The sequence below is a fragment of the Schistocerca americana genome, chromosome 1 (genome assembly GCF_021461395.2).
Source record: "Schistocerca americana isolate TAMUIC-IGC-003095 chromosome 1, iqSchAmer2.1, whole genome shotgun sequence".
Taxonomy (NCBI): domain Eukaryota; kingdom Metazoa; phylum Arthropoda; class Insecta; order Orthoptera; family Acrididae; genus Schistocerca; species Schistocerca americana.
Genome location: NC_060119.1, coordinates 740,374,357 through 740,446,445, shown reverse-complemented (window position 1 = coordinate 740,446,445; position 72,089 = coordinate 740,374,357). Strand labels below are relative to the sequence as shown.

General features: G+C 44.4%; 1 non-coding gene across 1 annotated transcript; it reads right to left on the bottom strand.

Moving 5' to 3' along the window:
- Positions 1-51,329: 51,329 nt before the first annotated feature.
- Trnas-cga lies at positions 51,330-51,403 on the bottom strand. The gene has a single exon. It is a non-coding gene; the product is annotated as a tRNA-Ser (tRNA).
- Between the last annotated feature and the right edge of the window lie 20,686 nt (positions 51,404-72,089).

Sequence of the window (72,089 nt, the reverse complement as noted above, 5' to 3'; positions counted from 1 at the left end):
TGTGCGACCGCCACTGACAACACAAACAGTGCACTCGCGCCTAGCGCTTCGCCCAAGACCGTGCTGCCACAGGCCGCGCCCTATGACAATGGACTCACTAATGCTTCACGAGCTCTACCGAGCTCACCCGATCATGGTGCCACTGCTTCAGGCCGGCAGCCATCTTGTCACGTTGACTCCTGGGACACTTTGCCGCCTCAGCTCCCGTCGGATCCGCCGAGTGGCTCCGAACACCACAACCTCACCTCGCCTGCCTCACATTGTAAACTAACCACCTCCCATGCCGCCAGCAACATTTCCGTCGTCACCAACGGCATGGTTCACAAGCTTCACCTCATGCCAGGCCCCCTGATCTCCAGTAAACCACGTAGACTTTGTCCCAAACACCTCTCCGACCTTAAAAAGCAGATTTCTGAACTTCTAAGCTCTGGCATCATCGAACCCTCTGCCAGCAGCTGGTCTACACCCATTCATATGACACCTAAGAAAGACGGGTCCTGGCGCGTATGCGGAGACTACCGTTGACTAAACGCACGAACAATTATGGACACCTACACCATAAGCAACATTGCTGAGTTTACCAGTTCCCTCGCAGGTGCGACCACGTTCTCTGTCATTGATTGCAAACTGGCCTACCACCAGATCGCCGTGGCTCCTGAAGACATCGAGAAGACAGCAATCGCCACCCCACTTGGTTATTTCAGCTTCGATTCATGCCCTTCAGTCTGGCAACGCTTCATCATCAAAGTGCTATTCGGACTAAAATTCTGCTTTGCATATCTTGATGACATTCTTGTGTTCAGCTCCTGCGTCAAGGACAACATTCGACATGTGTAAACTGTTATGGACTCTCCGCAGCAGCAGGCATCAATACCAATCAGGACAAATTGCAGCTACATCAACCCGCTGTCACTTTTCATGGTTTTTGGGTCTCTGCCGACGGCATTTCACCACCCCCTGACAAAGTACAAACAATACTAAACCTACCCAGACCTTTGTCATTTAAAGAGCTCCGGCCCTTTCTGGGGATGGTTAATTATTATCGCCGTCATCTACCTTGGGCTGCGGAGATTCAGGCTCCACTGATGGATGCCTTGGCAGGCACCAAGACTTCTGTATCTCGGCCCGATCCATGGACCCCCGCTATGACTGACTCTTTCACTGCCCTCAAAAATCTTCTTGACGAGGCCTGCACCATCGTGCATCCTTATCCCAATGCACAGCTTTTCATCACCACAGACGCAAGCAATACTGCCATCAGCACTGGCCATAGTCAGACAGTCGACGGCCAGACTTCGCCTCTGCAGTTCTTCTCGCACAATCTCACCAATGCACAATGGAAATATTCCACATTTGACAGGGAGTTGCTTGTGGTCTATGAAGCAATCAAGCATTTTAAGACCAATGTTGAAGGACGCCCTTTCTATGTTATAACAGATCACAAACCCCTGACTGCAGCCATTTCAAACCCGACAGCTGACCCGCGTCCTCACCGTTTCAGATACATGGACTTCATATTTCAGTTCACCACTGATGTCAGACACATAAAGGATGCTGACAATATAGTTGCTGATTTCCTTTTACGAGTCGACGCCGTTCATTCGCTGTTAGACCTCTCTGAACTGCCTAACCTCCAACCCGCTGACGAGGACACACAAAACCTGATTTCAGACTCTACCTCTTCACTACACTTCATCCGCACCACCTTCCCTGGCATTTCCAGTGAGATCTGGTGCGACGACAGTATGGGCACATTACGCCCCCTCATCCCAACCACACTCTGCCGAGCTGTCTTCAACACACTGCATAATTTAGCCCACCCCGGTGTTCATGCATCCGCCTGCCTCGTAGCGGAGCGCTTTGTGTGGAGAAATGTCAACAAGGACTGCCAGTAATGGGCACTCTCCTGCGTTGCGTGCCAATGCTGCAAAGTACACAAGCACACTTCACCCCCCCCCCCCCCTTGGCGCCTTTTTGATCCCTCCTGGGCGTTTCCAGCATATTCACATTGACATTGTCGTCTCTCTGCCCCCCTCTAACAGCTTTTGTTATGTTCTCTCGTCTATCAACCGAACAACTCGCTGGGTCGAGGCTGTCCCTCTCCCCAATATTATGACAGAAACTGTTGCTTGAGCTTTCGTCGAGTCATGGGTATCACGTTTCAGACATCCAGCTATCATCATGACTGACCAGGGCAGACAATTTGAGTCGGCCCTGTTCAACGAGATTTGTAACATTTGCGGCATCCAGCGCATCCATACCACAGCATATCACCCGCAAAGTAACGGGCTAGTTGAGTGCTGGCACCGCACTTTCAAGGCGGCTCTTCAATGCCACGACTCTCTTTGGACGGAGGCCCTTCCCCTTGTGCTACTCGCCATTCATGCGATCTATAAGGAAGACCTCAAAGGCACAATAGACGAGTCTGTATACGTCCAGAACATTGTTCTCCCTGGCAAACTTGTGAGCCCTTCCGCTTCTCTCCCTCAGTCTGACTTACCTTCCTTTGTGGACTGAGTCAGATGCGACTTCATCAACCTCCACATCCCTCTGCTCACCAGCCATTCCCACCCTAAAGTTCATGTCCCGAAATCTCTGAACAATTGCGAGTACGTCATGCTCCGAGATGACATTGTCCGTGCTCCCCTCCAACCCCCATATACCGGCCCATACTGAGTTCTCTGGCGCTCAGCCAACACCTATGACATCTAGACAAAAGATTCAGCTGTTACAGTCTCTCTCAACAGACTTAAGCCTGCTCATGTCGAGCCCACTTCTACCCCCCCTTCAGGCCACGACCACGCCACTCACTGTCATGGCTGACGACGCTCCAACCACTCCCTCCACGTCAGACTTACTCACTCAGTCGAGTGACTTCCAGCTCCAATCATTGAGCTCTTCTCCAACCTCGCCCTCTACTCCAGTATCACGCACTCCATTGAGTGATCACATGCTCCCCACTTTGAGCTTACCTATGATCACACCCTCACCACCGGGCCCTTCTCTGGTCCCTTCGACCTCTCCCCCATCGCCTGCCTCGCCCTGTCGAGGTTTCTCATGCCCCCCATCTTGAAAGTGCCCTCACTCGAGGTGTTTGTGCCTGTCCCCCTGGACATAATCCACGACATCTCTTTAATACTACGTGATGACACACTGTTCGTCCTGTGTTTCCCTTCATCCAGTGCTCATGACACAACCTCCACCATTCCCTGCCACCTGGTGAAATGTGTTCCCCTCTCACCCTACATCGACCTGGCCATGCTTCATGTCTTCGCCACACCCACACGAGACATCGCCATCGTCGCTCGTCGTGGGTCTACCTGTCGCCGCATGACCAGCACGCTCAGTGCGACGCCTGGCGCACTTCCAACGACTTCCAGGTTTGGTGGCCAGACCTTCCTTCACGACATCTACCCACACAGCTCCCCGACGACGCTGTTGAGCTGACCTTGGTCCGGCTCCCGCGGACCACCCCTGCCGACGCCATAGTCAACCACCCCCCCCCCCCCCCCGCCTCTCAGGAGTACTCCGTACTGCGGGGGCAGGGGGGGGGGGGGCTATGTGGCGCCAATGAGGTCAACAGCACTATCGATCTGATGATCTGAGCATCATCTTTGAACTAAGCAAAACATTGTCTTTGTGTAGTTCTGCCATCCCGTTCTTTGTAAGCCTTACTTGTGTAAAGAGGTGAATAAATGAACTCCTGATTATAAGGTGTTGTTTGGTGTATCTCACCCAACCATCCACCTCACCACTTTATCACAACGACTGAATCCTTTATCTGCACCTTGAACTCGCCTTGTGAAAGTTTGTCATTTTTCTTCATCATTTCTGGAAGACCTTCTCTGTTGACGCTGACAGTACCTATAGAATATATTCCATTATCCAGAAGTGTTTTCATTAGGGCATACATAGTGAAACAGTTATCAAATGCAACAATACATTTACTGTTTTTCAAAGATGAACACAATTCAAGCACAACCCTTTCAACAAGAGGAGTATTGGCAATATTGTCTTCCCCTTTTCCACAATAGATCTGGAACTTCAGTAGACAGCCTGTCACTGCATCAGCCAGGCAACAGACATTGTATCTTCTTCTCATAGGCTTCATAGGCATATATTGTTTAATGCTCGATGTGGTGTCAACGCCAGACACCACACTTGCTAGATGGTAGCTTTAAATCTGCCGCGGTCCATTAGTACATGTCGGACCCGCGTGTCGCCACTGTCAGTGATCGCAGACCGAGCGCCACCACACGGCAGGTCTCGAGAGACTTATTAGCACTAGCCCCAGTTGTACGGACGACTTAGCTAGCGATGGAACACTGACGAAGCCTCGTTTATTTGCAGAGAAGATAGTTAGAATAGCCTTCAGCTAAGTCAATGGCTACGACCTAGCAAGGCGCCATAGCAATTGATAGGTATCGTATGAATCATGTCTCATCAAGAACGATGTATACAAATGATGGATTAAAGTTAAGTATTCCAGCAGCTACGTACTTTTCTTTATAGCATTCATTACATATCCTGTTTCAGACCTCACGCCATCCTGCGTGAGCTTATAGCGTGCATTTCGGTCTTCCCTAGCTATATAACAAGTGGCGACGAGGCTTAAAAGAGGATTTCGCGTTCGTATTGCTCTAATTTACTTGTGTCATGGCTTCGCCACAATCTCTAGATGTACTGTCAGAATTTTATCGCTTGCAGAATCAGCAGACGCAGGCGTTATTGGATGCCCTTGGACAGCTCGTACAGGGTCAACGTGCAATGCAAACCGATGTGGCAGCCGCCGCTTCACCGCTACCGCAGCCACAACATGCTGTTGCACCCCCGTTTCGGCACTACGATGTGGAGGTGGAAACCTGAACGGAGTGGTCACGCCAGTTTGGATTTCATCTCGCCGCCTGCAGAATTCAAGGTAACGAGCGGCAGCCTCATTTATTGGCGTGTGTAGGGGTGCAAACGTACCGTGTGATAGTGAAATTATTTCCCCGACGCGGCGTAGCAACTCTGTCCTACGAAGAAATTTTGTCTGCTTTAGACGCCTATTTCAAGGCATCAGTTAATGTAGTTGCAAAAAGGTATACTTTCTTTCGTACAAAACGTGCAGCCGGTCAAACTAATCGGGAGTGGGTTGCAACTTTGCAGGGATTGTGCTTTTGAGTGTGAATGTGGACTCCCTTATTCAGATACTATGGTGCGTGATGCAATTGCACAGAACGTTTCTGATGTTCGTATATGGGAGCAAATTTTGAAACTAGTCAATCCCTCCCTTCAACAAGTGATAGACATATTGGATAGGCAAGACACACTTGACTTTGCTCAGGAATCGTTTGAAACTTCGCCAGCTGTGTGTCACATTAATCGGCCCGCCGGGCAAGCTGCACGGAACTGTAAACAGCCCTCGCGCACGTCCGCGCAGCCACGTGTCCCGCGCCAGCATGCAGATGCAGTAAAATCATGCCCGCGGTGTGCTACTAGACATAAGCGTGAGAATTGCCCGTCAGCCAAGCTATTTGCTTTTTCTGTACTAAAAGGACATGTTCTCAAGTGTTTGCCAGAAAAAGCTCAGATCGGACACTAAACACCATTCCAGGCCCTTTGCTTCACGCCGGAATCGAACCAAGAATACTCAGGCTCGTGAAACTTCGCCCATGGACATTCATGTAGTTAATTCCACTCCGGCCAGTGCCACTCTCTCCAACAGTGACTCTGTTCATCCCACAAAAAGTGTGCGTCGACATCGACGGAAATCACGTCAAGTCGCGAGTGCGTCTGTACCAGTGTCTGTTCACGTTGCACGAGACAGTCGCTCTTGTCGTCAGCAGAACAATAAACTTTTTGTAGACTTGGACATTAATGGCAACGTGATCCCATTCCAGCTCGATACCGGAGCTGCGGTTTCTCTGATCAATAAAGACACGTACAAACGACTGGGCACACCTCCCTTGCGTGCCGCCAATGTTACACTAACTACATATTCAGGTCACAAGATCCCTGTGTTAGGACAGTGCAGCCTTCTTGCAACATATAAGGAACAAACAAAACTTGTGTCATTTTACGTTCTTCGTTCTTCTTCTGCAGTGAACTTGTTTGGTTTAGAGTTATTTCAGTTGTTTAACTTGTCTATCGTAAATCAGGTCCTATCAGTGAATCAGACTGTGCCTTCCGCCAGTGTTTCTCGTCTATGTGAAGAATTTGCAGACATTTTTGCACCGGGCCTTGGTTGTGCTAAGAACTATAAAGCACATTTGGAACTGAAAGTAAACGCGCAACCGAAATTTTTCAGAGCGCGCAATGTTTCCCACGCATTACGTGATGAGGTCGCAAGAACATTACACGATTTAGAATCGCAAGGTGTGATTGAACGTGTGCAGGCGTCTCTCTGGGCATCACCCTTAGTAATCTTGCCAAAACCTTCCGGAAAATTGAGACTTTGTGTGGACTTCAGGGCAACAGTGAATCCCCAACTAGTGATTGCCACTTTTCGTTTACCCCGCCCGAAAGATCTTTTTGACAAACTGTGCCCGGGTGCATATTTTTCTAAGTTGGACCTAGCAGATGCGTACTTGCAAATACCGGTGGATGAAGAATCCCAGCGCGTTTTGGTGGTTAACACGCATCTTGGGTTGTATCGCTTCAAAAGACTGCCATTCGGGTGTGCATCCGCCCCTGCTTTGTTCCAGCAATATTTACAAACTGTTTGTGCGTCAGTCCCTACTGCAGCACACTATCTGGACGATATTGTGATCTCCAGAAAGACAGAAGCCGAACATTTAGCCAACCTCCGCACATTATTTCAGGTCTTGCGACAAAATGGTCTTCGCTTGCGGAAGGACAAATGTGTGTTTTTTGCTTGTGACTTACCATATTTGGGACATGTCATCAATGCCCAAGGCATACATCCGAGTCCAGAGCATCTCCGTGCCATACAAGACTTGCCTTCGCCGCAGAATTTGCAGCAGCTGCAGAGTGTGCTGGGTAAAATAAATTACTATCATCGCTTTCTGCGCAAGTCCTCTTCCATTTCAGCTCCGCTTCATCGTTTACGCCGTAAAGGTGTTCCGTTCGTCTGGTCGACGGAATGCGAACGCGCCTTTCGCCAGTTGAAGTCGGCGTTGCTTTCAAATACTTGCCTTACGCCATTCGATCCCCGGAAACCCCTTTTGTTGATGGTAGATGCATCGGATTTCGGGATCGGAGCTGTGCTTGCGCACAAAGATGGTTCGCATGATCGCCCTATTCCCTTTGCGTCCAAATTGCTCTCGTCAGCGCAAAGAAATTATTCACAGATCGAGAAAGAAGCTTTGGCTCTCGTGTTTGGTGTTACAAAGTTTCGTATGGTCGTCACTTTACCATCATCACAGACCACAAAACTTTGACATCGCTTTTTCATCCGAACAAGCCTGTCCCTCCACGTACAGCGCAGAAATTCATTTGCTGGTCTATTTTCCTCTCGCAGTACCGCTACGATATATTGTATCGGTCCACTGCTAAGCACGGAAACGCTGATGCGTTGTCCCGTTTGCCTGTTGCTGAGGATAAAGCATTCGATTCCTCCGAACTTGCTTGCATGTTCATTGATTCGGAAACCGATGACGTGGTCGAATCGTTTCCGATTGATTTCCGTCGTGTAGCTACAGCCACAGCTGCTGACCCTGTCCTTGCTAGGGTTTTGCGTTTTGTTGCTACGCAATGGCCCTTGTCAAAGTCACGGATAGAGGATCCGTTGGTTCGCAGATTTTTTGCTCACAAGGAGAGACTTTTTGTTCGACGTGGTGTTTTGTTGTTGCGTTCTGATAATGATCAGTCCAGAGTCGTGGTCCCACGTTCGTTACAGTCCTCTGTCTTAAAGCTTCTTCACCAAGGACATTGGGGTATAGTGAGAACGAAACAACTTGCTCGTCAGCACTGTACTTGGTTCGGAATCGATGCTACGATTACGCATATGTGCTCTTCTTGCATGGCGTGTGCCGCACAACAATCCGCACCTCCGCGGAAATTCTTTGCATGGCCGAAAGCCATGTCCCCTTGGCAACGCTTGCCCATAGATTTTGCTGGTCCATTCTGGAATGCTCGATGGTTGGTTGTGGTCGATTCTTTCAGTAATTTCCCTTTAGTTGTCCGGATGTCTTCCACGACATCATCTGCCACCATCCAAGCGTTATCCGCTATCTTTTGTATTGAAGGTCTTCCACAGACTATTGTTTCCGACAATGGCCCACAATTCATGTCCGCAGAATTTGTCATTCTGCAAGGCCAATGGTATTCAACATCTGACATCCGCGCCGTTTTCGCCTCAGTCAAACGGTGCCGCTGAACGATTGGTCCGGACTTTCAAGTCACAGATGTTGAAGTTGAGAGTCGCATTCTCGGGAGGACGCGTTGTTGCTCTTTTTGTCTTCGTATCGCTCTCAGCCCCGAGATGGTCGCTCGCCGGCTGAGTTGCTCCACGGTCGTCCTCATCGAACCTTGATGTCTTTGCTGCATCCGCCGCATCTGGTTCCTGTGCAGCGGCAGACTCATGCTTTTGCTCCAGGCGACGTTGTATTCTATCGCAACTATCGAGGTTCACGGCGTTGGCTCGCAGGGCGCATTCTTCGCTGCCTCGGCCGCGCGATGTATTTGGTTTTGGGGGCCTCTGGTGAGGTGCGTCGGCATCTCAATCAGCTGCGCCTCTGTCGTCGCACGGGTTCTGCCGCTCCCCGTCTGCTTTCAGCGACGGTGCCGTCCGGTCAGCTCCCTGGGGACCCATCTACTGGCTCGCCTCATCCCCAGGTGTTACCGACGCTGCCTTCCATTTTGCCCCACGGCGACGCGCCGCCGCCGCCGCCGCCGCCGCCTGTTCTCCCGCCGGCGCCGCCCGCAGAGGACGCGTCGCTGCAACCGCCTGGCGCCTCCCTGGGTTACGCGCTGCCGATCGCTTCCCGTGACCAGATGTCCTCCGCCATGGAACTCTTGCCCGCTCCGGACCACTTGGCGTCTTCGCGCGTCGGGTACCTCGACGCGATGGAGGTTGACACTTCGGCCTCTCCTGTCTCTCTACGGGCGCATACACCGAATGTTGGCGTGCACCCTGGACTAGGTTTTCAGGCGTTTCCTAGCTCCCCTCGGACCGAATGGCCGGGTGCGTGTGGCACAGCCTCGCCTGTTGTTAGGCTCCCCACCTCATCGCATACGCCAACATGGGGTCCTCCCCACGGCGGGCGGAAGCCTTATAACACGACCGTTCGCCGATTTGCGGGGGAGGAATGTGGTGTCACCGCCAGACACCACACTTGCTAGGTGGTAGCTTTAAATCGGCCGCTGTCCATTAGTACATGTCGGACCCGCGTGTCGCCACTGTCAGTGATCGCAGACCGAGCGCCACCACACGGCAGGTCTCGAGAGACTTACTAGCACTGGCCCCAGTTGTACGGACGACTTAGCTAGCGATGCAACACTGACGAAGCCTCGTTTATTTGCAGAGAAGATAGTTAGAATAGCCTTCAGCTAAGTCAATGGCTACGGCCTAGCAAGGCGCCATAGCAATTGATAGTTATCGTATGAAGCATGTCTCATCAAGAACGATGAATACAAATGATGGATTAAAGTTAAGTATTCCAGCAGCTACGTACTTTTCTTTATAGCATTCATTACGTATCCTGTTTCAGACCTCACGCCATCCTGCGTGAGCTTATAGCGTGCATTTCGGCCTTCCCTAGCTATATAACACTCGATCTTCCCTTGAAAGGTATCATAGCTTCATTAACAGATAATCTGCCTGAATGATTATATGTCTCTAAGAAATTAGCATTTATGGCGTCAGTCAGGGGACTCACTTTATATAGTTTATTGTACCTATGAGCACCCTACCCCACTGCCTTCAAATTATTGTTCAGATGAAGGTTTTCCAAAATTTTTGAACCGTTTTAGAGTCATAACTTTAGACACTGATTCAACACGCAGAAGGGTATGTGAAATCCAGCAATTTGATAAATGTGGCAATTTGTGGATGTGCATAATGATAAGCAACCCAAACAATGCTTTTATTTCAGAGTCTGTCGTCTACCCAGTTCCTTGTTCTTACAGGTGTTTCAGAGCTCAGTCGAAAATTGTGGCACTCTTGGGATGCATACAAGTTTGTTTGTTTGACAACATTCTGACTGATATTTTCATTGGAAATCTCAAGAAAATACTCATATGGACGATTCGTTTTAGAGTATGCTTTCTTTGGCAACGCTAAGCTTTCTCTTAACAGAACCTGCATATGTCGAAACATTGAGGCAGTGTTCCATCCCAATCAGTTTCAGCACTCTCATCACTATCACTCATAGCTGGAATTTTTTTTACTCTGTGGGAGAACCTGCAGAGACTGAACACACTCCATGGACTGAAGCATTGTCTCCTACTGAAGGCACTCGTTGAAAAGCAGCAGGAGATCATGGGTGGATGCTCAGTATATTACTTTCCTCATCAGTTAAAACATCGTCTGAGTCAGTGTCGGAAACTGATTCATTCTCAGGAAGCGAGGAGAGATATTCTAGCACATCTTCCCGTCTGGTAACGTAATTCTGCAATGAGAAATACCTAAGCTAAGTGAATATGCCAAATAACACATCAGTAAACAGGCTTGTTGTCTACACTAGAAGTTTGAAATAGTGCCCGACGTATCACCAACTTGGACCATGGGAGCAAATATTTCCACATGTCTAAAACATATTTTTGATGTGTCAGAATTGACTAGAAAATTTCTTTCATGCGTTAACATGAAGAAAATTGCTTAAAATATCAAATAAGTTCTGTGGAGTTACTTACAAATGCCATTGTCTGCAGATATTCAAATAAAATCACAAAAGTACATAAAAACAGCGTCTACTTGCCAACAGATATATAATGCTCCATCAATTGTTGCCAGAGCAATTGCTGGCAGTGGCGGGAATTTTCACATGTTTCCAATTCTAGTCTACAGATGACAGTACCAGCAGGGCGTGGGAATGTCAATTCCTTTGGCTCCTGTAGGACATTACAGTATGTGGTAAGATATGAAGGGCTTGTTTCAATAGTGGTATTAGTCCATTTTTGTTCATTTTGAGATACAGACTCCTAAAGTTAAATGATCGCTGAAAAATCTGTAGTTGAGATATCAGAAATATTCAAGCATATGGCTTCTTGCTAGAGATGAACTTTTCTTTCTGTTTGTTTGGATAATTAATTTCAGAAGCATTATAGGCAGAAAAGTGGAGGTAATGGACTTGTACCACTATTGAAATAAGCCCTTCATATCTTCTCATTGCCCATGAAAGGGTTAAGAACATCTATGATGTAAGGGTACTGTCTTTGATAAGTAATCAAAATGTTCTCAGTTCTAGGTCTGAACCTTGACACTGTTTAAATTTTAAATAAAAATCATCACCTTTAGCAGCCAAAGATATCCAGCATAAGAAGTCACCCTCATTCTGCCAACAGTTTTGTCAAAGAGGGTGAAGGAGGAGACTAAGGCTCAGGGTAATCTCTTGCCCTTGGGGAGGGAAATTGCCTCTATAGGTGGGAGTATCAGCAATGATCAATGGCATGAGAATGCATAAGGCAATGGAAACTGCTGCATTAAAGACACATAATATGTGTCCAAAGACGTGCACCATGTACGGTAACTTAAAAACTGTCATGATGATCTCTCCATTGGCAAACCATTCCACAATAGTCCCCCAATCAGATCTCCAGGAGGGGAGTGCCAGTGGGGAGTTGATCATGAGAAAAAGATTGAATAATCAATAAAAGAATAATGTTCTACTGGTTAGAGCATGGAATTGTAGAAATTTTAATGTGGTAGGAAAGTTAGAAAATCTGAAAAGGGAAATGCAAAGGCTGAATCTAGATATAGTGGGGGTCAGTGAAGTGAAATAGAAAGAACACAAGGATTTCTGGTCAGATGAGTAGGGTCGATCAGCAGCAGCAGAAAATGGTATTACTGGAGTAGGATTCATTGCAAATAGGAAGGTAGCCCAGTGAGTGTGTTACTATGAACAGCTCAGTAACACAGTTTTTTTCATTAGAACTGACAGCAAACCAACACCAACAATGATAGTTCAGGTATACATGCAAATGTCGCAAGCTGAAGGTGAAGAGATAGAGAAAGAATATGAGAATATTGGACAGGTAATTCAGTAAGAGAAAGAAGATGAAAATCTAATAGTCATGGGGGACTGGAATGTGGTTCCAGAGGAAGGAGTAGAAGAAAGGGTTGCAGAAGAATATGGGCTTGTACTAGGAATGAGAGAGGAGAAAGACTAATTGAGTTATGCAGTAAATTTCAGCCAGTAATAGTGAATACTCTGTTTAAGAATAACAATAGCAGGAGGTATACTTGGCAAAAGCTGGGAGATACAGGAAGATTTCAGATAGATTACATCATGATCAGACAGAGATTCTGAAATCAGATACTGGATTGTAAGGCATACCCAGGGGTAGCGATGAAGAGCAGGCTAAAGTTTATGAGGCTAATCAGAAAAAATCAATACACAATGCAGTGGGATACAGAAGTACTAAGGAATGAAGACATAAGCTTAAAGTACTCTAAGGCTATAGAAACTGTGACAAGTTATGTCTCAGTAGGTAGTTCAATTGAAGAGAATGGACATCTATAAAAATGGTAATAACAGAAGTTGGAAAGGACAATATAGGTACAAATAAGATAATTGTAAAGAAATACTTCAGCTGACCGATGAAAGAAGGGAGTACAAAAACGTTCAGGGAAATTCTGGAATACAAAAATCCAAGCTTAAGGAATGAAATATATAGGAAGTGTAGGGAAGCTAAGGTGAAATGGCTGCATGAAAAATGTGAAAAAATTCAAAAAATAAGTGACTGGTGGAAGGACTGACTCAGCGTACAGAAAAGTCAAAACAACCTTTGTGAAATTAAAAGGAAGAGTGGTAACATTAAGACTGCAGTGCGAATTCCACTTTTAAATGCAGTAAGAGAGTGGAGACGTGAGAAGAGTACATCTGTGAGGGAAAAGACTTGTCTGATGTGATAGAAGAAGAAGCAGGAGTTGATAGGGAAAAGATGAGGGATCCAATATTAGAATCAGAATTTAAAATAGCTTTGCAAGACTTAAGGTCAAATGAGGCAGAAGGGATGGATAACATACCATCAGAATTTATAAAATCATTAGGGGAAGTGGCAACAAAGTGACAGTTCACATTGGTGTGTAGAGTGTATGAGTCTGGCAATGTACTGTACCATCTGCTTTTCAGAAGAATATCATCCACACATCCACAAGAGCTGACAAGTGCGAGAATTATCACGCAATCAGCTTAACAGTTCATGCATCCAAGTTGCTGACAAGGATAATATACAGAAGAATGGAAAAGAAAATTAAGGATGTTTTAGATGACAATCAATTTGGCTTTAGGAAAAGTACCAGAAGGTAGTTCTAACATTGTGGTTGATAATGGAAGCAAGAATGAAGAAAAATCAAGGCACATTCACAGGATTTGTTGACCTTCAAAAGGTGTGCAACAGCATCAAATGGTGTGTAAGATGTTAGAACATCTGAGGAAAATAGGGGTAAGTTATAGGGAGAGACATGTAATATACAACAGTACAAGAGACAAGAGGGAATAATAAAGAGTGGAAGACTAAAAACAAAGTGCTCAGACTAAATAGGATGCAAGACAGGGACGTAGTCTTTCCCCACTTCTGTTCAGTCTATACATTGAAGAAGCAATGATGGAAATAAAAGAAAGGTTCAATAATGGAATTAAATTTCAAGGTGGAAGGATGTCAGTGTTAAGATTCGATAATGATATTGCCATCCTCAGTGAAAGTGAAGAAAATTACAAGATCTGCTGATCTGAGTCAATAGTCTAATGAGTACAGAATATGGACTGAGAGTAAATTGAAGAAAGACAAAAGTAATGAGCAGTAGCAGAAACAATAACAACAAGAAACTTAACATCAGGACTGATGGTCATGAATTAGGTGAAGTTAAGGAATTCTGCTACCTAGGCAGCAAAATAACCAATGACTAACAGTTGAAGGAGGACATAAAATGTAGACAAGTGCTGGCAAAAAAGGCATTACTGACTAACAGTAGTCTACTAGAATCAACCATAGGCCTTAATTTGAGGAAGAAATTTCTAAGAATGTACATTTGGAGCACAGCATTGTATGGTAGTGAAACATGGACCGTGGGAAAACAGGAACAGCAGAGAATGGAAGCATTTGAGATGTGGCGCTACAGATGAATGTTGAAAATTGGGTGGACTCATACAGTAAGGAATGAGCAGATGCTGCACAGAATCACAAAGGGAAGGAAAATTGAGGATTTAAGTTGCAAGTGTTGCGCTGAGATGAAGAGGTTGGCACAGGAAAGGAATTCATGGTGGGCTACACTAAACCAGTCAGAAGACTGATGACTCAAATTAAAAAGAAAAAAAAAAAAAAAAAAAGAAAAAAAAATGCCTACCATGTCTCCTGTTCCTTTGTTAAGCTACCATGTGTAATGTGCAAAGGTTAATATGAATAATGTATTAATTACTTTGCTTTATGAAAATGATTATCACATACCTTGTTTCTTTATTTAAGTTTCATGTGCACAGTGAGAAGCTTACATATGCTTAAAATGGCAAGCATTAAGATCCTATGTGGAAACTTTACACAGAAAAGAAATTGTGATAAAACTGGGGTTTGTCTATGACACGTAAGGAAATACATGTATACAGTGTGTTTTGTTGTATTTGTTTGTACCTTTGTGACAGAAACTTCAATATTGGGCTATGCTATATCTGGTACTGCACGCCGCGGAATTTGAATCAGCACCAGACATCATGGGCGTCGAAGACCCATAGAGGTCTCTGCACCATCGCGCCGTAAGCTGGGGCAGCGCATGCCTCCTGGTCCACTTTAGTGTGAGGGCACCACAGTGGAACACGTGGTCCCAGCGGCCACTAGCGGCGCCCTCGATAGCGTACTTAAGCACCTGCCTCACGCTCAGCCAGCCAGTCTAATCTCGCGTACGTCGGTTTACACCTCACTTTGCGCTAGACAGCATACTTCCTCGTTCTGTGTACGAGTGGACGCGTTTGTTTCCTTGTGACTCTGTTGTTCAATCTTGTTGTATTCGTTCTGTCCTGCGTTGGTCGTACCCGTCCTCTCCCACTGTGTTGTTGTTCCAGGGCCTCTCAGTGGATCCCGCCGCACTTTCCATCATTGCTACCCCGCGACCATCCTGGTCGCAGTTACAACACTATAAAAGAATCTTTTTATTTATCAAAAAAAAGGAAAATCTAGGATGGAATGTAACAATATTATGAGAAAGAAAGTTACTACTCAACATGTAGCGAAGATGTTAAGTCGCAGATAGACCCAACAAAAAGGCTCTAACAATTATAGCTTTCTGCCATTAAGGCCGCCTTAAACAATAGACACAAACACACACACACACACACACACACACACACACACACACACACGACTGCAGTGTCAGGCAACTGAAACAACACTGGTAGCATCAGCACCAGTGCATGATGGCAGTGGTGACTAGGTGGGGTAAGGAGCAGGCTGGGGCAGAGAGGGGGGAGGGATAGTATGTTGGGGGTGATGGACAGTGAAGTGCAGCAGATTACATGATGGGCAGGGGAGTGGTTGGGAGGGGGGGAAGTGGCAGAAAAGGAGAGAAATAAAAAGACTGGGTGTGGTGGTGGAATGACAGTTGTGTAGCGCTGGAATGGGAACAGGGAAGGGGCTGGATGGGTGAGGACAGTGACTAATGAAGGCTGAGGCCAGGAGAGTTACGGGAACATAGAATGTATTGCAGAGAAAGTTCCCACCTACACAATTCAGAAAAGCTGGTGTTGGTGAGAAGGATCCATTTGGCACAGGCTGTGAAGCAGTCATTGAAATGAACGATATCATGTTTGGTAACATGTTCAGCAACAGGGTGGTCCACTTCTTTCTTGGCCACAGTTTGTTGGTGGCCATTCATGTGGACAGACAGCTTGTTGTTTGTCATGCCTACATAGAATTCAGCACAGTGGTTGCAGCTTAGCTTGTAGACCACATGACTGGTTTCACAGGTATCCCTGCCTTTGATGGGGTAGGTGGTGTTAGTGACCAGACTGGAGTAGGTGGTGGTGGTAGGATGTGTGGAACAGGTCTTGTACCTAGGTCTATTACAGGGGCGTGAGCTATGAGGTAAGGGATTGCGAGCAGGGATTGTGTAAGGATGGATATTGTGTAGGTTCGGTGGACAGCAGAATATCACTGTGGGAGGGATTGGAATGATAGTGGGTAGAACATTTCTCATTTCAAGGCCTGATGAGAGGTTTTTGAAGCCCTGACGGAGAATATAGTTCAGTTGCTCCAGTCCTGGGTGGTAGTGAGTTACGAGGGGAATGCTCCCCTGTAGCCGGATGGTGGGACTTTGGGATGTGGTGGCACACTGGAATGATAAGGTATGGGAGATTTGTTTTTGTACAAGTTTGGGAGGATAATTATGGTCAGTGAAGACTTCAGTGAGACCCTTGGTATATTTTGAGAGGGACTGTTCATCATTGCAGATGTGATGACCGTGGGTGGCTAGGCTGTATGGAAGGGACTTCTTGGTATGGAATGGGTGGCAGCTGTCAAAGTAAAGGTATTGCTGGTAGTTAGTAGGTTTGATATGGATGGAGATACTAATGTAGCCTTCTTTGAGGTGGAGGTCAACATCTAGGAAGGTGGCTTGTTGGGTTGAGTAGGACCAGGTGAAGCAAATGGGGGAGAAGTTGTTGAGGTTCTGAAGGAATGTTGATGGGGTGTCCTCACCTTTGATCCAGATAGCAAAGATGTATAAATCTGAACCAGGTGAGGAGTTTATGATACTTGCTTTTTAGGAAGGATTCCTCTAGATGGCTCATGAATAGGTTGGCATAGGATGGTGCCATGCAGGTGCCTATGCCGGACCCCAGGTGCCTCAACCTTCGTTATTCACTGTCCTCACCCATCCAGCCCCTTCCCTGTTCTCATTCCAGCACTACACAACCATCATTCCACTACCACACCCAGTCTTTTTATTTCTCTCCTTTTCTGCCACTTCCCCCCTCCCCACCTCTCCCTGCCCTTCATGTAACCTGCTGCACTTAACTGTCCATCACCCCAAACATACTATCCCTCCTCCCTCCCCACCCCAGCCTCATCCTTACCCCACGCAGTCACCACTACCATCGTGCACTGGTGCTGTGCTCACAGTGTGGTTTCAGTTGCCTGAGACTGCAGTCGTGTGTGTGAGTTGCACTTGGTGTGTGTGTGTGTGTGTGTGTGTGTGTGTGATATATATATTCAGTGTCTCTGCTATATGGTGAGTAGCAACTTCCCTTCTCATAATAATCTTTTATTTATATCACATTCACAGACTGATGAACCGGCTGCTGCTTATCAACCTAACTTATATCTCAGAGAACACTACAGGTAAGTTGTTTACCTCAGTCAATATTCCATTGGTCATTGGGGGGGGGGGGGGGGGGGGGAGGGAGGACAGTATCACACTCTAGCCATATATTGCAGAATTATAGAAAGGCAAGAACAGCATTTGTAAATAATAGTAATTAAATGTTTGCGTGTGGCTTATTTCATTGCTTACAATCTTCAGTGTTGTCAGTGTTTCTTTTTTAGTGTGACATAGACAGTAGACCCCCTCCACCCCCTCTCCTCCCAAATAATTTTGATTCAGATATAATCATTAGGTTGAAGAACCAAATTTGTGTTCTCATTATGGCAAAAAGTCTTTGCCCAGTTGTGAGGTGCCATTAGATAGATGTTAGGTTAGGATTAAATGTGTTTTCTTAAGAAAATGAATTTTACAGTCAATTATTAAGTGATCATAATTATCATAATTTTCATTTATATGTTTAGAGTTGCAAGCAGAACTCTGGATATTTCAAAGGGCAGGACATGTCCCTTGTGGTCACGATGGATGGCAATACATGCTGTGCAATGTACTTTCCATGCTGGCCAGATGTTTGATATGTAGCTCTTGTGGCAGGGCTTTCCATTCTTCCACCAGCACAGTTGACAATAGCAGGTTGGTTGTTGGTGCAAGTGGATGTGTTGCAGTATGTCTCCCCCAACACACTTCCACATGCTAGATGGGAATTAAGGCAGGGGAAGGGGCAGACCAGACCATCTGCTGAATAACTTCGCCTTCTGAGAGCTCTTGCACCTATGTTTTTTGATGTAGCAATGCATTGCCATCCATTAAAATGAAGTCAGGGCTGTAAGCACCCCTAAACATCGGGAATGAATAGTGTCACAATCGCTTTGATCTGTAAGTGTGCTGTGTCGAAGGTTTTGGAGGGAGTACACCTATGCAACATTATGGATCTCCATGCAGTAACATCTTGATCACCAAAATGATCATGTTCAACAATGTTCCTGGGTGCATTATGTGTGGCCTCATGGGAGGAGTGCGTGATGCACCCCACCAACATTGCCGAACATTATAGTTTTGATGGTTTAGTTGTTATGGTGTAGGGAGGCACAATGTTGCATGGGCATATTGCCTTCAGATCCTTGAACACAGTATACTCACCACTCAGTATCATTGTAACACTCTGCTCCTTCCTCATGTTTGGTTTTTCAGGAGTGCATTCAACCCTGACTGCATTTTAATGGATGACAATGTGTGACTGCAGAGAATAGCATAAATGTTGGAGGTTATTCTGCAAATGCCCATTCCCCCAATTTAAATTCCTTCAAGCATGTTAGGATGATGCATTGCAGCATAGCCACATGCACCAGCAACCATCCAGTTGTTGTCAACTGCACTTGTGGAGGAACACCCTACCACAGGAACTCCTTACCAAACTTATGACCAACATGGGAGCATGTTGCAGAGCACGCATTGTCATCCATGGGGATCACAAGTCCTATTAACCTCTTAACTGATTATCCCAAGATAACTTGGATTAAATGGTTCTGCTGAGAAATATTATCCTGAGATAACCTGGACCTTCAAATTTTATGCATCCCTGCACCAATGTCCTGATTATAATCACTGTAGCTTCTTTCACTGCAGCTAGTTAGCACCAGCATCCAGATTATAATTGTTGTAGTTCATTCTGCTATCACCAGTTAATGTTTTTCACAGTTTTGGGTCTTGGTACAGTGTTCTGCTACTCGCTTGTGCTCATAAAGTTATTGCAGCATTAATGTGCTGTTTTGTAGCATTTTGGCGCAATCGTTGCAGTACTGCATCTGCTTGCACTCTTCTAAAATGAATAGTGATTATTCCAGTGAGGAAGAGCAGTGGGAAGGCATTCCAGTTGTGGTATCTGGTGATGACTCTTTTGATCTGTCATCAAATGGGGAAGAATGTGAGGAAGACACCAATATACACTCCTGGAAATGGAAAAAAGAACACATTGGCACCGGTGTGTCAGACCCACCATACTTGCTCCGGACACTGCGAGAGGGCTGTACAAGCAATGATCACACGCACGGCACAGCGGACACACCACGAACCGCGGTGTTGGCCGTCAAATGGCGCTAGCTGCACAGCATTTGTGCACCGCTGCTGTCAGTGTCAGCCAGTTTGCCGTGGCATACGGAGCTCCATCGCAGTCTTTAACACTGGTAGCATGCCGCAACAGCGTGGACGTGAACCGTATGTGCAGTTGACAGACTTTGAGCGAGGGCGTATAGTGGGCATGCGGGAGGCCGGGTGGACGTACCGCCGAATTGCTCAACACGTGGGGCGTGAGGTCTCCACAGTACATGGATGTTGTCGCCAGTGGTCGGCGGAAGGTGCACGTGCCTGTCGACCTGGGACTGGACCGTAGCGACGCACGGATGCACGCCAACACCGTAGGATCCTACGCAGTGCCGTAGGGGACCGCACCGCCACTTCCCAGCAAATTAGGGACACTGTTGCTCCTGGGGTATCGGCGAGGACCTTTCGCAACCATCTCCATGAAGCAGGGCTACGGTCCCGCACACCATTAGGCCATCTTCCGCTCACGCCCCAACATCGTGCAGCCCGCCTCCAGTGGTGTTGCGACAGGCGTGAATGGAGGGACGAATGGAGACGTGTCGTCTTCAGCGATGAGAGTCGCTTCTGCCTTGGTGCCAATGATGGTCGTATGCGTGTTTGGCGCCGTGCAGGTGAGCGCCACAATCAGGACTGCATATGACCGAGGCACACAGGGCCAACACCCGGCATCATGGTGTGGGGAGCGATCTCCTACACTGGCCGTACACCACTGGTGATCGTCGAGGGGACACTGAATAGTGCACGGTACATCCAAACCGTCATCGAACCCATCGTTCTACCATTCCTAGACCGGCAAGGGAACTTGCTGTTCCAACAGGACAATGCACGTCCGCATGTATCCCGTGCCACCCAACGTGCTCTAGAAGGTGTAAGTCAACTACCCTGGCCAGCAAGATCTCCGGATCTGTCCCCCATTGAGCATGTTTGGGACTGGATGAAGCGTCGTCTCACGCGGTCTGCACGTCCAGCACGAACGCTGGTCCAACTGAGGCGCCAGGTGGAAATGGCATGGCAAGCCGTTCCACAGGACTACATCCAGCATCTCTACGATCGTCTCCATGGGAGAATAGCAGCCTGCATTGCTGCGAAAGGTGGATATACACTGTACTAGTGCCGACATTGTGCATGCTCTGTTGCCTGTGTCTATGTGCCTGTGGTTCTGTCAGTGTAATCATGTGATGTGTCTGACCCCAGGAATGTGTCAATAAAGTTTCCCCTTCCTGGGACAATGAATTCACAGTGTTCTTATTTCAATTTCCAGGAGTGTAGATTGGTCTCATGTGAGAGTGTGGCATATTGTTGATCAAAATACTGATTATGTTCCGCCAAGATTTCTTTTTACTGCTAATCCTGGCTGTATACCACCTTTTGCCAATGATTAACTTGAAATATTTGAACACTTTTTTGATAGGGATTTGATGGAAATGAGGCGGGTGTATACCACTAAATATATCAGCTAATGTGTTTCAACCACTAGATGTAATGTTTTGCCACCATCATGTGTAGAACTTTGAATTTTTCTTCCTGTAACCATTTTGCAAGGTGGTGTTCAGAAACCTGAATTGCAGATGTACTGGACATGGTGAGCAAGCATATCAACTCCATTGTTCAGTGATGTAATGTCTTACAAGAAGTTTCGTCAAATCAAAAAGTATCTTCATTTTTCTGATAACCAAGTGTATGATGCCGTAAATGTCACCCAAATCCCAAGCTGAACAAAATTTGGTCAGTTACGAGCACCTTGAAAATAAATTCAAAACTTCTTATGTTCATGAATGAGACACTTTGGTGGGTGAAAATCAACTTTTGTACAAGGGTCGACAATGTTGGATACATCCTGATAAAAAGAGCAATATTTTAGGATAAAATTCTACATACTGTGTGATCGTCTATTGGATATGTGTGGTCCCTGATTACCTACATGGGGAAAGGGACAAACTTGGATGCAGACCTTATGGATTTTCCAGTTTTGTCACAAGTTGTTTTCAGACCAGTGAACCCCTCCTGAAGCAAATTTACTGTGTAATGACAGATAGCTTTTACACATTAGCAGATTTCCTGATTTTGAAGTCCACTGACAGTTATGGAACAGTAAAAATGGCCTGGAAAGAAATACCACAATCTCTCAAAATAAAAACTTATGAAAGGCGGAAACTGCAGGTGAAAGATGAAGAAAAGTTCTAGCAATGCATTGCAAGGATAAGAGTGATGATGTACTTTTATCAGCTACCCACTTGGTGGATATGGTGGAGACTAAGAAAATGTCAAACCAAATAATGAAGCCAAAGCTTGTGCCTGACTATGACAACACAACGAGATGAGTGGATTGAGCTGATCAGAAAGCAAGGCAAGAAGTACTACAAGATAATCTTTGTCTGTTTGCTGGAAAATTCTGTGTGGAATTATTTTATTTTTTATGGTGGATCAGGAGTAAGAAAGGAGGCCCTGGAATTTATGTCAATTTTCTTGGAATAATTAGTTGAGAAATACAAAGGGAGCATCATTTTTTTTAAGCCAGGCCAACCAGGGCCCTCTTCAGTTGACTGAAAGATATTTTTCAGAAGTCATTGCAGAAACAAAGAAGAAGAGCAATCCAACATGAGTATGCACAGTGTGCTCCAAGAAACAAGATGTGTATGGATAGCGCATCCAAAGAGAAATACAATACTACTGCCCCAAGTGCCAGGTTCCCTTGTGCGTCACACCACACTTCAGAATCTATCATATAAAAACAGATTTCTAATATCATTTCTAATACCATTGTATTGGTTATGAACTGTAGATTAAAACTGAAGAAACTACAAAAGGGTGGAAATTTAAGGAGATGGGACCTGGATAAACTGAAAGAACCAGAGGTTGTACAGAGTTTCAGGGAGAGCATAAAGGAACAATTGACAGGAACGGAGGAAAGACATACAGTATAAGAAGAATGGGTAGCTTTGAGGATTGAAGTAGTGAAGGCAGCAGAGGATCAAGTAGTTAAAAAGATGAGGGCTAGTAGAAATCCTTGGGTAACAGAAGAGATACTGGATTTAATTAATGAAAGGAGAAAATGCAAAAATGCAGTAAGTGAAGCAGGCAAAAAGGAATACAAACGTCTCAAAACTGAGATCGACAGGAAGTGCAAAACGGCTAAGCAGGGATGGCTAGAGGACAAATGTAAGAATGTAGAGGCTTGTCTCACCAGGGGTAAGATAGATACTGCCTACAGGAAAATTAAAGAGACCTTTGGAGAAAAGAGAACCACTTGCATGAGTATCAAGAGCTCAGATGGAAACCCAGTTCTAAGCAAAGAAGGGAAAGCAGAAATGTGGAAGGAGTATATAGAGGGTCTATACAGGGGTGATGTTCATGAGGACAATATTATGGAAATGGAAGAGGGGGTAGATGAAGATGAAATGGGAGATATGATACTGCATGAAGAGTTTGACAGAGTACTGAAAGACCTAAGTCAAAACAAGGCCCTGAGAGTAGACAACATTCCATTAGAACTACTGACAGCCTTGGGAGAGCCAACCCTGACAAAACTCTACCATCTGGTGAGCAAGATGTATGAGACAGGCGAAATTTCCTCAGACTTCAAGAAGAATATAATAATTCCAATCCCATAGAAAGCAGGTGTTGACAGATGTGAAAATTATCGAACTATCAGTTTAATAAGTCACAGCTGCAAAATACTAACGTGAATTCTTTACAGACGAATGGAAAAACTAGTAAAAGCCAACCTCGGGGATGATCAGTTTGGATTCCGTAGAAATGCTGGAACACGAGAGGCAATACTGACCCTACGACTTATCTTAGAAAAAAGATTAAAGAAAACCAAACCCACATTTCTAGCATTTGTAGACTTAGAGAAATCTTTTGACAATGTTGACTGGAATACTCTCTTTCAAATTCTGAAGGTGGCAGGGGTAAAATACAGGAAGTGAAGGACTATTTACAATTTGTACAGAAACAAGATGGCAGTTATAAGAGTCGAGGGACATGAAAGGAAAGTAGTGGTTGGGAAGGGAGTGAGACAGGGTTGTAGCCTCTCCCCAATGTTATTCAATCTCTATATTGAGCAAGCAGTAAAGGAAACAAAAGAGAAAATTGGAGTAGGTATTAAAATCCATGGAGAAGAAATAAAAACTTTGAGGTTTTCCGATGACATTGTAATTCTGTCAGAGACAGCAAAGGACTTGGAAGAGCAGTTGAACGGAATGTACAGTGTTTTGAAAGGAGGGTATAAGATGATCATCAACAAAAGCAAAACGAGGATAATGGAATGTAGTCGAATTAAGTCGGGTGATGCTGAGGGAATTAGATTAGGAAATGAGACACTTAAAGTAGTAAAGGAGTTTTGCTATTTGGGAAGCAAAATCACTGATGATGGTCGAAGTAGAGAGGATATAAAATGTAGACTGCCAATGGCAAGGAAAACATTTCTGAAGAAGAGAAATTTGTTAACATCAAGTATTGATTTGTGTCAGGAAGTCGTTTCTGAAAGTATTTGTATGGAGTGTAGCCATGTATGGAAGTGCAACAGGGACAATAAATAGTTTAGACAAGACGAGAATAGAAGCTTCTGAAATGTGGTTCTACAGAAGAATGCTGAAGATTAGATGGGTAGATCACATAACTAATGAGGAGGTACTGAATAGAATTGGGGAGAAGAGGAGTTTGTGGCACAAATTGACTAGAAGAAGGGATCGGTTGGTAGGACATGTTCTGAGGCATCAAGGGATCATCAATTTAGTATTGGTGGGCAGCATGGAGGGTAAAAATCATAGAGGGAGACCAAGAGATGAATACACTGAGCAGATTCAGAAGGATGTAGGCTGCAGTAGGTACTGGGAGGTGAAGAAGCTTGCACAGGATAGAGTGGCATGGAGAGCTGCATCAAACCAGTCTCAGGACCGAAGACCAGAACAACAACAACAACAACAACAACAACAATACCATTCTGGTGTGATTCTCATATGTATATCTTATTTATCTTCTGATTTGTATCTTTAAATCAAAAATTTTTGTCTTTATAATAAACAATGTGTTGTCATGAGTATTTGCAGAAATTTGTGATGAGCCTAAGTTATCTCAGAATAATGGCCTTTATCCACTTACAAATACAATATCTCCTTATATTTTTGAGATAAATGTAGGAATAAGTTTCCTAAGCAATATGTTTTCAAAAAAGTGTAAAATTACAGAGAAAAAATAGGTAAGGTTTTGAAAGTTTTGTGGCAGGATAAGTTCATTAGGAGATTAAGAACCATGTCCTGCATTTTATAATGTCCAGGGGACCATCTATAATCATGGTAACTTCAGGGTAATAATTATCTTTGAATAAAAGCATCATTTCTGTTTGTCATAGTGTATTTCTTTCAGTTACAGGCTATGTTACTTGGAAGTGGCACATCATCTGAAAGTTAGTTTTGTTCTTACATTTTTCAAGCCAGTGTAGTATGAATGTATGGGCCTGTGAATGCTTCTGAGACCCAGTTGTTCTTTATTCTGAAATGAAAGTAATATGTGTTGTACAATCTGTTGCATGTATAACATGATCACCATCATGAGATCCTGATGAGTATGCAGAGCCATGTTCCTGTTGCCATTTCCGTGTTGTCAACAACCTGTTTCTCTTGCTGACCCACTACTGTTATCTGTCTATTGTAATCATCAACCTTCTGTAAATGACAACCTGAAGCTGGCCAAAAGACACTGTATCCATTATAAATCAGGTGCAAGAGAGATACCAGATGTCGTACTGTTGTCAGTTTTTTTAAAGAGGAGATTTTCCCAACAACCTGTGGGCAAATGTCAGGTCAAAGCAGAGTAAAGGTTTGTCTTTCTCACTCCAGCAAAAGTCAACTTGAAAGAAATTCCTGGCATTCTCCAAGAGAAACAGCTTGTATCAAAATTTGTATTAATCGAAAGTATTTGATACATTTATATGCATTGTATAACCCAAACCAATGTTGCTAAGATGCTATTTGAAACACATTTACCAAGACACACATTATGAAAGCTTAAGTTAATTGTTACTATGAAATACTAATGTCTTTAACCCTTTGAGTGCTGCACCAGCACATGCATCTGGTCCTGTCAAGCCTGCCCTTGGAGCTGCCTAATCCGTGTACCTGCGCTGGCAACCACTTACGCGAACTTTTGTGTGTGCCTGAGCTCTCCGCTTGGCCGTCGTCACCCTGGCCTGAGTATTTCTGGAACCACAGAGGTCATGACAGTCTCGCAGTTAGTGTGATCACTGATGTTACCAATAAATGCAGGATATCTGGATACTTATTCCAGAGCTTTGAATCAGGAAATAAATTGCTCTACACACCTAATGTACACTGAAACTGCTTACGCTGCTAACATGTAACTCCTCATCAAGGGCTTTCTTTCATTTGCAATTAGTTCTTGAGAATCATCATAAAGTCTCAGTTTACATGTGTGTTTTATTTGGCATACTGATACTTAATTATCAGATTTTTATACGCAACTTATGAAGTAAACGCTGTAGAATCTGTAACGACCAAACGTTGATGTTCTTCTGTACTAGCACAGTAATTCGCCCGTAAACAACCTTCAAGGGAAGTGTCTGGATGCTGAGACACACTTTTGAAGCTAAACACTATATTTTGAGAGCATTAACCCAATAAATTATCTCCAAGAAAACTTCAAAATCAAAAATTCAACATTTCTGAATTCTTTTTATATGGGACGCAACTGTTATTGTACAGTAGAAATAAACAATGATTTATAACTTTTGATTAAGATTTAGATATGGAAATACTCAAGTTTCTAAACTACCTAATTAAATGTCACCTTCAATTCCTAATGACCTTTTGTGCTTCAGAAACGGGCGAGAGTGTGCAACTGACCAATGTGTGCTGAGACGCCCTTTCCAAGTGCAAGCCTAGAATTTTTTGCACAAATCCAGTGTCCTGGAAAAATAGGACAGCACTCCATTACTGAACATTACTAGTAAATTGTAGCCTGGGTTGGTAAAAAATATTTATTTAAACGGCGACTAGTTTCAGGCAAACCCATTCTCAAACAACCATGTTAAAAATGAATGTGACAAACACAATATAGCTGTTAATAAAACCATAGTATATTGGTAGCTATCCATCTTCTATGGTTTTATTAACAGCTACAATGTGGTTGTCACAGTTTTTGTTTTACATGGTGGTTTGAAAATGGGCTTTGCCCAAAACTAGTCACCGCTTAAATAAATATCTTTTACCGCAACCCAGGCTACAATTTTGTAGTAATAGTAATGCTAGAAATTTTTGTTGAATTAATGATATTTGCACTGAGTTTAAGGTTTAACTTCAACCAAGAACTTACAGAAGAATCCATAAATTTGTACTAAGTTTTTATTTTTGCACCTTCTGTACGAACGTTTGAAGCATCCAGTCTGTGTTTGGCAGCACAGACTGGATGTTTCACATGTTTGTACATAACGCGTTTGTCAGCAAAGTAATTCATCTGTAGAGGCTCTTCAAGCTCAGATAATTCAGCGGTTTTTTTTTTTTTTTTTTTTTTTTTTTTTTTTTTTTTTTTTTTTTTTTGCACAGTTATTGTAGTAACACTGTTCACGTTTACATCGCACTTCACTTAGCGTAGATCGAGACTGTGTCCTAGGCATGCCCGATGTTAACTGACTGGGCACGGCCCATGCTGCCGGAGTTGTTGTTGTTGTTGTTGTTGTCATGCTGGCAGAGGTCGCGTCCGAATTCTCGCGTGCCCTCTGGTGGACGGGACTCTACTTGCGGCAACTACCGTCCGTAACACGCCGTGCCAATGTGCGCCTCCCGCTATCTTTCTGGTGGCTACTACACTCCTCCTCCTTCGGGGGGTGAAGCCACTGTGATCCACTGCATCGGTAGGTGGAGCGTCGGGCAGGAGCGGTGACCTCCACATCCATTGGATGGCCAGAGTCGAGGGGATCTGCCAACCCTCGAGCCGGAACCTTCGAATACGGCTGGAAGTGACCCACACGAAGAGGCCCCCGTCGTCCCACAACCGGAGCCCGGGACAGAACGGGCCACAAGTTGTCGAACTCCGGATCCTGTTCCACCCCGGGAGGGGTAAGACCCAGTGGTGGGGATGAAGGGGAAGGGACGACCACAGGTGAACCAACCTCCTGAGAAACCGGGCCTGCTAGGGGGGGCCAGCTCTCACTGGGGCATCTCGAACGACGGCGATGCTGGTGCTGGAGCTACTGGAGGCTGCCAAGGCTGAGAACCATCGCAGTGCGGCAGAGGCACAGCGAGGAGAGGAGGCAACGTCCCCTGTGAAACCAACACAGGTGCCGGCAATGGGGAAGCCGGTGTCCTAGAGGGTGGGTGCCCGAACGTGGACGTAGCTGATTTTGGTGACGACGTACCACCCTGTCCCCCGCCTGCAAGGTATAGAGCAGGCAGCCATTTCGGCACAGGACCACTGCTGGTATCCAACATGGATTGCAACCAAACCCACGGACCCAGACCGACATACCCAGTGGAAAGCCAGGTACTCCGTTTTGTGAAGACTGGCGAAGACCAGGCCGGAGGAGGTGCAGCAGAGTCCTAGTTTGACGCCCATGGAGGAGCTCTGTGGGGCTGCATTCTCCCATTGGTGTTTTTTATTTTTTTTTTTTTTTTGGTGGGGTTTAAGGGCGCTCAACTACTGAGGTCATTAGCGCCCAGTCACTGTTGTTAGAGCACATGGAATCTAGTAAAACTCAAGGGGATGGGGGGGACAGCAGAAGGACCTGACAAAGATGCAGATAAAATAAGTAAAAAGGTTAGATGTCTTTGGACAAGCCAGTCAAAGTTATAAAATGCAGAATACGAGCAGCTGCTCGAGCATCATCAGCTAAAACATCTGGTAAAGTAGATGGCAGGGACAGGACAACACGAAATTGACTAAAATGGGGACACGACAATAAAACATGGTGCACTGTTAATGCCTGACCACAAGGGCACTGCGGGGCTGGGTCATCGGAGAGCAGGTAGCGGTGGCTAAACCGGCAATGCCCAATCCGCAACCTGGTCAGAAGGACCTCCTCTCGCCGAGATGGTCGGGAGGAGGTTGTCCAAGCAGTTGGGAGCGGTTTTACTGCCCGGAGCTTGTTTCCCTGGGGGGATGACCAAGCATCCCACCACAATGACACAAGACTCTTACATACATCCCCACGAACGTCAGATGACGGGACACAATGGGAGGCTGGCCGAGGCAGGAGGACTGTAGCCTTGGCTGCAGCATCCGCAGCCTCGTTCCCAGGCACTCCTACATGTCCGGGAACCCACAGAAAGCTGACAGGAGAACCATTATCAGCGAAAGAATGGAGGGACTGCTGTATCCGTTGAATCAAGGGATGGACCGGATAAGGAGCTCCAAGGCTCTGAAGGGCACTGAGTGAGTCAGAGCAGAGTACATACGATGAATGGCGGTGGCGGCGGGCATACTGAACGGTCTGATGGAGAGCAAAAAGCTCGGCCGTAAAGCTCGAACATTGGTCGAGGAGCCGGTATTTAAAGGTGGCGGCCCCAACGACAAAGGCACAGCCGACACCATCATCAGTTTTGGAGCCATCGGTGTAAATAAAGGTGTGACCGGCAAGTCGAGCACGAAGTTCGACAAACCGTGAACAATACACTGCAGCCGGAGTACCCTCCTTCGGGAGTGAGCTGAGGTCGAGATAAATATGAACCGGAGCCTGGAGCCAAGGTGGTGTCGGGCTCTCACCCTCTCTGAAGGTGGTAGGGAGGGCAAAATCCAATTGTCGAAGCAGGTGATGGAAGCGGACTCCGGGGGGCAGCAGGGCAGACACATACAACCTGTACTGACGGTCGAGAGAAGGACTGGTAAGAGGGGTGGTCGGGCATAGACAACAGCCGGCAGGCATACCGACACAGCAGTACGTCGCGCCGGTAGGTCAATGGTAATTCGGCAGCTTCAGCATAAAGACTCTCGACAGGACTAGTGTAGAAGGCTCCGGTCGCAAGACGTATCCCCCGATGGTGGATAGAGTTGAGCCGGCGTAAGAGGGACGGCCGAGTGGACGAGTAGACGAAGCTCCCATAATCCAGCTTCGATTGCACAATAGACCGATACAAGCGAAGCAGGACAGTGCGATCCACTCGCATGAACCGCTAAGAACTCTGAGGACATTTATGGGAACGTGTACAACGCGCCGCCAAATAAGAGACATGTGGAGACCAACACAGTTTCCTGTCCAACGTGAGCCCTAGAAACTTAGTTGTTTCCACGAATGGGAGAACAACGGGACCGAGATGTAAGGATGGCGGAAGGAACGCTTTATATCGCCAAAAGTTGATACAAACCGTCTTCTCTTCAGAGAACCGGAAGCCATTTGCCACGCTCCATGAGTAGAGGCTGTCTAGACAACGCTGAAGGCAGCACTCCAGGAGGTATGTTCTCTGGGCACTGCAGTAGGTCGTGAAGTCATCGACAAAGAGAGAGCCTGAGACATTAGGTGGAATACAATCCATAATTGGATTGATCGCGATGGCAAAAAGGGCTACGCTCAAGACGGAGCCCTGAGGCACTCTGTTCTCCTGGAGGAAGACGTCGGACAATACGGAACCCACACGTACCCTAAACTTTCGATCCATTAAAAAGGAATCAATCAAAAGGGGCAGGCGACCACGTAGGCCCCACCTGTGCATAGTGCGGAGGATACCTCCTCTCCAACAGGTATCATAAGCCTTCTCCAAGTCAAAGAACACGGCTACCGTTTGGCCCCTTCGCAAAAAATTGTTCATGATGAATGTCGACAAGGTTACAAGGTGGTCAACAGCGGAGCGGCGGCGACGAAAGCCGCATTGGACATTAGTAAGTAGCCGTCGAGATTCAAGAATCCAGACTAACCGAGCATTAACCATGCGCTCCATCACCTTACAGACACAGCTTGTAAGAGAAATGGGACGGTAACTAGAAGGAAGGTGTCTATCGTTCCCGGGTTTGGGTATAGGAACGACGACGGCGTCACGCCAACGCATGGGGACCTGACCTTCGGTCCAGACGTGATTGTAGGTACGAAGAAGGAAGCTTTTGCCCGCCAGAGAAAGATGTGCCAGCATCTGAACGTGAATGGCATCTGGCCCCGGAGCAGAGGACCGGGACAGTGCAAGCGCACGTTCGAGTTCCCGCATAGTAAAGGGGGCATTATAAGTTTCCAGATTCAGCGAGTGGAAGGAAGATCGCCGAGCCTCTTCTGCCTCTTTCCTGGGAAGGAAGGCAGGGTGGTAATGGGCGGAGCTTGAAACCTCCGCGAAAAAGCGGCCAAAGGCGTTGGAGACAGCCACAGGATCAACAAGGACCTCATTACCTGAGGTCAGGCCAGGTACCGAGGAGTGGGCCTTAATGCCCGACAGCCGGCGCAGGCCACCCCAAACGACGGAAGAGGGAGTAAAACTGTTAAAGGAGCTGGTGAAAGAGGCCCAACAAGCTTTTTTGCTGTCTTTGATGACTCTACGGCATTGTGCTCGAAGTCGTTTGTATTCAATACAATTCGCCAACGTAGGATGGCGGCGAAAGGTGCCTAAAGCACGTCGTCGAGCACGGATAGCGTCCCTACAAGCCTCATTCCACCAGGGGACGGAAACGCCACGTGAAGAAGAGGTAGTACGAGGAATGGAACGTTCGGCAGCATTGATGATAACAGCCGTGAGGTATTCGACCTGACTGTCACAACTGAGAAAATCGCGGTCCGGAAAGGTCGCCAGGGAGGAGTAAAGTCCCCAATCAGCTTTCGGTATGTTCCAGCACGAAGGACGTGGGGATGGGGTGTGGTGCAGGAGACAAACGACACAGGGGAAGTGGTCGCTCGAATAGGTGTCAGAAAGGACATACCACTCGAACCGATGGGCAAGAGTGGTAGCACAGATCGAGAGGTCCAAGTGGGAGTAGGTATGAGTAGAGTCCGAGAGGAAAGTCGGGGCGCCGGTATTGAGGCAGACAAGATTGAGATGGTTGAAGACATCCGCAAAGAGTGAACCTCTTTGACAGGATGCAGGAGAGCCCCAAAAGGGACGATGGGCATTGAAGTCGCCAAACAATAAAAACGGCGGGGGAAGCTGAACGATCAGGTGCATCATGTCAGCCCAACTAACAGCAGATGACGGTGGAGTGTAGATGGTACAAACTGAAAAAGTAAAAGCAGAAAGAGTAATATGAACAGCTATTGCTTGGAGTGGGGTGGTCAACGGGATGGGATGGTAATAGACATCGTCCCGAACAAGCCACACGACCCCACCATGAGCTGGGACACCGTCCACAGGGGTGAGGTCATACCGCTCTGAGGTATAGTGGGTAAAGGCAATACGGTCAGTCGGGCGCAACTTGGTTTCCTGGAGACCAAGGATGAGCGGACAGTGCAGGCGGAGGAGCAGTTGTAATTCCTCCTGATTAGATCAAATACCTCTTATGTTCAAATGTAACAAGGCCATCGCTAGTCAAAAAGTTGGGGGAATGGGATGGGGGAAGAGCTGGTCACCTCGACGGCCGCGGAGAGCCAGGTTGCGAGGGAACAACGCTACAACCAGCGGGAGGCGGATCTGGTTCCATCGAGTCGTCGCCAGCTGCGGCCGCTGTCCCTGGGTGTGTTGGAGGGGCAGCATCATTTGCCGACGAGAGGCCAGCTGAGCGCCTGGCAACAGAGCGTCCCGGCGAAACTGAGGACGGCCGGGAGCGGCGACTCATGGATAGAGCGTCAGACGAAACGCACCGGGGTGGAGAGGGGGATAGAGACTTCTTCTTGGAGGCCTTCTTGGAAGGCCAAGGAGGCACAGGGATGGTGGGCTGGACCCGAAGAAGGTCCTCACGTGCGGGGTCCGTTTTGGAACGCCGGACCTTGGAAGCTGGGGTCCGGAACGTTTCCCCGATGGACGCCTGAGAAGAGGATCGCTTCTCAGGTGGCGGGGGAAGAGAAGGAGGAGGAAGGGTGGCCCCTGGGGCAGAGGGGGTGGGGGCCACGGGGGAGGAGGATTTGGAAGAGAGGGATTTGGGAGGCGGAGGCAGAGCCCCCTGATGGGCGGAGGAGGTGGAGGGGGGACAGGATAGGGGTGAGGATACGGCGGAAGGAGTGGACACAACTGAGGCAAACAAAGTGGTCAACGGCACGGGATGGAGGCGGTCATACTTCTTCCTGGCCTCAGAATAAGAGAGCTGATCCAAAGTTTTGAGTTCTTGTATCTTCTTCTCCTTCTGATATGCGGGGCAGTCTGAGGATCTAGGAGAGTGGATGCCAGGACAATTAATGCACCGAGGTGGTGGGGTGCATGTATGTTCCTCACGAAGAGGACATCCACAATCGCCACAAAGGGGCTCAGCCTCACACCGTGACGACATGTGCCCAAAGTGCAAACACCGAAAACAGCGCATAGGAGGTGGGACGTAAGGTCGCACATCGCACCGGTAGCACATCACCTTCTCCAGGAGAACGTCACCCTCGAAGGCGAGGATAAAGGGCCCGGTGTCGATGCGACGGTCTTTGGGGCCGCGCTGGACTCGCCGGACGAAATGCACGCCTCGGCGCTCCAGGTTGGCCCTGAGCTCCTCATCAGATTGTAGCAGGAGGTCACGATGAAAAATAACCCCCTGCGTCCTATTTAGTGCCAGATGCGGGACAATGGACACTGGGATGTCCCCTAGGCGGTCGCACGCCTGGAGTGCCGCCGACTGTGTGGCGGAGGTGGTCTTGATAAGAACGGACCCTGAACACATCTTGCTGAGAGCCTCGATTTCCCCGAAGATGTTCTCAATGTGCTGAACAAAGAACATGGGCTTGGAGGTGGCGAACGTCCCCCCATCGGTTCGAGAACAGACCAAATAGCGGGGGAAGTACTTCGCCCCAAGCCGGCGGGCCTGTCCCTCCTCCCAGGGAGTGGCCAAGGGGGAAAGGGCAGGAGAACCAGAACTAGAAACAGTACCTTTTCTTTTGAAAGACTCGGCCGCAGAGCGACCTGATACGTGTTGACGTTTCATCTGCGAAACGTCCGCCCCGATACCACCCACTCCGACCAGGGCCTCTCCCCACGGGCGCCACCCAGCCTCAGCAAGGGCCACCTGGCAGGATGACCATTGCCGGGAGTCCTGATGCCCCAAGGAGATGGGCATCTACTCCTTGGCCGACGTGGGGAGGGTGCAGCTCAGGTATCAGCAGTACGATCCCTGTGTTGTCAGGGGGCTACAACCTAGAGGGTACATGAGGACCCCACCACAACGGGCTGGCTACCGTGCTGGATTTCTGGTGCCATGGAAAGTCCATCATGATCACTGGTGCAGATGGGGACGCACTATGGGCGTAACTGGTATAACCCATCAGGCGTTTAGGCCCAATTTGAGGCATAGTGGGTATGGTTACAACGCCCCCAAGGGGGACCATCACATGGAAGGCCAAAACGGTTGGAACTCCTTTTAGTCGCCTCTTACAACAGGCAGGAATACCTCGGGCCTATTCTTACCCCGGACCCACAGGGGGGCCCATTGGTGTGGTCCGGTATGCCATCAAGAAAAACGTCAATGCTTCCTCCGCAGGAAATTCGTGCACATACTTTTGCATCTGCGTCTTAAATGTGCACACCATGCGCTCGGCTTCCCCATTCGATTGTGGATGGAAGGGGGGAGAGCTAATGTGCCGAATACCGAAGCGCCTACAAAAATCCTGGAAGGTCTGCGAAATAAACTGCGGTCCATTGTCCGAGACCAGGGTGATTGGCAGACTGTCCACAGAAAAGATTTTTGCTAGTGCCTGGATTGCAACTTCTGAAGTGGTTGAGGAGCAGCGAACCACATATGGGAATCGGGAATAAGCATCAATGACAATGAGCCAAAAACCATTGAGAAACGGGCCCGCAAAATTGATGTGAACACGTTCCCATGCTTGGGTTGCCGGCGACCATGAAGAGAACGATGCCCTGGGAGATGCTTGTTGGCTCGCACACTGGGAACAGTCGGCCACCAAGTGCTCAATTTCTCTGTCAATACCGGGCCAGTACACATGTCTGCGAGCCAAGGTTTTAGTACGGGAAACACCCCAGTGCTCCACATGTAATAACGTGAGGACCTCCCGTCGTAAACTTGCAGGAACAACCACGCGAGGAGCTGTATCATTGGTAGCCAGAAGGAGAATGCCTTCCAAGACCGAGAGGTGGTCCCGTAGAAGAAAATAATTATGAAGAGGGTCCGAGGCCCTGCCTGGAGGGCGGGATGACCACCCCTGCTGAATGAGGCGAACTACTTGCCGGAGAACCGGGTCAGCTGCCGTTTTCCTGGCGACTCGAGAACTAGTGATCGGGAAGCCATCAACCGCTTGGCGGGACGCCTCATCCAAATGAAAACACATAATCTCCTCTCGATCAAACGTAGGATCGGGGCCCACCGGAAGACGGGAAAGAGTGTCGGCGTTGGCATGCTGTCCTGTAGGGCGAAAATGAATGTCATAATGGTACTTAGAGAGGAACAAGGCCCAGCGCTGTAGTCTGTGGGCCGCCCTATTTGGAATCTGAGAGGCGGGGCCAAATAACGATATTAACGGCTTATGGTCAGTGATTAACTGAAACTTCGTGCCATACAAGAAAGGGTGAAACTTGGTAACAGCGTAGACAATGGCCAAAGCCTCTTTTTCCACCTGGGAGTAATGGGCCTGCATGGGACTAAGCGTTTTAGATGCAAACGCCAGTGGTTGCTCGGAACCATCTGCGTTGCGATGGGCCAGGACCGCCCCCACCCCATACTGCGAAGCATCTGTAGCCAGGACCAACGGCTTATGGGGATCAAAAGTAGCCAAACAAGGGGCTGACGTGAGGAGGCCCTTCAATGAGGTGAACGCTCGCTCGCATGCAGGCGACCAATCAAAAGGAACACCCTTGTGCAGAAGGCAGTACAGGGGGTGGGCTATAGTGGAAGCCCTGGGAATGAACCGGTGGTAATAGGCTATCTTGCCTAAAAAAGCTTGTAACTCTTTCAGCGAAGCAGGCCGAGGAAGGTTGACGATACCTTGGACCAAACTGCTTAGTGGCTGGATACCGTGCCGAGAGATGGTGTAGCCCACATACTCAGTGGATGGTTGAAAGAAGGTTGACTTATGCAGGTTGCAACGCAAGCCCACAGACCTGCATTTGAGAAAGAGGGTGCGAAGGTTGTGCAAGTGTTCCTTCGTGCTGCGGCCTGTGACAATTATGTCATCCAGGTAATTAATACAATGAGGAATTGTCGACGTGGCATGCTCAAGATAACGCTGGAATATCGCCGGGGCACTGGATATTCCAAAGGCCAACCGCTGGTATTGGTAAAGACCAAACGGGGTGTTGATGACCGCCAACCGTTTGGAGTCCTCATCAAGTGGTATCTGATGATAAGCCTCCGACAGATCGATTTTCGAAAAATATTGGCCTCCCGCCACGGAGGAGAACAATTCATCAGCACGAGGCAAAGGATAGGTGTCCACCACCAATTGGGAATTAATGGTGGCCTTGAAATCGCCACAAAGACGTAATTTTCCCGAGGGCTTCCTTACAATAACGAGGGGCGAAGCCCACTCACTGGAAGAAATGGGAATAACGACCCCTAGGGCTGTCAGCCGGTCTAGCTCTTCCTTTACCTGAGGGCGGAGAGCCAAGGGGATCTGCCTCGCGCGTAGAAAACGCGGGTGAGCCGACGCTTTCAACGTTAAGTGAGCTTCAAAATCTGAAACACGCCCCAGGTCCTCCTCAAAAATATCTGGAAAGTCGGAGATCAAAGATTCCAATGATTGATAGGGAACGTCTTTGGAGACCAACTGTATGGTGTCAGCGATAGAAAAACCGAAAGCTTGAAAAGCATCCAGGCCAAAAAGGTTAGCTGAGCTCGCATCACTGACAACAATAAAAGTAATAGGCCGAGTGACTGATTTGTAAGTCACGTCGGTAGTGAATTGACCCAGTAGGAGAATGAACTGTTTACCATAACCGCGTAGACGCCGGTAAACTGGCGCCAACGGGGGCGATCCCAGGTCGGAATAAGTTTGTGCATTCAACAACGAAACTGCCGCGCCCGTATCGACTTGCAGTTGTAACCGGCGCGACCGAACCGACACCTCGATAAAGAGTTTGCGTGCCAATGCGTCGGGGGCCTGGCCCGATGAAACTTCCTGAATGTCATGTCCTCTGTACCTGCTTCCTTCGATTCTTTTGAGGCTGAGCGGCAAACTTTAGCAATGTGACCTTTTCTATTACATTTGCGACAAACGGCCCAACGCTGGGGGCACTCTGACCGATCATGATGTATATAGCACGACGCACAGGACGGCAACAGGGGCCGGCGGCCGGAATTCTGTTTACGCGCCGTGCGGGAGCGGCCGTAACGGCCGGATTGTACCGCTCGCACGTCGTCCACCCCTGACACAGTGGACGCGGCCGCGCCGCCCTGAACCTCCGCGACGTCGCACCACGCTTCCAGCTGTTGACCTGCGGCGTGAGAGACTTCATACGATTGAGCAATGGACAGGACTTCCTCGAGGGTAGGGTTTTCTAACTGCAAGGCCCGTTGCCGGACCTCCCTATCAGGGGCCGAACGAACAAAGACGTCGCGTACCATAACGTGGGCGTACGACTCTCGCGACTGCTCCGTGACAAAATGACACTTGCGACTAAGACCGTGCAGGGTAGCGGCCCACGCCCGGTAAGACTGATGGGGCTGTTTCTTGTATTGATAGAACTCGACCCTAGCCGCCACAACATGCGTGCGGCGGCGATAATATGAAGACAGCAATGAACACAATGCGTCAAAAGACAAGGACAAGGGTTCCTGCAACGGCGCTAGCTGCCGCAAAACTTGATACAGCGAGGGAGATATCCAAGACAAGAAGAGAGTACGACATACCTCCGCATCGGCAACATGAAACGCCTGGAAATGCTGCCGAAGGCGATGTTCATATGCGTCCCAATCCTCCGCCGTCTCGTCATACGGGGGAAAGGGAGGAGGGAACGGCGCCGGAGCAGACGGCGTGGAGAGCAACGCCGGAAGCACTTGTTTCATGGTGGCCATGAGTTCCGTCTGCTGTGCAACCAAAACTCGCACCAAATCCTACATGCCGTGGAGAAGCTGCGAAACCGGATCAACGACGCAACACGCGAAAGAACGACCCTACTCGTCGCCAATTGTGTAGTAACACTGTTCACGTTTACGTCGCACTTCACTTAGCGTAGATCGGGACTGTGTCCTAGGCATTCCCGATGCTAACTGACTGGGCACGGCCCGTGCTGCCGGAGTTGTTGTTGTTGTTCTTGTTGTCATGCCGGCAGAGGTCGCATCCGAATTCTCGCGTACCCTCTGGTGGACGGGACTCTACTTGCGGCAACTACCGTCCGTGACGCGCCGTGCCAATGTGCGCCTCCCGCTATCTTTCTGGTGGCTACTACAGTTATATTTCCCATCCTTCTTTCTCATCCAGGCTTTGGACTGGCAATGGTGAAGTTAATTTTTTTTTAATTTTTGTAATTATTTTTGTTTGTTTTAATTTTTAAGTATTTTTTTTCAGAATTAAGTGCTTTTTCATCTTCCAGCTGTAGCAACTTGGCTAAAAGTTCTTCTTTGTGTGGATGTTTAAAAACATGGGTCAACGCACAAAGGTACATTGCATGTTTAGCATTCATATTTCATTTATTGATGCACATTCTGTTTCGAGCAGACTGCACATCTATGCCATAGTCCCCGTTTCTTGGACAGGTCACTTGGAATGACATGTAGAAAGTGCCTCCCAGTAAAGCGAAGTGGATTCTCATCATCAGAGTGCCTTCCTTTCCTATCTCTTCTCCATTCTGTAGCAAATTTTTCCACAAGTTCTCGTTGCTGTTGTTGTTGTTGTTGTTGTTGCAGACTTCAGTCCTGAGACTGGTTTGATGCAGCTCTCCATGCTACTCTATCCTGTGCAAGCTTCTTCATCTCCCAGTAACTACTGCAACCTACATCCTTCTGAATCTGCTTAGTGAATTCATCTCTTGGTCTCCCTCTTCGATTTTTACCCTCCACGCTGCCCTCCAATACTAAATTGGTGATCCCTTGATGCCTCAGAACATGTCCTGCCAACAGATCCCTTCTTCTAGTCAAGTTGTGCCACAAACTCCTCTTCTTCCCAATTCTATTCAGTACCCCCTCATTAGTTATGTGATCTACCTATCTAATCTTCAGCACTCATCTGTAGCACCACATTTCAAAAGCTTCTATTGTCTTCTTGTCCAAACTATTTATCGTCCATGTTTCACTTCCATACATGGCTACACTCCATACAAATACTTTCAGAAACGACTTCCTGACTCTTAAATCTATACTCGATGTTAACAAATTTCTCTTCTTCAGAAACGCTTTCCTTGGCATTCCCAGTCTACATTTTATATCCTCTCTACTTCAACCATCATCAGATATTTTGCTCCCCAAATAGCAAAACTCCTTTACTACTTTAAGTGTCTCATTTCCTAATCTAATCCCCTCAGCATCACCCGACATAATTCAACTACATTCCACTATCCTCATTTTGCTTTTGCTGATGTTCATCTTATATCCTCCTTTCAAGACACTACACATTCCGTTCAACTGCTCTTCCAAGTCCTTTGCTGTCTCTGACAGAATTACAATGTCATCGGCAAACCTCAAAGTTTTTATTTCTTCTCCATGGATTTTAATACCTACTCCAAATTTTTCTTTTGTTTCCTTCACTGCTTGCTCAATATAGAGATTGAATAACATCAGGGAGAGGCTACAACCCTGTCTCACTCCCTTCCCAACCACTGCTTCCCTTTCATGTCCCTCGACTCTTATAACTGCCATCTGGTTTCTGTACAAATTGTAAATAGCCTTTCGCTCCCTGTATTTTACCCCTGCCACCTTCAGAATTTGAAAGAGAGTATTCCAGTCAACATTGTCAAAAGCTTTCTCTAAGTCTACAAATGCTAGAAATGTAGGTTTGCCTTTGCTTAATCTAGCTTCTAAGATAAGTCGCAGGGTCAGTATTGCCTCACGTGTTCCAATATTTCTACGAAATCCAAACTGATCTTCCCTGAGGTCAGCTTCTACTAGTTTTTCCATTCGTCTGTAAAGAATTTGCATTAGTATTTTGCAGCCGTGACTTATTAAACTGATAGCTCGGTAATTTTTGCATCTGTCAACACCTGCTTTCTATGGGATTAGAATTATTACATTCTTCTTGAAGTCTGAGGGTATTTTGCCTGTCTCATATATCTTGCTCAGCAGATGGTAGAGTTTTGTCAGGACTGTCTCTCCCAAGGCTGTTAGTAGTTCTAATGGAATGTTGTCTACTCCCGGGGCCTTGTTTTGATTCAGGTCTTTCAGTGCTCTGTCAAACTCTTCACGCAGCATAGTATCTCCCATTTCATCTTCATCTACATCTACATCCTCTTGCATTTCCATAATGTTGTCCTCAAGTACATCGCCCTTGTACAGACCTTCTATATACTCCTTCCACCTGTCTGCTTTCCCTTCTTTGCTTAGAACTGGGTTTCCATCTGAGCTCTTGATATTCATACAAGTGGTTCTCTTTTCTCCAAAGGTCTCTTTAATTTTTTCTGTAGGCAGTATCTATCTTACCCCTGGTGAGACAAGCGCTACATCCTTACATTTGTCCTCTAGCCATCCCTGCTTAGCCATTTTGCACTTCCTGTCGATCTCATTTTTGAGACGTTTGTATTCCTTTTTGCCTGCTTCATTTACTGCATTTTTATATTTTCTCCTACCAGACATAAAAAAAAAATCTGCTAATGATATTTTGCTCCCTGTCAACAATCTTTGAAGAGTGTGAGCATTCAAAACACAAAGGTCTGCAACATGAAAAAAAACTTTTTGTACCATTTAACAGATTTACGCACAGATGCAACAGAGCTTAATAGCATATCGGAGTGGTCTACTGCTCCCATACTTGCATTGTAATCAACAACACATTGTGGCTTCATTACATTTTTGCCATTTGTCTTGTTTGTCTTTCCCATGTCACACATTTCTGTAGTGTTGCATGTAGTCAGCATGAACACTTCTCTCTTGTCACACCACTTGATGGCAAGCATTGCGTCAGTTGACATGAACTCAACTTCTCCTCATTTCAGTTTCTTTTGTAGCTTCGGAAAGTTGTGCCTGTTCCTATGTACAGTACTTCATGCTGCTGTTATCTGGTTGTGAAGCCAGAGGAACAAGGCTGGACTTTTATACCAATTGTCCACATACAGGGTATGTCCACGTTCAAAGTATGGCTTCATTAGTATTGCCACAATATCATCAGATTTTCTCCAAATTATGGACTTCAATTTCTGCTGTTGTGCCTGTATATACAATGAAATCCAAGACATACCCAGTTTTACAGTCACACAACATGAATGTTTTTATTCGAAATCTACTTCATTTTGAAGGAATGTATTGTTTAAAAGATAAGCGACCTTTGAACAATAATAGGCTTTCATCGATACAGAGTTTTTTTTATGGATTAAATGCACTGAGGAACGCCACATAAACTGTATCAATTATATTCCTAATTTTAAACAAACTTTCATCTCCACAATTGGCTGAGTTGTCACTAAAATGCAACATTCTCAAAAGTAACATAAAACAGTCACGGGACATTGCTTCGCCAAAAATTGGAGTATCAAAAATACATCTCTGGACCAATATTCCTTTATTCTCAACTTTTTAACACCAGCCATGAGAAGCCAAACACCAATGAAGCTATACATTTCCTCAAAACCTGTATCTTTCCAGGTGAATAGTCGAGAATGAACTAACTCCGACGTATTTGCCATGGGGCTGGCATGCAGCCCTGAATGGCTATTGATGTCTGCAGGCTCACAGGCAGTGGAACCGGCTGTGGTATAAGCCATCATTAGGACTCAAGTACCGGCCAGGCCACATGGCGAATGCCGTCTGCAGGGCCCATGGAAAAGCCCACTTCAGTGGAAAACAACGTCTGCAGGCCCCGCGGCAAGGTGGAGTGTCATGGCGTATCACATCTGCAGAACTCAAAGAGTTAAAAAAAGAAAGGATAACTGGATTTTTTTATGTTGGAATTGCTCTGTACATCAAACTATAGGTGATTAGACTTGTTAGAAAAATTATTCATGTTTAAACTATCACTTTCCACATTTTAATAATGCAATTGTTCAAAAGAAGGCAATGTCTCATGTAGAAATAAAGTAATAATTTTATTTATGAAAAACTGAGATGAAAAAATGTGGATACTTCTGGACAGAGTCTACATTTCATCAGCCTTCTTGTTACAGTTATATAATGTAATGTAATTGTTGTATGTACCACTTTTGGTACAATAATATGACAAATTTATAAAATGTGTGAAAATCAACTTTTGTTGTTTGATAAAAAAACTTTAAAGCTCTTGGTCAAATGTTCTCTTTGTGCTAAATAACCATTATGCGCCTCCTTGCTTCATTCACATATAGGGGAATAGACATGCTACAGCTAAAAATCAAAAGTGGTGAGAGTGGATTTGTGTGTTGTGGTAAAAATGCAAAATAATGTTCCACTGATAACACATATCCAATGAAAACATTTTGCAATCAAGGAAGATATAATACTGAATGATGCTTTCAGTCTTTGTACACTTGCAGTATATTGAAATATAAACCTAATAAAGCCATCAAGTCCTAATAAAGTATTAGTGATGCCTTATGAGCATTGCTAAAAGTATTATGTTTCACTATAGAACAAGTTTATGAAACATGCACATGTACACTTGAAAAGCCCAACTACTGTTTATCAGTGATGAGTACGCAATACACTTTTTTATGTATTCCCACAGTCAAAAGTTAAAGTTGAGGTCAGGGAAACACATGCGAGGAATGTGGCATCTACTTCTATTTAGTCACCAATTGAAAGCAATACAGTACTTGAATTGGGGGCTGTGACCGAACAAACACCTTACATGAAGTGTCTAAAAATATTGCTACATAGTCATTTAGCATGGGAAAAATGTGAACTATTTAATAAAAGATGAGTAAATGTGTTACATATATTGAATGTTTTGGAACTGCTGACTCATTTAAACAGCAGTAAGTGTATACTACACAAAGCATGATGCTATTTGATAAACTGTGTACTGAAAATATTGTGTCTAAAAAGCACTGTAACTTGTGATTGTATTTGTCACTGTGGGAATGTGTCATAGGAGGATGAGTCTGTCTATTTGCCTAGAATAATTTTGATGTGCAATCAAATTTGGTCACTGTAGTAGTTTTTGGTGGTAGTAATATGGAGAAAAGCCATGATACTTACGAACTGTGTAGTATACATCCTTTGCACAATACCTATAAATCAGTTTACAGCTTTTCTACAAGATTTTTATCACCAACAGTCCACGGGCTTAACAAATAATGCAGGTAGGCAAATAGGCACCATCACAGTGTAGTCATACCTCTGGAGCACTTGGGGGTATTTCAGTCAACTTCATGCATATATTGCTTCCTATTTGGAAAAACAATCAGTTGGGGTAAGACATCCTTAGGGAAGCAGGTGCAAAAGGAGAAATATGGAAGCACAACACTGAAACATTCAGAGAAATTTCCTAACTTTCCTAACTCTCTCTCTCTCTCTCTCTCTCTCTCTCTCTCTCTCTCTCTCTCTCTCTCTCTCTCTCTCTCTCTCTCTCTCTCTCTCTCTCTCTCCCTCCCTCCCTCCCTCCCCCCCCCCCCCCCCCGTGTGTGTGTGTGTGTGTGTGTGTGTGTGTGATATTTGGATTGAATTTATGAAAGGCAAAAAAGATACACTCACAACACCACCTCATCAGCTTGTTATAATGTGCACCATCAAATACAGTTTTATTCTTGTTATGCATACAGTGGCACCAAGTAATATAACAATATCCCATTGCTCAGTCCCTTACATAGCAAAATCAACTTCCTGACTGTTAGCACTCTCGTGGTTTTACAACAAATGTTGTGTAAATAATTTCTATAGTAGGCTACATCATAAATGATTTGTGTCCCTTTGTTCATGTATTACACTTCTTTAGCTTCCATATGGCAGGCTCATCCTGAGAAAAAATTCTATTTTCATACTTTGAACCTTTGGAGGCACATTCTGCATTCACATGTGAAGGAGTTCTTGTACACGTTTGCGTAGACGATCTTTGACATGCAGTGAGACCATCTATACAGTTACTGTGGGTAGTTTCACTTACTTTCCAGTTGCGAGCCCACACAATTTAAGATTTATTTTGTGGATGTAAGCATATAATCATTGTAGAATAGACTAACAAACATAATATGTAAAAGCTAATTTTTTTCAGGGCTATTTATGATATGATAACGTTCTGAAACTGGACAGTATTCTGACACATCTGTCTATTCACTGCTGTCATTTTTCATGTACAGTACCTGCATTACTTATCAGTTTGTTATTTATACCAGGAAGGGTTAGCCTATACTGCCCCAACCCCCCCCCCCCCCCTCCTCCTCCTCCTCTCCCAATGAACCATGGACCTTGTGTTTTTGGGGAGGTTTGGGTGCCTCAGCAATACAGATAGGTGTAACCACAATGGAGGGGTATTTTCTGAGAGGCCAGACAAATGTGTGATTCTTGCAGAGGGGCTGTAGCCTTTTCAGTAGTTGCAGGGGCAGCAGTCTGGATGGTTCACTGATCTGGCCTTGTAACATCAACCAAAACAACCTTTCTGTTCTGGTACTGTGAATGGCTGAAAACAAGAGGAAACTACAGCCACAATTTTCCCCAAGGGCATGGAGCTTTGCTGTATGGTTAAATGATGATGGCATACTCTTAAGAAAAATATTCTGGAGGTGAAACAGTCACCCATTCAGCTCTCTGGGCAGGGACCACTCAGAAGGATGTCAGTATCAGGAGAAACAAAACTGGCATTCTATGGATCAGAGCCGTTAATCAGGCAGGTAGGTTAGAAAATTTAGAAAGGGAAATGGATAGGTTGAAGCTAGATATGGTGAGAATTAGTGAAGTTCGGTGGCAGGAGGAACCGGACTTCTGGTCAGGTGAATACAGGGCTATAAATACAAAATCAAATAGGGGTAACATAGGAGAAGGTTTAATAATGAATTAAAAAATAGGAATCTGGATCAGCTGCTATGAAAAGCATAGTGAATGCATTACTGTACTCACGATAGACATAAAGTCCTCACCCACCACAACAGTGCAAGTTTATATGCCAACAACTTCCGCAGGTGAGGAAGAGATTGAAGAAATGTATGATGAAATAAAAGAAACTATTCAAACAGTTAAAGGAGACAAAAGTTTAAAAGTGATGGGGGACTGGAATTTGACAGTATAAAAAGGAAGAGTAGGAAAAGTAGTAGGTGAACATGGACGAAGGGAAATGAATGAAAGAGGAAGCCTTCTGGTAGAATTTTGCACAGAGCATATTTTAATCATAGCTAAAACTTGGTTTAAGGATCATGAAAGAAGGTTGTATATGTGTAAGAGAAATAGTCACACCAGAAAGTTTCAGACTGATTATATAATGGTAAGACAGAGATTACAGAACCAGGCTTTAAATTATAAGGCATTTTCAGTGGCAGATGTGAATTCTGAGCACAATTTGTTCATTATGAACTGTTGATTACAACTGAAGAATCTGCAAAAAATAGGAATGTAAGGAGATGGGATCTGGATAAACTGAAAGAACCAGAGGTTCTTGAGAGTTTCAGAGAGAGCAGTAGGGAACAATTGACAAGAAGAGAGTGAAGTAATACAGTGGAAGAAGAATGGGTATATTTGAGAGATGGCATAGTGAAGGCAGCAGAGGATAAAGTAGATAAAAAGATGAGGGCTAATAAAAATCGTGGGTAACACAAAAGGCATTTTCTCCTTTAATTGATTAAAGGAGAAAATATAAAATTCCAATAAAGGAAGCAGGTGAAAGGGAATATAAATGTCTAAAAAATGAGATCAACAGGATGTGCAAAATGGCTAACCAGGAATGGCTAGAGAGGGTCTATACAAGGGAGATATGCTTGAGAACAATATTATGGAACTGGAAGAGGACATAAATGAAGATAAGATGGGAGGTATGATACTGCTTGAAGAATTTGACATAGCACTAAAAAATCTAAGTTGCGACAAGGCCCCAGGAGTAGACAACATTCCATTAGAACCTTTGATAGCCTTGGGAGACCCAGCCATGACAAAACTCTTTTCTGGCTAGCAAGAAGTATGAGACAGTCAAAATACCCTTATACTTCAAGAAGGGTATAATAATTCCAATTCCAAATAAAACAAATGCTGACAGGAGTGAAAATTATTGAACTGTCAGTTTAATAAGTTCCAAAATACTAACATGAATTCTTTACAGAAAACTGACAGAAGCCAACCTCAGGGAAGATACGTTTGGATTCCAGAGAAATGCAGGAACACGTGAGGCAATACTGACCATATGACTTCTCATAGAGGATAGTTTAAGGAAAGGCAAACCTCTGATTATAGATTCGTAGACTTAGGGAAAGTTTGGACAGTGTTGACTGGAATACTCTCTCTCAAATTCTAAAGGTGGTAGTGGTAAAATAAAGGGAGAAAAGGGCTATTTACAATTTGTACAGAAACCAGATGGCAGTTTCAAGGGGCATGAGAGGGAAGCAGTGATTGAGAAAGGAGTGAGACAGGCTTGTAGCCTATCCCTGATGTTATTCAAGCTGAATATTGAGCAAGCAGTAAAGGAAACAAAAGAAAAATTTTGAATGGGAATTAAAGTCCAAAGAGAAGAAATAAAAACTTTGAGGTTTGCCAATGACTTTGTAATTCTGCCAGAGACAGCAAAGAACTTGGAAGAGCAGTTAAACTGAATGGACAGTGTCTTGAAAGGAGGATATAAGATGAACATCAACAAAAGCAAAATGAGGATAATGGAATGTAGTCAGATTAAATCATGAGATGCTGAGGGAACTAGATTAGAAAATGAGGGAATTAAAGTAGTAGACGAGTTTTGCTATTTGGGCAGAAAAATAACTGATGAGGGTTGAAGTACAGAGGATACAAAATGCAGACAGGCAATGGCAAGAGAAGCATTTCTGAATAAGAGTAATTTGTTAACACTGAGTATAGATTTAAGTGTCATGAAGTCCTTTCTGAACGTATTTGTATGGAGTGTAGCCATGTACGGACGTGAAACATGGACGATAAATGGTTTGGACAAGCTTTTGAAATGTGGTACTACAGAAGATTGCTAAAGATTAGATGGGTAGATCAAGTAACTAATGAGGAGGTACTGAATAGAACTGGGGAGAAGAGAAATTTGTGGTACAACCTGACTACAAGAAAGGATCAGCTGGTAGGACACATTCTGCGGCATGAAGGAATCCCCAATTTAGTACTGGACGGAAGTGTGGGGGGTGAATCAATACCAGTTAATGTTGCCACAACATGGCATATTACAACATATGAACTATAAGCAAAGCCCTACAATACATTCTATAAAAGCTTTTCCTTGAAGTAGCAGGATACTTTCAGAACAACAATATGACTATACTATAAATCAAATACGGCATGATTTCATTCTTTATGGTCTGAAAGAATACCCATCAGGGTTATGGCATTGGCAGAAGTGAATAGTTGCTTCTAAAGCAATATTTGAATGGCAGGATCCTCAGTCACTGTGTGTGATCAATTTCTGACTTTTAGTATAATATGTGACATGATCATCAAGCATTCCATTTCAGCTGACAAAACAACTATACATTACATGATCTTTTCAGTGGAGCCACATGGGAGCAACCAAATGTAATGGCAAAGTATTGATAACCTATGATTGCATGAAATCTTGCAACTGCATACACCCTCTAACACATAAATATTTTCATCAGGTTTGACTCGATGGAGATTTTTGTTCTGCATATGGATCTACTATCAAGTGGTGCCTCAATTCCAACAGAAAATACTGTGACCTCAAGTATTTGAAATCAATCCTATTTCCTGTGTCTCCACTACCCACACTTCCCACCAACACATCCTTATTCTTCTACCCACATATGATTGTTGTTAGTTCTCAGTCTGTTGCCAAAATGTGCAACCCATTTCAAATTGCGAAGACCTGACTACAAAAACAAAAGTTAATGACAGACAATTACTTACCTGTAGATAACCAACTCATGGTGCACAGGTACACATAAAAAAGATTTGATATTTCAAGTTTTTGAGCTGTAGATATTTTTGCAGCACATAACTTCTAGATGAGATTAACACATACACACCTAGATTGAAACCTGAAGCTCTCTGTTTTGTATGCCAAGAGCAAGAACAAGATCAGAGACTGCAATAAGATAGTACAGAAATATTGACCAAAGTAGTCTGAGCTCCAAGTACTGTAAAATTAGTTTTTCCTTTTATTTCTTTACATTAAACCTCCAAGTAGGCGATTGAGGGAATAATCCATAAAAGACAGTAATCCACACACCTCAGAAGATGCAGGCTGTTTTAAAGAAGCTATCATGATACAGCAAAGATAAAGTTATCTAAAGCAGAATGGTACAGACTGTGGGACAGTGATCATAGGTCTCCTAATTCTACTTTCTGACACATAATTAACAGTGTCACTGCTTAGTGACTGCTGCCTTCACTTAGTTACAACTGCAGGACCAGGTTAGGCCTAAAGCAACAAAACTCACTAATCAAAACTCTTTCTTCCAAATTAGACAACATGCATCATAGTCTCATGCAAACACAACCCACGCACTTGACCATTGTCTCTGGCTGCCAAGGCCAGACTGCAAGCAGCTGCACATGATGAGAGAGGTAATCTGGTAGATAGGGGAAAGATGGAGGCTGTCTTGGGGAGGGGGAGGGATAGCAAGTTGTGAAGGACAGTAAAGTGCTTATTTTTGGAGAATACAGGGATGAGGTGGAGAGAGTGCAGGGTAGCTAGATGCATCATGAGATTAGATGGAGGGCAAGTTGGGGGAGGGGGGAGCGGAAAAGGAGGAGAGATGTAAAAAGACTAGAGGGCTGTGTGGTGTTGTAGTAGGAGCAGGGAAGGGAATAGATGGATGATGGACAATGGCCAACAAATTTTGAGGCCAGGAGGGTTATGGGAACATAGGATATCTTGTATGGAGAGTTCCCACCTGTGAAATTCAGAAAAGATGGCATTGGTTGGAAGGATCAAAATGACACAGGCTGTGAAGCAGTCATTAAAATGAAGAACGTTGTGTTGGGCAGCATGCTCAGCAAATAGATGTTCCAACTGTTTCTTGGTGACAGTTTGTTGGTGGCCATTCATGCGGACAGATGACTTGTTGGTTGTCATGCCCACGAAGAATACAGCACAGTGCGTGCAAACTTAGTTTGTAGATCACATGACTAGTTTCACAGGTAGGCCTGTCTTTGATGAGGTAGGGGATGCTTGTCACCGGATTGAAGTGTGGGTGGTCAGAGCATGTATGGACAGGTCTAGTACAGGGATATGAACCATGAGGCAATGGGTGGGAGCAGGGGCTATGCAGGGATGGATGAGGATATTGTGTAGGTTCGGTGGACAGTGGAATACCACTGTCAGAGAAGTGAGAAGGATAGTGTGTAGGATATTCCTCATTTCAGGTCATGATGAGAGGTAGTCAAAACCCTAGTCAAGAACGTGATTCAGTTGCTCCTGTCCTGGGTGGTACTGAGTAATGATGGTAATGCTCCTCTGTGGCCAAGAGGTGGGACTTCAGGAGGCAGGGGATGACTGGAGAGATAAGGCACAAGGTTGGAGGGGGGGTAATTACAATCTGAAGACCTTAGCGAGACCCACCCTTGATATATTTCGAGAGGGACTGCTCATCACTACAGATGTGATGGCCATGGGTGTCAAGGCTGTATGGATGGGACTTTCTTATATGGAATGGGTGGCAGCTGTCGAAGTGGAGGTATTTCTGGTGGATGGGAAGTTTAATATGGATGGAGGTACTGATTTAGCCATCTCTGACACAGAGATGAACATTGAGGAAGGTAGCTTGTTGGGTTGAGGAGGCCCAGGTGAAGTGAGTGGGGAGAAGGTATTGAGGTTCTGGAGGAACGTGGACAGGGTGTCCTCACCCTTGATCCAGATCATGAAGATGTCCTCAATAAATCTGAACCAAGTCATAGGTTTGGGATCCTGGGTGGTCAGGAAGGATACCCCTTGAGGTACAGCAATGGAAACCCACCTGGCATCATCCTCACTGTTCTAAATGATTGCTCTACCTCTTTTCTGTAGCATAGCCCAGGCATATATATACATGCTGCAAAACAATGACTGTGATGTTCCTGTTGAGATCCCGACTAAACCATTCAGAACTGCCAAATGAAATATTGCTAGTTCAATTTTATGATGATATCACATGGCTACATTAGATATGGAACAAACAAAATAAAAATATTATAGCCTACACATCATCCATATCTATTTTGCTTTAGATCCCATATTCCTTGTGTATTTTTTACTGGACTGAATATTGTTTAAATGTTCCCTTTAGTTGACACAAATAAAATCATAAAAAATTAAATTTTACACATTCAACTGTCAATCTGTTTCTCTCCTTTTTCAGCTGTGGCTGTGTTAAGGAGAATAACATCTCAACACAAGCACTATGGGCTGCATTCCAGTACTACACAACTCAATGTACTTGCACTATTTCTTCTGGCTTGGTTCAGATTTTGCATCATAAGTAGCTATGATTTCTTTTAAATTTGAGAACTGATCAAAACACTTTTCATCATCAGTTTAAATATTTTCATCAAACAAACATCTGATAGACTCTTTCATGTAAGTCCATGATTATGTAATTCAAAAACTGAAGAAAAAAGCATAAAAACTATTGATGAGATGTGATGAAAACACAAATCTAAAAATCTTAACTCCCAAAACTAAAAAATGGACATTAGCAGAAAATGTAAAAATGTGTGTGGTCACTACATTAAATGTCAAAAATATGTACATGCTCGCATTAGTAAGGATGAATGCTAACTTCTTATGTAGCAATACATTTATAAAGATCTGGTGCAGCACTTTGGGCAACAGTGGAGTTACTTGTGGGGTTTGTGTTTCATTGCTAAAGTTGTGGAACTTTTCTGTAGCACTATCATTGGTACACACAGTTGTTGCATTTCAGTCTTGTGTATTACTCTTGATGTTTTATAACTAATCAATAACTGAACCTCTTGTCTTGGCTACACTGAGTGAAACAAGAAATGTCTGTAAGAGATAACAGTTGAGGAATGTAAAAGTTTATATTAAAAAATGGAACATTAAGGATGGAACAATGACAATGCTATGAAAAGGTTAGTTTGCTACTCACCATAAAGCAAAGATGCTGTGTCACAGACAGGCACAACAAAAAGACTGTCAAACAAGTGGCTTTCAGTCCAAAAGGCCTTCTTCCAAATTAGACACACATCACGCAAATACAACTCAGACACAAACACATGACCATTGTCTCTGGCTGTTGAGGCCAGACTGCAAGCGGCTGCACATAAAGGGAGAAGCAGTCTGGGTGACAGGTGTAAGGAGGAGACTGTGGTGGGGAGGGAGTATTTAAAACAACTATATATGATATGACATTAGCAATCTTTGCTTTATTCTACCCCCTTCTCAAGATCCAGACTAGAACTGTCCTAAAAGCATGGTGAATCAATCCCATTGTAGATGTCTTCATTTTTGGTTTTCAGACTATGGTAACCATATCAGAAGTACATAAAAGTATTCAAGTGCTGCAGATGTCATACCTTCAATGAACAACGTACCTGCCTACTGGGCAAATGTTGGCTGTTCATTTATTTGTTTTAGAGATTTGTAAAACTCCTTTCAGTAATGAACAGGTAATACACACGAAACTTCCTGGCACATTAAAACTGTGTGCTGGACCGAGACTCGAACTCAGGACCTTTGCCTTTCGTGGGCAATGCTCTACCAACTGAGCTACCCAAGCACAACTCACACCCTGTCCTCAGAGCTTTAAATCTGCCAGCACCTCATCTCCTACCTTCCAAACTTCACAGAAGCTCTCCTGCGAACCTTGCAGAACTAGCACTCCTGGAAAAAAGGATATTGCAGAGACATGGCTTAGCCACAGCCTGGGGATTGTTTCTAGAATGAAATTTTCACTCTACAGCAGAGTGTGCACTGATATGAAACTTCCTGGCAGATTTTAATCTTCCAGGAGTGCTAGTTCTGCAAGGTTAGCAGGAGAGCTTCTATGAAGTTTGGAAGGTAGGAGACCAGGTACTGGTGGATTTGAAGCTGTGAGGATGGGGTGTGAGTCGTGCTTGGGTAGCTCAGTTGGTAGAGCACTTGCCCACAAAAGACAAAGTTCCCAAGTTCAAGTCTCGGTCCGGCACACAGTTTTAATCTGCCAGGAAGTTTCATAAGAGCGCACACTCTGCTGTAGAGTGAAAATTTCATTTTAGGTAATACACATGTTCAAGTCATGACAATTTAATAATTATGCTTTCACTTATTTTCTCTCTCTTTTTTTAATATGTGCTTTTCTCTCTTTTTTTCATCTTCTGCTGTTTCTTGTTGTCATGGTTGTACTGGGGTTGGAACTGTATTAGTTAATACATTGGTGTTACTTATCCAAATACCTGCTAATTTCTAGCATTAACAACAACACACATTTCGCACCACTTGTCATTAACCAAGTATCAATTATCAATCCACAATATTTTTTATCAGTAGCTTTTTTAAATGTTCACCAAAGCCCCAGACAGAACACAAATTCAAAATTTCAGTGTGTGTTAAGCATGAAAAAAGACACTACCCTGCAACAAAATCTATATTCAATGTTTTAATGACATCCAGAACACAAAATCAGATTTGGGCTACATACATGAAACATGAAATTTCATGGCTAATCTTTGTGGGGCTGTGAATACTCATTCCATATTTCACTGCTGCAGAATGCTTACGCTGCCACAGATTTCATATTCACAGATTCAATGAATTCCACATTACAACATTAACAAACATGAAATATTAACTGTTAAGGTGAATCATGGCTTTGTCAGAATGAAAGGAGGGAACACACAAAGTATGACAATTTGACAAACTGTCACAAATTGTGGCTTTTGGAACTCCCAGCCATTTTTTGGCAAATATTTCTTTTGTTTCTCCAATCACTTACTGACACACAAATGTTTTGTAAACATCAGAAGTTAATCTCCGGTCGATCTGCACTAAGCATTTTCGTTTGTTGACGGTAACTCCACTCTCATTGGTTGACTGCACTGTAGAGACTTATCTTTGGAATGAAATTTGTGAAGGGCCCCACACGTGAGTGACAGACATGGGGCCTACACCCCTCCACTGTCCTTCACATGCACAAATCCGTAACCGACCCCATCCTTTGCTATGCAAGTGTTGCATGGATATCTGCCCCTCTCAAATTCTGTAAGTCCCTCCAGAGCCTCAAATGCCATGTGCTTGGCCTCGCTTTCTGGATCTGTTTACCTTCCCTCGTGAGAATTCTTTACCATCTCATCACATCCCTGCCACTCCTCGATCACACTGAACGCTTCCAAATGATCTACACCATCTGCAAACATGACTCCAATAATCTTATCATTTCCACTCTACTCTCCAATCCTCGTACACTGCCACACCTCTATCAACATATTCCACCAACCCTCCACTTGCACAACCTCCAAATGCTCTCCCAAAGAAACTTCAACCATCACCCCCTCCCAAATCATGAACTCCATCCTAACATTTACCCTTGCTACCAGCCATAGGTCCACCCACCAGTTCACCTTATCAGGGTTTCCTCTCCCTGCCGTCCCCACATATCAATGCTTCCTTTTTTTTCCCCTTCTGCCATTCTTTCCCCATCCCCTTTTCCCAACAACTACTGATACCACCAATTCCCCCCCCCCCCCCCCCCCCTGCTTCACCCCCTCTTCTGTCCCAACAGCCACTACTACCCTATTGCTCCAGTGCTCCAGTCCTCATCCATCACATGAGCAAACTGATTGTTCTGTAGATTGCACATGTGTCGGTAAATCAAAGTGACCGGCTGCCGGTCACTTGTTGCATTTAAATTCCAAGCAGTCTGGTGGATCACATGGAATTCATGCATGGAATATGGCTGGCTGGTTACCTGTGGTGTGTGGCAGTATGTCTGTGACTCATTTCTCTATTTATCAAGCAACATTTTGCAGTTTTGTTTATGCCCACATTGAGCAAGAAATTTATGTCACGATTTATAGTTACCCAGGGACTACAAACTACTCTTGAGAAGTGAAGTGAAAGCCAGAGTTGCTATTTATATTAAGAATAAATGCAAAATACACTCTCCAGTTTTGCAGAGATGAGCATTTTGAAGCTTGTGCTATCAAAGTAGAATTGGCACAAGTTCATAGTGCAATGGGCTCTGTCTTATGATTTTGAGTTATTTATGAAATAACTATATTCATTATTAAGGCTTTTAACTTCCTTGGTCTATAATCTGCTTCTAGTCCAAGCAGCACATCGATGCAATTGCTCAGTCGTGAGTTGTGCCGTAGCAAGTTAAAATGTGTTTGTGTCTCTCGTCATGGAAATGGAACCGCATAATATTGCACAAGGGTATGCCATTTCTTTTTGCATTAAATTGGGTGAAAACGCAACGACAGCTTACGGTAAGCTTCAGAAGGCTTTTGGAGAGTAAGTTATGTCAAGAGCTCAAGTTTTTCGTTGGCATAAAATGTTTAGTTAAGGCAGAATGAATGTTGAAGATGAAGACCGCAGTGGAGGACCCTCAACCTCAGGGACGGATGTCAACTTGGCCAGGGTGCGTGAAATCGTACGATCTGATCAAAGATTATCTGTGAAAATGATTGTAGAAGAACCGAACATCAATCAAGAAATGGTTCGTCTAATAATAACTGAAGATCTTGCTATGAGAAAGATTTTTGCAAAAATAGTCCCCAAAAATCTCACACCACAGCAGTGAGAAACACGGAAAAATGTGGCAGCCGATCTGTTAGAGCAACCGGAAATCAATCCAAATTTGGTGAGCCGTGTTATCACTGGTGATAAAAGTTGGTTTTTTCAGTATGATCCAGGGACAAAATGCCAAAGTTCGCAATGGTGCTCAAAGGGATCACCCAGACCAATAATAGCTCGCATGTCAAAGTCAAAAGTAAAATGCATTCTTGTGTGCTTCTTTGATTCCATGGGAACTGTTCTTAAAGAGTAGGTGCCTCCTGGACAAACAATTAACCAATATTACTACAAAGAAATTTTAGAAAGACTTCGTAAAAGAGTTCTTTGTGTCCATGCCAACATTGCTGATAATTGGATTCTGCATCACGATAATGCGCCATCCCATACTGCTCTGTCAGTACAGCACTTTTTAACCTCAAAACAAATTTCAGTATGCCCCAGCCACATTATTCACCAGATATTCCTTTGTGTGACTTTTTTTCTATTTCCAAGAGTCAAAACAGCAGTCATGGGACACCATTTTCAAACAACACGAGATGTCCAAAAAGCTGTGACAAGGGTTTTGGAGGATATTACAGAAGATGAGTTACAGAAATATTACCATGAATGGCAGAAGCGCTGGAAAAAGCGTTTGCAATCAGAAGGGAACTACTTTGAAGGAGACAACACTAAACTTGAATAAAACGGCAAGCAACATTTTTTTTCACATCAGCCTCATTACTATATTGTCACACCTCACATACTGAAGCATCAAAGACACTGGTGTAGGCATGCGTATTCAAATACGGAAATATGTAAACAGGCCAAACACAGCACTGTAGCTGGCAACGCCTGTATAAGACAACAAGTATTGAGCGCAGTTGTTAGATTGGTTACCGCTGCCACAATGGCAGGTTATCAAGATTTAAGTGAGTTTGAAGTGGTATTATTGTCGGCACATGAGCGATGGGACTCAGCATCTCCGAGATAGCAATGAACTGGGTATTTTCCCGTACGACATTTTCATGATTGTACCAGGAATATCAGGAATCTGACAAAACATCAAATCTCTGACATCACTGTGGCCGGATAAAGATTCTGCAAGAACAGATCCAGCAACAACTGAAGAGAATCATTCAATGTGACAGAAGTGCAACCCTTTTGCAAATTACTGCAGATTTCAATGTTGGGCCATCACCAAGTGTCAGTGTGTGAACCATCCCATGAAACATCATTGGCATGGGCTTTTGGAGCCAAAGGCTCACTCGTGTACCCTTGATGACTGCATGATACAAAGCTTTATGCATTGCCTGGGGCCATCAACATCGACAGTGGACTGTTGATGATTAAAACATTTTTGCCTGATCGGATGAGTCTCATTTCAAATTTTATTGAGCAAATGGACATGTATAGGGCTGGAAACAACCTCATGAATCCATGGACCCTGCATGCCAGCAGGGGCTGTTCAAGTTGGTGGAGGATATGTAATGGTGTGGGGCATGTGCAGCTGGAGTGATATGCGACCCCTGGTATGCCTAGATACAACTCTGACAGGTGATATATATGTAAGCATCCTGTTTGATCACCTGCACCCATTCATGTCCATTGTGCATTCCAACAGACTTGAGCAATTCCAGCATGACAATGCAACACCACACACATCCAGAATTGCTACAGAGTGACTCCAGGAACTGTCTTCTGAGTTTAAACACTTCTGCTGGCCACCAAACTTCCCAGACATGAATATTATTGAGCATATCTGGGATGCCTTCCAACGTGCTGTTCAAAAGAGATCTCCACCCCTTCATACTCTTACAGATTTATGAACAGCCCTGCACAGTTCATGGTGTCAATTCCCTCCAGCACTACTTCAGACATTAGTTGAGCCCATGCCACATCGTGTTGCAGCACTTCTCTATGCTCATGGGGCCATACTCGATATTGGGCTGGTGTATCAATTTCTTTGGCTCTTCAGTGTATGTACACTTGACAGCAAAAAAAGTGGGTCACTGCTGAATACAACCAACATATCGTAGCTGTGTTGCAGGTCCTCTAAACACCAAAACCCCGTGGGGTACAGTCATTTGACTACACACAATGGGTACTGCAAGAGACTACCAGAGACCAAAGGTCTTTATGGCAGTCAGTCTAAGCGTCAACTAATATCATCATACAAAACATATTAGAAAACACGTTCATAGCAATGAGACACCCCATGACACTCATAAACTAACCTTAATTACAATAAGTGACATTCTAGAAGTTCTGAGAAAACGGATTATTTTACATATATCGTACAGTAATCCTTAGTCAAAATTAAATACTTGAGACAATATATGGAGTTACAAAGCTGTATGGCAACTGGAAAAAGTTTTTCGCTCTCGAAGAGGTTTTCCATCCACGTGCTGAATGTCACTCAACGGCGAGTGGTTCTGGAAACTGGATATGGGATGAACCAGTAAAAAAACGCGATTAATGGCAACAAGCACTCTACGGAAATATTAACATTAACAGCAAATCACCAGTAATATCTCTGTTCTCGTAACACATCAACAGCTATGTGTACACAAATTTGAACTTTAAATGACATGACCAATGTCGTCGTTCTGGACCTGGATTCAAATCCAGCACCTATAGCCATGGCTAACTAAGGTAAGCTTAGTTTGTGCTTCATTGAGACCCGATCACTACGCATAAAGAGATGTGAAGTATAGACGTTTGCACCAGTATCAGTTATCAATTCAGATCCTGAAAATAAATGACGAAAATGTTTCTATTAAACTGGAAATTCTGTCATAACAGTTACCTTCCTGGGAACTACCCCAAACGACATTTAATATGGTGTCATTCACAAGGAACAAGGTATGCTCATGTTTAAAATTAAAATGCCATCATGTAAAGCTTGTGACAGGGATGCGAACCCAGCACCTAATCAGATTGCTAACAAAGTACATGAAATCAGAAGTTAAATATCAAATTTTTTCGCCAGTAGCGAGATGTTGGAACCTTAAGTGATGATAGAATTGCTTTTTGCCTGACTGGGATTCGAACCCAGTATCTAGTGCCATCGCTTTCTAGCTATTGTTGGTGCACCAGTAGCGAGATGTGCATATGTTTAGCTAGACATCAGGGGACAAAAAGTTCTGTGCTGAATGGAATCCAAACCCCACACATGTGGTCGTAAAGACTCTTTAACTATCAAATTCTTTTCCGATAATAGCTAGGAGTGGCACGTTTGTACTTTCAATGATGTGATGGAAAATACTCTGCTGGCTAGAAGTTGAATCCACAACATATCGTCGTTGGTGATCACAACGAACACAATGTCAAACCGAAATCCGTTTTCGCCAGTAGAATGGAGAGGAATGTTTGAACTTGAAAAGATGTAAGGACAGTTTGATCTTGCAATATTGTGATAAAAAGCTCATCATGTGGCTGTGAGTTGAAACAAACACGTTACAGCTGACAACACATGAAGAGACGCTGAAAATTCAACTATCTTTCACTAGTAGTTCGTAGTGCACATGCTAGGGCTTGAAATGAAATAATGAATATTTTGTGCTGATCAGGATTCGAAACCAGATAGGTGCCTTTCGAGGAGGCCTAGAAGAGTTTCCAGTCTTGGGGAACAAAGTGAAATCGAATTCGAATCCCAGTCCAGCATCACAATTTTCAACATCTCAGTTTCAAATAAAGTAAGAGCCTTGTGAACTTATATGGCCATTGGTTCATTAAATGAAATATGTTTTCTAATTTACGATGGCTTGCTGGTGACAGAGTCTCTGCCTTCTGGGTTTTCTCCATCTGTCACAGCTCAAACAAATGCTGCTCTGCCCCAGTCGGCAGGGAAGGGATGTTATCTTTACTGTGGATATTGAACTACGGAGCTTACTGGCGTTCTGCGCTTGGCGTTACTAGGGGTGAAGGAGAGTAACTTGTGTGTGTTAAAAATCTGTGCCTGACAGATGTGAACCTACAAGTTTTACACATCAATACAAGATTAATCCACCAGGCCACAGAACCCCCTGCCAAGCACATAATTATGAATTGCAGAGTATTCATTTAGATGTAGATGCAGATGTCAAGGGATGGGTAATAGGAAGGAGGGTGGGATCTGGGAACGGACAGAAGTGCAAAATATAAGTGTGAAATGCTTCCAACGTATTGCTTACTTAGATGTATGCCACAGTTCGTTTTATCTTAGGACCAAGAGACAAGGTAGGACTGTTTTCAGAACTAAGAATGGGTTATAGGGAAGGGGAGATCAAAGAATATGGTTTCATAGGTGTTGAGAGGAATGATAGAGAGTAAAGACAGCAGCAATTAAAAGAGAAAATGTAGTGTCAATGGAAACTGCTACATTTGTTTATAAAGTTTTGGGAGAATGAAATAGAAGGGCATTTGCGGCAATAGTGTCAAAGAGAGAGTGTGTATGTGTGAGAATAGAGGAGATATTAACAACTAGTAAACATAATATGAAATCATTTGCGTACTGTGTGCAGGACGGAGGGTGTATTCATGAATGGAGGGGAAGAGAGAGATGTATTTGAAATAACAAAAACTACTGTGACAGAGTCCATCTACACTGATTAGTTTGTAAGTATCTAGACAGGGTATAAATGAAATCAAAATAGAATATTTAACAAACTGTATATTCAAAAGAAACCCACTTGAATTATAAAGGCAACTTAAAGGAAAATTAACCCATATTCTACCTTTTCTGTTGCCACGCAATCTTCCTCTAGCTCCCAATGAGGAAAAATGACGAAAAAGAAGACATAACAAAACATTTTAAGGACTCTAATATTTTACCCAGAATCCTTCATTATTTTGTACGTCTATCATGCGTCTTGGCATAGAATGTATAAGCCATCGGACGTAACAGCCTGAAGAAGCAACTTCCTCCTAGACTTCCAGGACGCAGTCCCAAAGAGCGTCTGCAGTAGTCGGTTGATTTCGTGGCCAGTTCTCTGTTAATGTTCTGACGACCTCAGCCCACATGTTTTCCATGGGGTTCCTATCAGCCGCCCATGGCGGCCAGTCCATGACATTGACGCCAATCATGGAGAGCCGCTGCTGAACAAATGCAGACTTGTGAATGGGAGAATGGTCCTCTTGCAATGTGGCATCCCCTTCTGCGTACAGCATTCGCACTGACAGAAGCATCACATTTTCCAATATGTGGGCATACTGCACGCTGTCCAGAGTTCCTTCTATCCTGTGAAGAATTCCCGCCCCTCTCACAGAAATCCAACCCCAGCAGGTAACAGATAGCCGGCCACTTCTTCTCGTCGTGGTTACATATTCACGTCGATGGCGAGTCCCTTGTGGCCTGTAAACGATTTGTGGACCATTGTTACTGATGGAAAACACCTTCTCATCAGTGAAAATGACGTTGTCCCACGACGCCCTCAGATGGAGCTCCGTAAATGCTAGCCGGTATAAAACGTTGTCTTCGCTGAGCTCTTGTTTCACGGCGGATCATTGTGCATGCAGTCCAGCGTGCCTCAGCCTTCGGCGAATCATGTTACTGGAGCCGGGGAATTTGGTCTCCCGCCGCAACTGCTTCATGTTCAGAAAGGGATTTTCTCTGCTCCTAGACAGTAGGTCCCTGTCTTCGAGCTGTGAGCTCGCTCTCTTCCTGCCTGAGCCAGGAGCCCTGTTTGTGGTACCTCTTTCAAGGCACATCCTCCACCATCTTGTTGCAGTGGTATGTGGTACGCCATACCATCTGCCAGCTTCTCTGATGGAACATTCTCCTTCTTCAATGAGAGCGACAACTCTATCTCTAATAGACCTCTCCCAGTGAGCCATTACGGCAGACAGCCTGATGTGTATTTCTGCTTGCCGCTCTTATACTGATACCAGGAGAGGAGGTAAACATATTTACGTCAAACGGAGTGGCAGAGGCAGAGGCATGTGGCGCAGCCGTGCTGGCTCATCCCGGGCCGTTGGCCCACCAACGTCACCGCCAGCTCGCTCACTTCCGTCTCACCTCGGCCAGCCTGGCTGGTCCGTAGTTCGCGAGCCGCGGCTAGTACAGACCCGGGCCGCAAGTTCACAATCACCCCTTGAAGGATCAAAAGCTACATCTAACCTACCCAAGTCCATAGTATAAACTAACGCAGCTACAGCTATTATGCTATAACATGTACAAGCACACCTACAGTTGATGATTCATTCAAATATTTGACAAACAATACATTCAAAAACACATTCATTTTAAACATAGCTACCACAAAATATTTCACCTAGCTAGCAATAGCATGACACATGAAACTATTCTTTCTTGTAAGTGTTCTGCATTAGATGTAGCCTTAAGAATACGTGTATTCAACCACGACAACTAAGCGGAATGTAAAAGTAAACAGGTTTGGCGGCAGCTTCTCCAAATAATAGTATATACATAGTATATAATACACATTTTGTGCACTCAGTGTCTCTGAAACAATAAGTGCTGCACGACGGAAATTACTTTTTGCTGAGGCACTTCATTTACATCTCAATGGTACACAGCTACTACAGAACATTGCTCTTTACGGCAGTCAATCCCCTTGTAAATTAACACCATGATATCACAGATGTTAGGCAACACGTACTAGGCATGAGAAAGGCCTTAAGGTTTGCAACTAAACATGCTACTCCTAGCTACTACTGAATAAGAATTTGATTATTAACGTGTCTTCATAACCATGTGTGTGGCGTTCGACTCTCAGTCAGCATAGACGTTTTTGTCGCCTTATTTCTAGTTAAGCGTGCTCACATCTCACTAATGGTGGACCAACATTGGACATTTCTCGTCTGTTCCTGGTTAAACAACGACGGCGGTAAGCGCCAGGTTCGAATCCCAGTCAGGCAATACAGCTTCAGTCGTCATTTAGGGTTCAAACCTCACTACTGGTGACAAACTGTGATATCTATATTCTGATTTTATGTACTTATTGAAGAATCTGATTAGGTGCTGGGTTCGCATCCTTGTCACCAGCATTACATGATGGCATTTCAGTTTTAAACATGTGCATCCTGTGTTCCTTGAAAATTCAACAATATACAACGTCTTTCGAGGTTAATTACCAAGAAGGTAACGGTCATGTTAGGGTTCGTGGTTATGTACAAACATTAACGTCATTTACGTTCATGTTGAGAATTGATAACTGATACTGTCAATGTTTGACATCTCTTTCTGCCCAGTGATCGAGTCGCAATAAGGCACAAAGCTTTGTTTGGTTAACAGTGGCTTCACATTCTGGGTTTGCATCCGGATCCAGAACGAAGACGTTGGTCATGTCATTTAAAGTACAACATTGTGTACCAGTAACTGTTGATGAATAATGTGGACAATGATATTACTTGTGATTCGGTGTTAATGTTGGGATTTCCGTAGAGTGCTTGCCGCTGTTAATCACATTTTCTTTTAATAGCTTAGTATTACATAAAGTGATGCGAAACCACTCCCCGTTGAACTTTGAACGACGTTCAGCATGTGTGGGGTAAACCTTTTAGACATCAAAGAATTGTTTCCAATTGCCATACAACTTTATAAACCCATATACTGTCTCAAATATTTAATTGTGCCTAAGGATTACTGAACGACTTATGTGACAAAATTAGTTGTCCCATAACATTTGAAATGTCACTTATTGTAATCAAGTTTAGTTTACAAATGTTAACGACTGTCTGATCTCTTCACCACAACCGTGGTGTTACTTTACATCTGGACGGACTGTCATAAGGATCGGTGTTCTCTAGTAGTCTCTACCGGTACCCATTGTGTATCTTACAACGACTGTACTGTGTAGGGTTGTGACGATGTGCAACACAGATATGCTATGTTGGTTGCATGCATTCAGGTGCAGCCTACACATTGGAATTCAGGCGTGACCCACTTTTTTTGCTGTCAAGTGTACCTACTGTAATGTCAAGAGGATGTTTTAATGTAAATGATCATGGCAAATCTATTACATGGTTATACTCAAGTCCCTTGTCACTGCATATAGTGCAACTATCCTTCGTACAATTTATAAAAAGAGTTACAGTAATCAGTAGTGCTGCTACTGACATCTCTATAGAAACATCAAATAAATTTTGTAAAAACTTGCAGTTAAACTATAAGACTAAAAAATAAAAAAGGAACTGAGGACTAATAAATGTAAAATGAATTGTATTGGTACACTGGAAATATGTACACAACTCATTTTGCAACAGTGCAAAATGCAATACATTCTGTAAAGTAATGTACAGTTATCAAGGAAAGCATTTCAAAACAAGTTTACTAAATTATAAATCTCATTTATTTTAATTTTATGTTTTGCAAATATCCATAAGGATATAGAAATTATCTGCAACTGCTGCTGAACATAGTAGTTCATTTTCCACAGCAGAACATTGTGTCATGGTGACATTCATAATAATGATTGAAATTGCTTGGCAAAATGGTCATGTGTGGGGTGTCAAGGCAAACAACTGATTGCACGCAGCATCACATGCAATGGATCACTGCGATCTGTCACTCAAGTGTGGGTCCCTTAGGTCCAGGAAATAAGCACATGTCAATCTGACAGTCTCTTGATTTGTTAATGTGTAACCACAAACATTTTTTTTTTCTTTATTGTTATTTCATCCCTCACACTTCATTTTGGCGGGGGGCTGTCAGTGGTACAATACTCCACTACTCAGCCAAGAGTATTAATAAAAAGATTAGAAGGTGATGGAAGAATAAAAATATGAGGACTGTTCATGTTTTAATCCAAGAAGATCAATGATAGGCAGTTGAGAGGGAGAAAAATATATACTATTTAAAAATACAGTTGTGGTGAGGTGATATTATTCTATGAAAAAATTCTCGAACCCTGCGCTTTCATTTAGCATCTGAAATACCTGCACTGGGTGAAAAAGTATTCTGGGAGGAGGGAAGATGTTCCAAAGAGGTTCAGGGGGTGAGGGGAAGGAGATCTCGGAGCCATTTGAACCATTTGCTCGGAAGGAGATCAAGATCTGTTAGGTGGGAAAAGTGTGTAGATGGTAGGTAGGGGGTGAAGCAGGTAGTGAGAATACAGACAGTGGGAAGGGCAGAGTGTGAAAGGAGTAATGGTGGGGATGGTAGTAGCACAAGCAGATATAAATAAGGGTGGTTGTAGAGAGAAAAGTAGAGAGGAGTCCTGATCTGGAGTGCGATAGGTGAGGAAGGGTTAAAGTTGGTAGGGGGCATAAAAATTGGGGCAGATCTCACTGTCTGGGAGAAGGAGTCGTAAACATAGGTTATTGACTTTTTCATATGAGGAACGGACATAAAACACACTGGCTTTCATTTACTTATCAAAACAGGGATTTTTCATTGCCATATGAATGGAGCAAATAAAGGCAGCTCTGTTAGTATGAATGACCTGCCTAATGCCTATTCTGCTCAAAAATCAGATTGCATTGCACCTAAAAGTACATAAATGAGTAGAATAAAATTGTAGACGCTACCTTCACACATAACATGAAATTAAAATGTGTTTAAGAAAATTAGTAGGTTTACATACTGCTCAGTAGAGGGCCACATGTTTCATCGGTGCTGTGGGCCCTGTCCGACCTTATAGTTGTCCTGCAAAAGACATCTTTGATTTTCATCAAGGGAATTTCAGATATGATTACTTATTTTGGATGGGAGCAGGAATTTTAAGAATTCATAATTATGGTTTGAAGACAATTAAAACATAAAAAACTGTGTCTTTAGTTAAATAAATATTTTCATAAAGTAACAAATGTATAAAAAGGATAGTTGCTACTCATGATATAACAGAGATACTGAGTCACAAGCAGGTACAACAAAAAGAATGTCAGAAAATTAGCTTTTGGCCAACAAGACCTTCATCAGAAATAGATGACACATGTACACACACTCACACAAATGCGGCCCATAGACACATGACCACAGCCTCTAGCTGCTGAAGCCAGTCTGGCTATTGTGATCTGTATTTGCAAGATGTCTCAAAATAGAGGCTACAGCAGCTGCCATACTTTTCAGTTTCCAGCCATTTTAATGTGATGTAAAAGGCTCATTTTCATTACTTCTTTTTATTTCTTCTCCCTGACCTTTAATTCTTTTTCCTAACTTACCCTTGGTTTCCTTTACCATGGCTCAGTGTACATAGGGGATAGGTTAAATATGTCTCACACCTTTCTCACCTACCATTTCCTATTCACATGCTTCCACTTTCTATAGCTGAAGTCTGATTTCTGTAGAAGTAATAGATAACCTATTATTCACTATAAGTTTTTTATCTTTTCAGATAAACTTCAGAATCTCAAAGATTGTATTCCAGTCAACAATGCCAAAAGTGTTTTATAAATCTAGAAATGCAGATTTATCTTTTCTTCAATCAATCTTCTAAGATAAATTGAAAGCTTAGTACCGCCTCATATGTCCCTGCACTTCTTCGGAACCCAAATTTATCTTCCATATCAGTTTCTACAAATCTTTCCACTCTTCAGTAAATAGTTTGTTTCATTATTTTTCAAACATGAATTATGAAACTATTGATTCAGTAATGCTTATACTGAATGAGATTTTTCACTCTGCAGCGGAGTGTGCGCTGATATGAAACTTCCTGGCAGATTAAAACTGTGTGCCCGACCGAGACTCGAACCCGAGTTCGAGTCTCGGTCGGGCACACAGTTTTAATCTGCCAGGAAGTTTCAATGCTTATACTGACTGGCACGTGCCTTTTTGGCTTCACCTCTCCCTCAGGAACTACTGACCTTGCCACTCTGAGGTGACTTGCATGCCTCAGTAATACAGATGCAGCTACACTGGAGAAGTATCTATGACAAAGTCAGACTAATGTATTGTTTCTGAAGATCTGCAGCCCATAGCTGCAGAGAAAATAGAACAGATTATTGATTGATCTAGCGTTTTTATGTTGGTATGTCAGCTTGGATGATCATGGGGGAAACTACAGTAATACTTATTTCCCAAGGACATGCAGTTCTAATGTAGAGTGTAATGTTGATGGCATCTCATTGGGTACAGTATTTCAGTATTAATATAGTTTCCATTCAGATCTCCAGGCAGGAACTGCTCAGAAAGAGGTCACATTATGAACCCAAAAATTGATGTGTAAGTGTTCAAGTGTGAAATGTTTTATTCTCTTAGTACATAGAGATGATAGATAACTTGAGAAGAGAATTAGACAAGTTGAAGTTAGATGTAATGAGAATTAATGAACTGTAGTGTAGTGTTACTATATTCTGAAAACCCAAAATGAGGACACCCTCAATGGGATCGATCAGCATGCTTGTAGGATGGTTCTAGTCTGAATGTCAACAAGATGGTAGAATAACGCACCATTACTGACAACATATCACATATATAGCGGTGCCAGAATCTTTTTTAAAATAAAATAAGATAAAACTGTACAACTGCTGTACCTCTTATCTGCAGCATAGCCCAGGCAGTTGGTACTAGGTTGCGATGTTTTTTAATTTTAAATAGAAATGTATGACTGCTGTAAAACAGTGACTATTATGTTCTTACCAAAACCTAGACTAATCCATTTAGGACCACTGAATGAATTGTTATTAGATCAATTTAATGTTGTCAGATGACCATATTACATATGAAACAAACAAAATAAAAAATATTACACACAGCACACATACCTACATTACTTTAGAGACGATCTCCAATGTGTATTTTTCACTGGACTGAAACTTATTTAAAATTCCTTTTGTTGACACAAATTAAATTTCTCCTACTGTAATCCCTTTTACAGGTTCAACTGTCAGTCAATTTGTCTTCTGTGTCCACTGTGTCTGTATCATGGAGAAAAACCTCTCAACACAAGTATGGACAGGTAGTGTATATAACTGTGCAATTTTAGTCAGTTCCCTAAACTGTTTTTCACTACTACCAAGTACTTGCACCACTTCTTCTGGCTTCTTTTATATTTTCCATCTTATGTGGCTATGAATTGTTTCAAACTTAAAAATTGATCAAAACATTTTTCAGCATCAGTTTCAATATTTTTATCCAAGAAAAATTTGATACACTCTTCCACATAAGTCCTTCATGATATAATTCAATAACCAAAGAAAAAAGTATATAAAGTGTTTATGATACAAAACGAAAATATAAAATCAAAAGGTCTTAATTAACAGAACTAAATAATGCTGACATTAGCAGAAATCATAGAAATATATGTGGATGCTCCTTTAAAAACTGAAAATACAGACATGTCCACACAAATGCAGAAGTATGGTGGTGGCATGAACAGAACTATTGGTTGGGTGAGTCAAGGTTATCACCACAAAATCAAAGACAGGTAATGCAGGAATGGTACTAATAATGAATAAGAAAACAGGGATGTGGGTGAACTACTATTAGCAACGCAGTATATGAATTATAGCCTTGGAAGAAAAAATCTATGACCACCATAGTAGTACAAGTACAAATGCCCAGTAAATCAATCAGTACTGAAGAGATTTTTTTTTTTTTTTTTTTTTTTTTTTTTTTAAATGATGAGCTAAAATACATTACTCAGTACAGTATGGAAGACAAAAGTTTAATTGTGATGGGAGCAGAAATTCATCAGGAGCAAAAAGAAGAGAAACAAAAATTTCCTGAAGCAGATATTGACTCTGACCTCACTAAGTTAGGGAATTGAGGAGACATGGATAAGTTGAAAGAACGAGAGGTACATACACAATATTTTGCAAACATTTGATGAAAAGATTGTTACCTTTGCATCAGTTTGTGACAGCCATTCCATTCTGTACCACACAGTCATTTACTAACCAAGATACGATCATATTGAGCATCTACACAGGTATGTGACTTGGCTCAATGGATATTTGATTTATAAAATTGGTATGTTAAAATCGACAATGAATGTTCAACATAAATGAAAGTAGCATCACATATGCTCCAAAGAAGTCCAATAGGACCTCTAGTGTTCTTAAAATATGTAAAAGATTTATCAAACAGAATCAGGTGTGAAATGAGATTATTCACTGGCAATGGTGTTGTCACTGGACTTTTGTAAGATACTCAGAAAGACTTGGGTGCAATTTCCTTTTGTCGGTGTAATGAATGGCAGCTACCTTTAAATGTGGACGAGTGCAATATAATACCTCTAATAAAGAGAAATAATCTGATAATAACATATTACAAAATTAGTGATGAACACCTTGAGTATATCACAAAATATTAATATTCAGTGTTGTAACCACGTAATCACGTAAGTAATACTTCAAATATTCTGCCAACAGGATCTGCGCAGGCCTGCCACAAGAAACTGCCTGTGATGGGCCACATGAGTTGCACATGCTAGCGTGGCCCTCATTTTACATCTTGATAAACGTTTAGCTCCCACCCTCTATTTTGTTCCAATCAGTAAAAATATGATATATGCAGAATTTCAGCTCAAACAGGTAACTACAAGGTGTCATTCACCGACCATGAAGTTCTAAATTTTTGCTGTATGAATTTTGTTACATGGTCTCTCATTACCATTATTCTTAAATAAAGTCCTATTATCAGAGATACTTATTTTTAATAATTCAGTGTTAAGACTTTATTCCTAATATTGTAATATATCATAAATGATGTGTCGACAGAAGTGCCGACACAGTGTGATTTGAGGGGACCGCAATGCACGCTATAAACACACGATGGATGGCATGAGGTCTGAAACAGGATACGTAATGAATGCTATAAAGAAAAGTACGTAGCTGTTGGAATACTTAACATTAATCCATCCTTGTTGTACATCGCTCTTGATGAGACATGCTTTATACGATAAGTATCAATTGCTATGTAAGGCTAATGGCGCCTTGCTAGGTCGTAGCCATGGACTTAGCTGAAGGCTATTCTAACTTTCTGCTCGGCAAAGGAGCGAGGCTTCGTCAGTGTAGTCACTAGCAAAGTCGTCCGTACAACTGGGGCCAGTGCTAGTCCGTCTCTCGAGACCTGCCGTGTGGTGGCGCTCGGTCTACGATCACTAACAGTGGCGACACGCGGGTCCGACCTGTGCTAATGGACCGCGGCCGATTTAAAGCTACCACCCAGCAAGTGTGGTGTCTGGCGGTGACACCACATTCCTCCCCCGCAAATCAGCGAACGGTCGTGTTATAAGGCTTCTGCCCGCCGTGGGGAGGACCCCATGTTGACGTATGCGATGAGGTGGGGAGCCTAACAACAGGCGAGGCTGTGCCACCCGCACCCTGCCATTCGGTCAGAGGGGAGTTAGGAAACGCCTGAAAACCTAGTCCAGGGTGCACGTCAACAGGCAGTGTATGCGCCCGTAGAGAGACAGAAGGGGCCAAAGGGTCGACCTCCATAGCGTCGGGGTACCCGACGCGCGAAAACGCCATGTGGTCCGGAGCGGGCAAGAGTTCCATGGCGGAGGACAGCTGGTCACGGGAAGCGATCGGCAGCGCGGGACCCAGGGTGGCGCCAGGCGATTGCAGCGACGCATCTACTGCGGGCGTCGCTGGCGGGAGAACAGGCGGCGGCGGCGGCACGTCGCCATGGGGCAAAATGGAAGGCAGCGTCGGTAACACCTGGGGATGAGGCGAGCCAGTAGATGGGTCCCCAGGGCGCTGACCGGACAGCACCGTCGCTGAAAGCAGACGGGGAGGGGCAGAACCCGTGCGACGACAGAGGCGCAGCTGATTGAGATGCCGACGCACCTCACCAGAGGCCCCCAAAACCAAATACATCGCGCGGCCGAGGCAGCGAAGAATGCGCCCTGCGAGCCAACGCCATGAACCTCGATAGTTGCGATAGAATACAACGTCGCCTGGAGCAAAAGCAGGAGTCTGCCGCTGCACAGGAACCCGATGCGGCGGATGCAGCAAAGACATCAAGGTTCGATGAGGACGACCGTGGAGCAACTCAGCCGGCGAGCGACCATCTCGGGCCTGAGAGCGATACGAAGACAAAAAGAGCAACAACGCGTCCTCCCGAGAATGCGACTCTTTCAACTTCAACATCTGTGACTTGAAAGTCCGGACCAATCATTCAGCGGCACCGTTTGACTGAGGCGAAAACGGCGCGGATGTCAGATGTTGAATACCATCAGCCTTGCAGAAAGACTGAAATTCTGCAGACATGAATTGTGGGCCATTGTCGGAAACAATAGTCTGCGGAAGACCTTCAATGCAAAAGATAGCAGACAACGCTTGGATGGTGGCAGATGACGTCGTGGAAGACATCCGGACAACAAAAGGAAAATTATTGAAGGCATCTACCACAACCAACCATCTAGCATTCCAGAATGGACCAGCAAAATCGATGTGCAAGCGTTGCCAAGGGGAAGTGGCTTTTGGCCATGCAAAGAATTTCCGCGGCGGTGCGGATTGTTGTTCGGCACACTCCATGCAAGAAGAGCACATATTCGTAATTGCAGCATCGATTCCGAACCAAGAACAGTGCTGACGAGCAAGTTGTTTCGTTCGCACTATACCCCAATGTCCTTGGTGAAGAAGCCGTAAGACAGAGGCCTGTAACGAATGTGGGACCACGACTCTGTACTGATCATTATCAGAACGCAACAACAAAACACCACATCGTACAAAAAGTCTCTCCTTGTGAGCAAAAAATCTGCGAACCAACGGATCCTCTATCCGTGACTTTGACGAGGGCCATTGCGTAGCAACAAAACGCAAAACCGTAGCAAGGACAGGGTCAGCAGCTGTGGCTGTAGCTACACGACGAAAATCAATCGGAAACGATTTGACCACGTCATCGGTTTCCGAATCAATGAACATGCAAGCAAGTTCAGAAGAATCGAATGCTCTATCCTCAGCAACAGGCAAACGGGACAACGCATCGGCGTTTCCATGCTTAGCAGTGGACCGATACAAGATATCGTAGCGTAGAGGAAAATAGACCAGCGAATGAATTTCTGCGCTGTACGTGGAGGTGCAGGCTTGTTCGGATGAAAAATCGATGTCAAAGGTTTGTGGTCCGTGATGATGGTAAAGTGACGACCATACAAGAAATCATGAAACTTAGTAACACCAAACACGAGAGCCAAAGCTTCTTTCTCGATTTGTGAATAATTTCTTTGCGCTGACGAGAGCAATTTTGACGCAAAGGCAATTGGGCGATCATGCGACCCATCTTTGTGCGCAAGCACAGCACCGATCCCGAAATCCGATGCCTCTACCATCAACAAAAGGGGTTTCTGGGGATCGAATGGCGTAAGGCAAGTATTAGAAAGCAACGCCGATTTCAACTGGTGAAAGGCGCGTTCGCATTCCGTCGTCCAGACGAACGGAACACCTGTACAGCGTAAGCAATGAAGCGGAGCTGAAATGGAAGAGGCATTGCGCACATTCACTCACACCTTGTGATTCCAAATCATAAGGTTCTCGCGACCTCATCACGCAATGCGTGGGGAACATTGCGCGCTCTGAAAAATTTCGGTTGCGCGTTTACTTTCAGTTCCAAATGTGCTTTATAGTTCTTAGCGCAACCAAGGCCCGGTGCAAAAATGTCTGCAAATTCTTTACATAGACGAGAAACACTGGCGGAAGGCACAGTCTGGTTCACTGATAGGACCTCATTCACTATAGACAAGTTAAACAACTGAAATAAATCGAAACCAAACAAGTTCACTGCAGTAGAAGAACGAAGAACGTAAAATGACATAAGTTTTGTTTGTCCCTTGTATGTTGCAAGAAGAGTGCACTGTCCTAACACAGGGATCTGCTGTCCTGAATAACTATGTAACTTAACAGTTGCGGCACGCAACAGAGGTTTTCCCAGTTGTTTGTACGTGTCATGATTGATCAATGAAACCGCAGCTCCGGTATCAAGCTGGAATGGTATCACTTTGCCTTCAAAGTCCAAGTCTACAAAAAGTTTATTGTCCTGCCGACGACAAGAGCGACTTTCTCGTGCAATTTGAACTGATACAGGTACATAAGCACTTGCGACCTGACGGGATTTCCGGCGACGTCGACGCACACTTTTTGTGGGACGCACACAGTCACTGTTAGAGAAAGTGGCACTGGACGGAGTGGAATTAACTACATGAATGTGCATGGGCGAAGGTTCACGAGCCTGAGTATTCGTGGTTCGATTCTGGCGTGAAGCAAAGGGCCTGGAATCGTTGTTTTTAGTGTCCGATCTGAGCTTTTTCTGGCAAACACTCTGAACATGTCCTTTTGTATGACAGAAAAAGCAAATAGCTTGACGTGACGGGCAATTCTCACGCGAATGTCTAGTAGCACACCGCGGGCATGATTTCACTGCATTTGCGTGCTTGCGCGGCACACGTGGCTGTGCGGACGTGCACGAGGGCTGTTTACAGTTCCGTACAGCTCGCCCGGCGGGCCAGTTAATGTGACACACAGCTGGCGAAGTTGCAAATGATTCCTGTGCAAAGTCAAGTGTGTCTTGTCTATCTAATATGTCTATCACTTGTTGAAGGGAGGGATTAACTAGTTTCAAAATCTGTTCCCGTATACCAACATCAGAAACGTTCTGTGCAATTGCATCACGTACCATTGTATCTGAATAAGGGAGTCCACATTCACACTCAAAAGCACAATCCCTTGTAAGGCCTTGCAAAGTTGCAACCCACTCCCGATTAGTTTGACCGGCCGTACGTTTTGTACGAAAGAAAGTATACCTTTTTGTAACTACATTAACTGTTTCCTTGAAATAGGCATCTAAAGCAGACAAAACTTCTTCGTAGGACAGAGTTGCTACGTCACGTCGGG